The sequence below is a fragment of the Nicotiana tabacum genome, chromosome 5 (assembly GCF_000715075.1).
Source record: "Nicotiana tabacum cultivar K326 chromosome 5, ASM71507v2, whole genome shotgun sequence".
Taxonomy (NCBI): domain Eukaryota; kingdom Viridiplantae; phylum Streptophyta; class Magnoliopsida; order Solanales; family Solanaceae; genus Nicotiana; species Nicotiana tabacum.
In genome coordinates, this window is record NC_134084.1 from 8,063,628 (window position 1) to 8,135,716 (window position 72,089).

A 72,089-nucleotide genomic window follows, 5' to 3' on the forward strand; every position below is an offset into this window, starting at 1 on the left:
TATTGCAGCTGGCTGACAGGACTGTAAAAAGACCCTATGGTATCCTGGATGATGTGTTGATCCAGGTAGGGAAATTTGTGATCCCTGTAGATTTTGTGATCTTAGACTGCAAAGTGGATGAAGAGATTCCCATAATTTTGGGAAGGTCGTTCTTGGCCATTGGGAGAGCTCTCATAGATTGTGAGACTAGGGAGCTAAAAATGAGATTGAACGACGAAGAGATAACATTCAATGTGCAGAAATCTATTAGGCGACCAAGTGAATTCGCCAATTGCTCTCTTATTGATGTCGTGGATGTAATCGTAGAGACTGATGATGAGATGCTGACTATGGAGGACCCTCTTGCTGCATGTTTGATGAATGTAGATGAGGTAAATGGAGAAGAACTGGCGGAATGGGTGTTGGCATTAGAAGGCAGAGGGTTCTGGTATAAAACTCTTGAATTTGAGCCTTTGCACTTAGAAAATAGAGAAACTCCTCCAGCCAAGCCATCCATCGAAGAACCCCCAAAGCTGGAGTTGAAGCCACTGCCCGCCCATCTCAGGTATGAGTTCCTTGGACCTAAATCCACATTACCTGTTATTATCTCATCTAGTTTGTTAGATGTGCAGGCAAAATAACTCTTGCAGGTACTCAAGGAGTGTAAGACTGTCATTGGGTGGACCATGGCAGACATAAAGGGGATCAGTCCCGCCTACTATATGCATAAGATTCTGCTGAAAGAGGGGTACAAACCTTCCAGGGAACACCAAAGAAGGCTTAACACCAATATGAAGGAAGTGGTGAAGAAATAAGTGATAAAGTGGCTAGATGCGGGAATTATTTTCCTAATCTCTGACATCAGTTGGGTTAGCCCGGTTCAATGTGTGCCTAAGAAGGGGGCATGATGGCAGTAAAAACTGATAATAATGAACTTATCTCTACGAGAACCGTCACGGGCCAGAGAATTTGCATGGATTATAGAAAGTTAAATCTAGCCACCTGGGAAGACCACTTCCCACTTCCCTTCATTGATCAGATGTTAGACAGTTTGGCAGGGAGGTCACACTTCTATTTTTTGGATGGGTACTCAGGGTACAATCAGATCTCCATTGCACCAGAGGACATAGAGAAGACCTCATTTACTTGCCCGTATGGCATTTATGCCTTTTGGAGGATGCCCTTTGGCCTATGCAATGCACCCGCCACATTCCAAAAATGCATGATGACCATATTCACTGACATGGTGGAGGACATAATGGATGTATTCATGGATGATTTCTCAGTGGTGGGGAACTTATTTGATGAGTGCCTTATGGATCTGACTCGTGTGCTGAAACGGTGTATCGAGACTAACCTGGTTCTTAATTGGGAGAAGTGCCATTTCAAGGTACAAGAGGGCATAGTCTTGGGGTACCGGGTGCAAGCAAAGGAATTGAGGTGGATTGTGCTAAAGTGGATGTGATAGCAAAGCTCCCCACTCCAACTTCAGTCAAGGCAATCAGGAGCTTCCCCGGGCATGCCGTTTTCTATCGGAGATTCATAAGAGACTTCTCAAAAATTGCCAACCCTCTCTGTAAGTTATTAGAAAAAGATCACCCTTTCTTGTTTTTTGATGATTGCAGGGTAGCATTCGAGGAGCTGAAAAAGAGGCTAGTCACAGCACCCATCATTGTTGCCCCCGACTGGGAGAAACCATTCGAACTCATGTGTGACACCAGTGACTACGCAGTGGAGGCAGTACTGGGACAACGAAAAGACAAGCTAATGCACCCAATCTACTATGCTAGTAGAATGCTAAGTGGAGCCCAGCTGAACTACACGATGACTGAGAAGGAGATGTTGGTTGTGGTGTTTGATTTAGACAAGTTCAGATCATACCTGATTGGCTCTAAGATAATTGTATACACTGATCATGCAGCTCTCAAGTACTTGATTGAGAAGAAGGAGTCTAAACCACGCCTGATTCGTTGGGTACTGCTACTGTAAGAATTCGACCTCGAAATTCCTGACCGTAAGGGCACAGAAAACCAAGTCGCTGACCATCTATCGCGACTTGAGGGAGCTGAAAACTTAGTTGAGGTTGAAGATATTCTGGAAACCTTTCTAGATGAGCAGTTGCTTGCTACTAGCCTCGAGGGAGTGCCATGGTATGCACACTATGCAAATTACCTAGCTAGTGGTATAGTTCCCCATGACCTTTCATCTGTACAAAAGAAAAAGTTTTATCATGATTGCCGCATGTATTATTGGGATGAGCCTTATCTGTTTAGAATATGTGTTGACAATATGATCCAGAAATGTGTCCCCGAGATAGAATAATTTTCTGTTTTGCAGGCTTGTCACGCATCGGCTTATGAAGGACATTTTGGAGGGGTCAGGACAGCTGCGAAAGTGCTAGAGGCCGGATTCTTTTGGCCAACAGTGTTTAAAGATGCGCACCAATGGGTGAAGGGCTGCAATGAATGTCAGCGAACCGGGAACATTTCTCATCGCCATGAGATGCCCATGAACCCGATTCAAGAGGTGGAAGTGTTCGATGTCTGGGGGATTGACTTCATGGGACTCTTCGTCAGCTCCTTTAGCAATAAGTACATACTTGTTGTTGTGGATTACATGTCCAAATGGATAGAAGTTGCAGTGTTGCCTACTAATGATGCAAGAGTGGTGGTGGGGTTTTTGAAGAAGAACATATTCACCCGTTTTGGGACACCGCGAGCGATTATCAATTACAGAGGCACCCACTTCTGTAATAGAGCCTTCGAGAAGTTGCTAGCAAAGTATGATGTATGCCACAAGGTGGCTACCCCTTATCACCCACAGACCAGTGGACAGGTGGAAATGTCTAATAGAGAGATAAAGAGTGTATTGACCAAAACTGTAAACGCCACAAGAACTGATTGGGCAAAAAAGCTAGATGATGCACTCTTGGCTTATAGAACTGCTTTTAAAATACCAATTGGTATGTTCCCATATAAGTTGGTGTTTGGGAAGGCCTGTCACTTACCGGTGGAACTTGAACATAAGGCTTGGTGGGCACTGAAACAACTGAACCTAGACACTGAGGCTGCGGGCACAACAAGAATCACTGAATTGCATGAGCTTGACGAGTTCTGACATCTTGCTCTTGAGAGCACAAGGTTGTACAAGGAAAGAATGAAGTAGTTTCACGACCAAAACATTGTTGAGCGAGATTTCAAACCCGGGGACATGGTATTGCTCTATAACTCAAGATTACGGTTGTTCCCTGGTAAGCTTAAGTCACGATGGTCTGGTCCATTTCGAGTGGTTGAAGTATTCCCTTCAGGGGTTGTAGAGATTGCCTCAGATAAAGACTCTCACACGTTTAGAGTCAATGGGCAGAGGTTGAAGCTATACATAGGCATGAAAGAACCAAAGGAAGTGTCAGAGATCCACCTGACGGAACCTCAGAGGTCGACCGAGCCTTAAATACGTTTGTCTGCATCGTGCCATGACGTTTGTGAGCACGTGATTTTTGCCCTACGAGAACTACTTCCAAAAATTCAAAATAAAATGATTTTGTGTTGTTTGTGATTTATTTGTATTTTGTCTGTGCATGTTTATTTCTACTTTAATTAAGAAAAATACAAAAATATGTATTGCATGTGCATTTAGGATTTAATTTTACAATTTAGGAATTAATTAAACAATTTATTTTACAAAATGGAAAAATCACAAAAATATGTACTTTGCATTTTTAGCATTTAATATCCAAATTGTGTGATTTTATCTTTATTGGTGTTTAATTTCGTGTGATAATTATTATTAAGAGTTAATTAATATTTTAAGTTAATTGTCGATTTTATGATTTAATTTAGGAATTTGGTTGTAATTTAGGAATTAAAAAGGAAATAAGTAGAAAAGAACAAAAAATAGAAAAAGAAATCAGAATTGGGCCCAAATTAATTTAAATTCCAAAGGCCCAAATCCTTACAACCCAATTCAAACACCCCAATACCCATCCTAACCTAGTCTGCCATCAGCTCAATCGAAACGACAGCGTTTCAGGATCAACAAATCCCAACCGTTGAATCGTTTTGATCCAACGCCTCAGCACAATCCCCACAACCCGACCCATTTGTCCCCGGATCGACCCAGTCCCCCAACGAAACCAAACGACATCATTTCCTATAAGGGAATTGATCCAAGCCATTGATCTCACTTGATCGAACGGCTTGGATCCAATCCCCACGTATGTATATAAGGGATCCAAACGAACCCCACCCCCTTCTAGCCCTCACTCCTCTCTCGTCTCTTCAGAGACCAAAACACACACTACCACACACCACCGCCTTCCGCACGCCGGAAATCGCCCACGGCGGCGGACGGTGGCCAAACAATCCCAGAAATACACCCCTGAACCACCCTGCTCCCCCCTCTCTGATTCCACACTCCATTAGCCTCGAATCATACTACAACTCCTCGAATCTTCAATCGAAGATCGTGCAAAAACCTCACCTTCTTCGATTAACCCCAAAATTACACCACAGCCTCCCCATGACATCCTCTTTCCAAATCCCGAATCAGTTTTCTTCGAATCAGTACCAGACGCTTTGAATCTTCAATCGAAGGTTCGAGCAAAACCCTAGCTTACGCAATAGCCCCCAAACTCACTCCATGTGATCTCCTGGACCCCCTCACCATGAATCCTTGATCAATTCTTTTTAAATCATCGTGGGGCAGCTCAGATTCCAGATCGAAGTTAGGCAGGCCAGGTTCCATGAATTTTGAGTCAGAGACTGACTTTAGCCATGTTGTTTTCCTTCAAAAACACATGGTTAAAGTCTATCTCGGCTTTAAAGTGGGAAGATCCTCGAGGTTTTTAATCGAGTTGTGATTCGGGTAAGTCTTTTACGTTCAGTTTTGATTGTTCACTCTTGCAGTTTCGTTTGTTTACTCTGTCCCTTCCTCTTCTATAAATTTGCATGAATTTCCCATTTGAATTATGGTCAGTAGTCTAAGTTCCAATTTAGGCCAGTTTGCGAGTTGAATTTGTCAAGAACTGGTCTAATTTGTGTCCGGTTAGTTTGGTTTAAGGTCAGGCTACCAATTACTTTGTCATTATGATTCCTTAATCAGGGATGTTGGCCTGTACAATAGACCTAATGTTTAGGAAATGGTTCATGATTGTTTGAATCTAGACTTGTGCTATTAATCAGGTTTCTTTTCATGACACTTGTTTTGCCTCATCTCTAATTGCAGGCTCATGTTGAGAGTAGTTGGGTTTAGTCAAAACTGTTGTGAATTAAAACTTGTTCTATAGTGTGTGATTCCTTTTGTTTGCAATTCATACTGTTGATTACCTGCCTAGTTGGTCATCAGGAGGTCTACTGGTCTTTCAAATCTGAAGTTTTGTAATCTGTCCAGTTGAGTTAGGAGTCAGTTGTTAGGAATTTGATAGTTTGAATTGGTTATAGCTGAAGGGTTTGGTACATATTGAAAGGGGTTCATGTAGGATAATAGTTTAGGGCATCAAGGGGGTAATTTGGACTTTAAATTTAAGTGTTCTATCCAGTAAGTGCTAAGGTAACATTAAATTAATGCATTTGTTTAAGTACTAATAGGGAACAAAACATAATGGTAGGGGAAGGCTTAAAAGGGATTGATTAAAATATGTTGCCCATGCCTGTTTGAACATTAAATAAGGAAAAGACAAGGGGTAATGGGGAAAACATACTCTAGTGGGGTACTAAAAGAAGATCATGGGCAGAATTAGTTAAAGAATTCTGCCTAGTGTTCTTACAGGCTGGCAGGGTCAGTGTTTGGGTATAAGAGAAGAGAGGGGCAATCTAAGGAGGGGGGAAAGGATTGAAAAAGAGGAATCTGAAAAGAGAGAGAAAGGAGTTCAAAGTTTGAATACAAAAACAGGTTTTAAGACAGCTTGAGATTTGTTTGGGTGTAGTGTTGCAGTAGTGTTTTTTTTTCTGATTTCATTTCTGAGGTCGTTTGAGCTGTTTAAGTTTGAGTGTTCTGGTTTTAACTGGTTTCAAATTCACCTGGGTTTGCTGCATATGTTGCTGGGCTGTTTGTGGTTTGATGTTTGTATTGCTGCTCGTATTACTGCTGCTGACTTCCTCTTTATTCTTCTGTTTGCTCCAATCCAGGTACTCCCCTTGACCTCGTATGAACTGTAAAGGATCAATGTAGGTCTGATTTGGAGATTAAATGATAAAGTGCTGTTTGAGTTGATCTCTGAATTTTTTCTGTTCTGTTTTGGTTTAAAAGTGTAAAGCAGTCACGTTTACTTGAAACTTTGTAGCGTTTGTATAATTGGACTGTTCAAACTCGAATTGTCTGTATGTTGCTTCATTCGTTTAGTCCTAAGTGTATTTTGATTTCCTATAAACAATCAGTATTTTAGAACTTATATTGACTGGAATTACTCATCTCATACTCTACATCAGAGTATCTATGAGATATGAGTGCTGCCGAAGAACTGCGATTCAATTAATGAATTCACAGTTCGACGAAGATTTTAAGCCGTGGTTTTACGTATTCTAGTATCACTGGTGAATTCCAAATCGAGATTCAAAAGTTACCTAACGTGTAGGTCATTTAAAATGAAGAGAAAAGTCACCAGTTATGCAGATTCAAATAACTTTGAGTTCAGTTTCAACAAATTTGCTTTTGTTTCGTCAAACAATCAATGTGTGTTGCTTAGCCACAACAGATTTGAATTGAAGTGCCTGCCAAAAATGAATTTGTTTTACTCATTTTAACTGTGTGACAGATTCATCATGTTTGGTTAACCGTGTATGAATCAGTGAATGTGCATGTGATGATTCAAAGTTAGCATGTTGAAATTAGCATGATTATGTGTTCACCAATAATTGAGCCCGTTGTGAGTTAAAATCAGTAGGCTGAGATTCAAATAAAATCAGTACGGGATCTAGGCTCATTTAGGAGCCTAAACATGACAGCCTCTGTTTGAACAAGATCTGGGCCTGAATCTGCTTAAGGCCCAGCGTCAGACAGCCCTTCCCCTCTTGTAAGGTTAAACAATTCTCCTTCTTTTGGGCTGATTTTGAAGCCCAATCTGCTGAAGATACTAGATTGTTCATTAAATCTTTTTGATTTAATATTGTGATGTAATACTTTCAATGATGGTTTATTAAACAATGCTAATTAATTAGGGCCCTTTTAGAGATAATACTTAATAGAAAAATCATAGTTCGTTTAGGTTGGCTTTAAAATAAATGAGGTGCGCCGCGCCAAACCAATATCATACATTGCGTGGCCACCTTAATTATAGTAAAAATATTTTAGACCTCGGGATGTACCATTTAGCGAATCTCATGACCTCCCCCAAAGTTAATAATACGCTAGTTGCTTTAGGCCCGACATTTAATAATATTACCTTCTTAAATCGGGTGCGCATTTATGTGACCCAAATCCAAATCTCAACAGTATTAAAATATATCAAAGACCACGGGTGCATTTATGTGACGTGGTTCAAGATATGTTTTAATAACGTTGCAATCTTCCTAAAACTAAATAAAAGCGGTTAAGGCTAAAAAGGCACATAGGTTTGAACATGTACTAAAATTAGATAATTAAGCCGAATATAACAGTTGAGCGACCGTGCTAGAACCACGGAACTCGGGAATGCCTAACACCTTCTCCCGGGTTAACAGAATTCCTTACTCGGATTTCTGGTTCGCGGACTGTTAACGGAGTCATATTTTCCTCGGTCCGGGATTCAACCGGTGACTTGAGACACCATTAATCTCCCAAGTGGCGACTCTGAATAAATAATAACAAATTCTGTTTCGATTGTCCTTTAATTAGAAAAACTCCCCTACGCCCCTGCGGGCGCAGGTAAAAAGGAGGTGTGACAACGTTAAATTAGGCGCTGCATGGGAGGCAACCCATTGAATTGTTGTAATCGTCGTGCCATGACATTAACTAAGGCGCTGGTTAGGAAGCAACCTAACGATAGTAGTCGTTGTTAATTGTGAGTTTTTAGGACGTGCTAACCAATGCAGGTGATAATGGGCGAGTGATAAGGCCATCGAAAGTGGTAAGAACAGGTGAAAAACATGAAAAAATAAAAATAAAAAATCGCCCAGGAGCGCGCCCACGCTACAGCCCGCGCATATAGGCAAACATTCTGCCTGGGCTCAAAAAAATATTAGCGCGTCCGCGCTCGTGAACCCGCTACTAGCCACGCTACTAGTGCGATCAAGCTAGTGGCTGTGCATATTGCATTGTGTTCTGTTTGGGCTAGCGCAGCCGCATTCGTACCGCGCTAGTTCGGCCCAAAATCTGACGAGTTTTGTGATATATTTTCTGATTTGTTTTAACTTTTTTATGTTAATTTTTCCTTTTTTTCCCTTAGTCTAAATTACCCCCCCCCCCCCTCTAATAACCCTCCCCCCTCTTTATTTCCAAACCCAACGCCCCAAATTGCCACAAATCAAAGAAAAAACAAAACAAAAAAACCCTCCCCAACCCTTCTCCTTCAACTCCCAACTGCTTCAAAAATTCCCACCCCTACCTTCCCCAAGTCTCAAGCACACTCCCCTCTCTTCTTCTTCGCTTCTCCTAACACTCTCCCACTACAGGTATGCCTTCTAGGTACCATTTTGTTCTTTTTTTCTTTTTCTCTGATTTTCGTTTTTTTTTGTTGCTCTTGCCTTTGTTTAGTCAAATTCTATAGTAGATGTTGTTGTAACTGTGGATAGAATGGTTGGTAGAGTTAGAGCGTGAATTAGTTGTGCTTGTGGGTACGTTGTAGTGCTTTTGGGGTGGTCAAATGCTTTGAATGGGTTGTGAGTGCCTAATGCCCACAAGGTGTTTGTAGAAAGGCCTCAATGAACGTTATATGTAGTGGTGATCACTTATGCGTGTGAAGTCTGAGTAACCGCATTGCGTCACAATTTTGTGTTGGGCTGTGCTAATGTGCTCCCGTTTTTCAAGTACTATGGATCCATCTCGGAAATGTTGCGCCACAGGTGCCTCTTCTAGCAGCCAAGCTGGCTCGTCCAAGATGCGCAGGGCAGCCCCTACGAGCCCCTTTGATAGCAATAGATTTGTCTCTGCCAAGGCTCAGGACCGCTTTACGGATAAGGCTTCTAAAAAGTCAATTCCGGAGAGGGGTATTGACATAGGATCGGTCTAGCTACACTGCCCTTGCATGTACACTGAGCTGGTGAGGCGGGGGTTGCAAACTTTCATTAACAAGCCAGGCGAGGGCAATGTAATGGTTGTTAGAGAGTTTTATGCCAATGTGAAAGAGCATGACAATGGCGTAGTCACGGCGTGCCGAAAGGCGGTGAATGCATCTATTGAGGCGATACGGACGACGTACCAGCTGCCCCTCCTATGGATCATTATGATGACTATTATGAGGGGTATGGCCGAGGACACACATAGTGGGGGAGGTTCTTTGAAACGATCTGTGTACCAGGGAATGAGGTGGTTTAGATGAAATATGGTGAGAAGTTTCACTCCTCGGCACTAACCTTTGAAGGGAAGTACTGGCTGTATCTTATTAACAACCGTCTGATTTCGTCCTCCAATACTACAGAGGTAAATGGGCCCCGAGCAGCTTTGATTTGGTGCTTCATCAATGGTCACAACTTCGATATGTCCAGATTGATGCATGAGGAAATGTTCATCCACTGTCCAGTCAAAAAGTATGGGTTATTTTTCCCTTCTTTGGTTACTAAGCTTTGCAGGGAAGCTCGGGTGCCCAAAAATCTAGCTGTGGATGGGCTAGTACCAAAAGACCGCAAATTCCGGGCTGACAAGGAAACCACAGGTAAGGAGACAGCGGCAGCAGGTGGGGAGGATAGTAGTGGCTCTGATGACTCGGAGGAAGAGGAGGCCGATCAGGAGGACGTGGGGGCAGAACCACAGGCCCATGAGCACAGTGCAGCAGCTACAGTACCATCGGGGACTAAAACATCTTCTGGAGCTGCCCGGTTGTCCCGTTTCACCGCTTTGGAGCAGGAGGTGGCTGGGTTGCATACCTCAGTCACTGATTTGGGTGTCCGTGTAGATGCGGTGGCTGACCGGCAGGTGAAGTCGGAGATGAAATTCTTAGGCTAGCTGAGAGCTCTGGGTCGTGCGTGCAATGTGAACCCAGACATCGTCTCCAATCAGGAGTGATATTTCAGGGAAGTTTCTTTACCTCATTATTCTTTAAATTTTTATGCCATGAGGACATGTCTACATTTTAAGTGTGGGGTGGGGGATACTTCAATGTATGTATGTAATTATACAAATTGACTGTTTGATGTTTCTTTGGTTTGCTTTGATTGTTTGTGATATTTTGAGTAATAGTTTCATTAGGTAAGTGGCTTGTCCCGACGACGGATCTCTTTCGGCGAGGTTCTTGAGGGACTAAGTCGAAGAAAAAAAAGGGAAATATGGAGACTCTTCCTGATGACGGATCCTTTAGACAATTTTCTTGAGGGAAGTAAGCCTAGAGAAAAGACCAAAAAGATTTTTTTTTTAGGTAGTGTAGTAACTCCCTCTTGGTTTTTCTTTGGGCCACAGTTCTTTTCCAAGGGTTTAGCTTGAACTGGGTGTAAGTAGTTTTTGTTAGTTTTTTTTTAGTTTTTAGTTAGGATTAATGGGCTACGAGCTAAAATCGAAAGAGAAACCCTTAGCGTTGCTACACCTGAACACAATAGACACTAAAGTGTAACGCTTAGTCTCAATGGTTGATTCTTGCTAAAGTGCCTTAAACTGTATGTTTGTCACTGACTTGAATACTCAGAAGAGAGTGTCTTGATAAACCAATCTGGAATGAGTCATATGCCATGTGTGTGTGAGTTTTACTGTATTCCATGATTCATATTTGATGTCTAGAACTTGCCCCGTGTGTTTGCAAAGCGAAATAGTAGTTTTATTCAGTCTTAGAAGTGATATAGGCATTTCTTTATTGAGCCAGACATATAAAGTAAACCCACCTAACTGTAATACATCTTAGTTAACCCCGTTGAGCCTATAAGCCTGTTTCTTTGGCAACCACAATGCGAAACTTACCCAAGGGTTGAATAGCCTTCTGTTGGAACCCTTTTACCTCCCATAAGCACTTGAATGGTGTTGAAATTATGCAAAAGCAAAAGTGTGGGGTGGTGGTTTGGTTTTTGAGTAGAACCGTTGAAATAGAGAGAAAGTGCAGTGTTTGGAAAAGGAAAAGAATAAGCGCCACTTAGAGAAAAAAAAAGAGTAAATGTAGTAATCGATAAGTGGTGGTTTGTTACAATTGCACCTAATGGATAGGGTTGTTGTAAATAAAAAGTGGTGGAGTGTTTAGTTGACATAAGTATGGTTTTGAATGTTAATGTAATTGTATTAAAAGTGCTTAGGGAGGTTAGTCACTATATCCAAATATATCCTACCCGTCCCTTAGCCTACATTACAACCAAGTGAAGTCCTATTGATCTTAGACTGAGTGGGCTCGAGTAGTAGAGTAGTACACTACGGGCAAGCCTATGGTGCATCTTTGTGGCATGTGAATGTTCTTTTTGAGAGTGAGCGAATTTTGTTTATCTAAGTTCCTAATTGTTCTATATATCATTATATGTGGAACTACTCTTTGGTGTGATGTGAGAGCATGTGATTCATGAAGGAACGGCAAGTCTTGACTTCTGTGTAGAGTAATTTGAGTAAGTATGAATAATGCACGACATGTGAGAGTTGATTTTTGAGGCGAATGTTGTTCACTACTAGGCATAACTTATGTGATTTGTTCTTGGTGTGATGCGATAGGGAATAATGCTTAGTGAAGGAACCTTTATAGAGTATGGTGGATTGCTCGAGGACTAGCAATGATTTAAGTGTGGGGTGTTGATAATAGGCTAGATTTATGTAATTTGGCGATTGTTTATGCCCCAGCTTGATTATGTTTCACTGCTATAATATAGTTAAATGATGTTAAATTGGATCTAATTGTGAATTTCGCACGTTGCAGGAGTGCGTAGCATGCATGAGGACTTAAAACTATGATTGGAGCTAAATTGAAGCAAGAAAAGCCCCTTGGAGCTGAGTACGTGGGAAGACGAGAGAAAGAAGTGATGAAATGAAAACCTGGACTAGCACGTCCGCGCTAGCCTAGATGGTCGAGGCAGAATGATAGGGCATATACGCGGTCACTAGCGCGTCCATTAGCGTGACCGCGCTAGCCCAATTCCGGAAAAATAAATTTCAGGGGTAAAATTGGACGTTCGGGGGCAAATCCACTTAACCTATAGAAGGTCTAGCTCGCCCAAGAGATCATTATCAAGGTTTTCATAGCTTATTTCAAGAAAAGGAGAGGCAAGATAGAAGGAGGATAATTCAACATCGAGTTCTTCCTTTCCTCCTTTTGTTTTTATGATTTGTAATGAATTTAAATATTGTTATGATGAACCATAGTATGAGCAGCTAAATATTTAGTCTAAGGTTTTGATGGAACCTATTGAAGGATAAACTTTTTGTTATGTTAATATAGTTTGTCTGATTTAATCTCTATTTGTTCAACTATGTGCTTGTTGTAGTTAATTGACAGGATCCTCAATTAGCTGTGCCTATTTAGTGTGCATAACTTGGGAGAGAGTGCATATTTAGGTAATTATTGAACAACACCACTCTCAAAGTATATGAGGGATCAATAACTACGGGTTTAAAGGCAGGATTAGGGATAACGAAGACTTGGGTGCAATCTAAAGTGAGTTGTAATAAACAAAGCCAACTAGCGTATCTCGGGAGAGTGCGTCTAGTAAATTATCATGATTACTCGGGAGATATTTACGGTAATAGGAGTGCTCATGATTGATAGAGATGATTTGGTGATTCTATGTGAAGCATAATCGGAAGGGATTCCATCAATAGGGGAAATCATAACCTTATAACCTCTCTTAATTGTTTACAACTCAATCATAGTTAGTTTTTAGTTGCTTAGTTACATTCATTTGTAGTTAGTAGAAATACCCTCAATTGTTATTTACAACGTTTGGGAAGTTGATTTCGTGAAATTTAGTAAGTCTAACGAGAAATAATTGATAGGTTAATTCATTGTGGGTTCGACTCTGGGCTAAATACTCAGATTATATTTGCAACATCCGCGTGTCCTTTTTATAAGGCATAGTTGAGCGTGATTAGAAGACAAATAAATAAGGGTGTGCGTCTATACTCGACAATACCAAGAAGCATCATATCTGATTAGGGGTGCTTAGCCACGTGCATGCTTGTGCAAGTGTTCTAACATAGTTCATACCAGCTAGTGAGTATAAAGAATAGTACGGACAACATATATAATGTTTACACAGGGATAAGATCAATGAAAATAACAACTCAGAATACAGTGATTTTAATAGTGGATCTCCTAGGATATTGTCACGTAGTCCCAAATGTAAATGTACAGAGGATCACCCAAGATATCGTCCCGTAGTCCAAATCGTAAATATGTAGGGGAATCTCCCGGAATATCGATCTGTAGTCCCAAAGTAAATATACAGTACAGGGGGGTCTCTCGGGGTATCGTCCCGTAGCCCCAATTATAAATGTGCAGGGGGATCTCCCCGAATACCAATTTGTAGTCCCAAAGTAAATATCCAGTACAGGGGGGCAAGGAGGCCTCGTAGACTAGAGAGGTCTGTTCGTCCTTATTTTGGAGGCAATGTGCGATATGGTAGGGGTTTCATGGGTCAGCCAGTTCAGTTTGTGCTTCAGGTTTCACATAGTGATTCAGGTGTTCATGGGTCTCAGAGTACCCGTACCACACAGTTCCCACAGCCATGTCAGTAGAGGGGTTGCTTTGAGTGTGGATATACTAGCCATATGGTGAGAGATTGCCCTAGATTTCTAGTAGATGTGTCACAACGAGGTATTCAGGTGAGTGGGGGTGCCCAAGAGGGGAAGGCCCGGCCTGTTGATGTGTTTCATATAGTAGGCTTGGGGCCGCTGTGCCAGATGATGTCATTCAGGTATGCCTCTGGTTTATTATAGAGGAGCACCATCCGTAGTTCATTATAGTTCTACTTATCGGGGTGAGTTCCTCTATTTGTTGCTCCACTTATGGGTACATTTCATGATAAGTACTCTGTTTATGTAATTACCCTGTTGGGAGGTTCTATGAGTGATAGTCATGTCTATCGTCTGTTTCTAGTCATTGTCGAGAGTTATAAGACTAATAGTAAATTATTGTTGTCCATTTTGGTAGGTTTGATGTTATTTATGAGTATTTTTGGCTACGAGCTGTGATTTTTATGCTCTACCGGTGTAGGAGCCAGCACGTGTTGTAATTTTGTTGACAGAACTAATCTAGTGAAAGGTTTCAGCTGGTTTGATGTACACCCTACTTGTGATTCAGAGTGGAGGGTAGGACCCTCGTGATTTCATGTGATTTCATGTATTTGAACCGGGTTGTGTACTGCGGTAGAAGTTATATCAGTATGAGATCCTTGTGATTTGTTCATATGCTTTGATTATTTTCTTGATATATTGTTTTGTAGGTTAGTACTAATAGAAAATTGTGCCTGTCGGGCTTGTTTGATAGTTTTTTTTATGTGTTTCTCTTTACATGTTTAGTCATTTTCGTTATGTGTTTCTTAAATTTTAGCTTGTGGGGTGTGTGTCCAGTGGTGTTGGTTGTGGCTTGTTGATTTGGGTGTTTGGTTATGAGGTCTTTTTGTTCTTGCATCATCATCAATGTTGTGGAGGTTTGAAACGGGTTCCTATTGAATATGAGGCTTATGGCCGGTGCTGGATTTGATTCGGGCGGATATTACGATCAGAAATGTTACTGTGGTCCTATGTGTGATATGTTATTTTGTGTGGTTGTACTTTATTGGTGTTGGCACGAGTTGATGCAGCTGGTCGAGACTGGTACCGGATATGGATTTAGAATTAGGTCTCTTGGAAATGAATGGAAGGTGAGAATTTTGGCTCTAAGGCTTATTGGTATTGGTAGAAAGGCTAAATTTCAGTTGATATGGTGTCGTCAGGTTTATGTGGATAGGGGTGACGTGGGGTCACCCGCAGGTGTATGTTGTAAGTGTGCATTCATCAATTTGAGGGCTTCGAGGTGAATCCTGGCACGTTTGAGGACGAACGTTGGTTTAAGAGGGGGAGGATGTAACGACCCGGTCGGTCGTTTTGAGAAATTAAGCTTTGTTTAGCGGCATAAGGTCTGGAACAGCTTAATAATATGAGTATCGACTTGCGTGCATGGTTGAATTCAGTTAACTGATTTAGAGTCAAATTGGAAGAAGGAATCTAGTTTTGAAAGTTTAAGCGGTGAGAATTTGACTGGAATTTGACTTTTGAGTAAACGGCCCCGTAATGGGTTTTGGGTGATCTCAACTGCTTCGTATGGCGATTTTAGACTTAGGCGTGCGTCCGGATTCAGATTTCGAGGTCCATAGGGTAATTGAGGCATTTCAGCGAAAGGTGAAAAAGTTGAACTTTGGAAAATGGAGAAGTTTGACACATAGTTGACTTTTGTGATATCGGGGTCAGAATGCGATTTCGAGAGTTGGAGCAGCTCCATTATGTCATTTTGGACTTGTCTACAAAATTTGGCGTCATTCCGGGTTCATTTGATAGGTTTCGACGCAAGTTTTGGGAGTTGGAAGATTTAAGAGTTCCTAAGTTTGATTCATGGTGTGATTCGTTGTTTCGGCGTTGTTTGAAGTGATTTAAGACCTCGAGCGAGTCCGTGTTAGGTTATATGACTTGTTTGTGTGTTTAGACGGGGTCTCGGGGGACTCGGGTGTGTTTTGGAACATTTTTGGCTACTTTGGACGCTGATTTTCTAATATTTGGTGTTGTTCAACGCGTTCGCGAGGAGCCTTTCGCGTTCGCGAAGAAGAATTTAGCTTCTGGAAGTTTGTTCTTCGCGTTTGCGAAGAGACTCTCGCGTTCGCGAAGAAGGAAATCTTGGTTGCACAAGTGTGACTTCGGAGGCTCATATCTCACAATCTATAAGGAATTTGGAGATTATCCAAAAATAAAAGTTGTAACCCTTTGTGTCTAGTTTTCAGAAATATAAACTAATTGGCATTTAGATTTGTGTACAAAAAGTTATGGTAGTTACACTATAGGATGTCCGGGGAGAGTTCGAAAATCTTTATTGCACAGGGTTGACTTTGGAAGCTTATATCTCACAATATATAAGGATTCAGGAAATGAGAAACCTGTGAAACTATAGCCCTTGGTGTCTAGTTTTCAGAACATCAAACCATTTGTCAATAAGAGTTGTGTGCAAAGGGTTATGGCTATTATACTAAAGGCTGTCTGGAATGAGTTTGGAAATCGCTGACGAGGAATTTGTTCATCGCGAACGCGAGAGAAGGGTCGCGAATGCGAAGAACAAACCCCTGGGCAGCAGAATAAAGTACAAATTCGTCCCATTCTTCCATTTTTGGACCAAGAAAGCTCCGGTGGGGCGATTTTTCGAGGAATTTTCAGAGAAAACAACGGGGTAAGTGTTGTTAACTCAATTTTGGTTAGATTACCTGAATCTATTACTAATTTTAGCATTTAATATGTGATTTAAGTTGGAAAAGTTTGAAAACCCTCTTGGATAGATTTGAGGATTTGGAGGTCGAAATATTATCAAAATTTAGTAATTTTGGTATGGTTAGACTCGTAAATGGATGGGCTTTCATATTCCGTGACTTTCGTCGGATTCCGAGACGTGGGCCCCATGGGTGAATTTTGAGTTAATTTCGGATTTTTATTGAAAAATGTAGTATTTTCTTATGAAATTGATTCTACAACTTTTGTTGACTGTATCGAATTATTTTGGCTAGATTCGAGCCATTCAGAATTGGATAATCGAGGAAAAAGGCCTACTAGTGGATTAAATTGGAGCAAGTCGGGGATTAGCATCTTGCCTAACCTTTTGTGGGGGACTTTCCCTTAGGATTTGAGTCTTCTATGTTGATTGTAGTTCGTGTACGCGAGGTGACGAGTGCGTGCTCGGACTTATTTGTGGAAAATTAGCCTTTTAGGGTTCTTAGGTATTTATATTCACTGTGTATGAATGTGTTCTTGGCATGACTGAGTTTCCTATTCACTAGTTTCACCTCTACATGCTTAATTAGAATTAATTGCTTCATGATTCACCCTTATTGCCTAACTGACTCCTATTTGATTTAATTGAAGAATTTCGCCTTTCCTATTGCCATGCTATCTTTTCATAGCTGATTATCTTATTTGAGTAATTATTATTATCCTTCCTAAAATTGTTTAGTCTTAAGTGAAGCTAAGATCATCTTTCCTTAATTGAATTGTCGAATATCCTCGAAATTGTCCAACCTTAAAAGGAGTTTAGATAACTTATATCTTTGTTGATTTACCCTTATTTGGAACTACCTGACTCGTGTTGATTTCCTTGTTATTGACTTGTATATTGTGGGATCGTTGCTACATGTTAGTTTTTCCGTTGTTGAACTGTTCCCTTTATGCCAACATTCTTTTCTGTGGTTATTCCTTGTGAGCCGGTTCTACCGTTTCCTTGTGATTTACAGTCCTTGAGTTGATTTACTTGTCTTACCTTATATTATTATCATTGTTGTTGTTATAAGTATTATGGTTATGTAAGAGTTTTCTGTTGTGCTATAACTGTTGTTTTTGTTGGTTGTGCTGCATGTTTACTTTGGGACTACGAAATGGTATTTCGGGAGATCCCCCTACATGTTTACTTTGGGATTATGGATCGGTATTTTGGAAGATCCCCCTGCACATTTATAATTGGGACTATGGGATGATACCCCTGTACTGGATATTTACTTTGGGACTATGGATCGGTATTCCAGGAGATCCCCCTGCACATTTATAATTGGGGCTACGGGACGATACCACGGGAGATCTCCTTGTACTAGATATTTACTTTGGGACTATAGATCAATATTCCCAGAGATTCCCCTACATATTTACGATTTGGACTATGGGACGATATCCCGGGAGATCCTCTGCACATTTATATTTGGGACTACGGGATGATATCCTGGGAGATACCCTATTAAAATCACTGTATTTTGAGATATTTTTTCATTGATCCTATCCCTGTGTAAACATTATATGTGATGTCCGTACTATTCCTTATACTCACTAGCTGGTATGAACTATGTTAGGACACTTGCACAAGTATACATATGGCTAAGCACCCTAATCAGACAGGAGGCTTCTTGGTATTGTCGAGTATAGACGCACACCTTTGTTTATTTGCCTTCCATGTGAGAATGGCTCTATTTGGTACGTGAGTTGTCAGTATGATTATGTGGTGTGATAAGAGCACAGGATACCAAATGTTAGGGTTCAGGTATTGAGACCCGTATTGTATAATTATGAGATGAGGTGTCAGAGGGTGACTTATATTCGAAGGTTATTTATTTGAGAAGATCATACTCGAAAAGTATTTATTTTGAAAGAAGAACATTTATTCGAACGAAGTATATTTCGAAACATTTTTATCACTTGAACGATTTGACTAATCGATTGAAGTTTGCTAGCTAAAACCAAATGTGAAAAATTGTCGTAATTGCTGAGTTATGACTTGTCTTTGCTGTACTTGTGATTTCGGATTTGGGTTGTATTTTCGTTCACGTTTCTGTGTTCTTATCATAGTGTTTCGCTGTTACTTACTGTTTTTCCTTCCTTATTGCAATTATTGTGTTGTTAGCCATATCGCGTAGTGTTTATATAGATAATATGTTCTGTTGTTTCTATACTTATACTTGTTCTGCTTATTAGACCAGTGAGTGTCTTGACGTCACTACTCCACCGAGGTTAGTCTTGATACTTACTAGACACCGCTGTGGTGTGCTCATACTATACTTTTGCACATTTTTGTTTGCACATCTAGGTATTGATCATTAGTAGCTGAGCGGATTCTTGCCGAGAAGACTCAAGGTAAACCTGTTGCTGCATTCGCAAGTTTCGGAGTCACCTTCCTATTTTATATTCACACTGTTGTACTTATTTCCATACGGTTGTGTTTAGAAGTTGTAGCGAAACTCTGTATAGCTTATGACTTGTACTACCGGGTATTGAAAATTATAAATTTTGTAGAGATATTTGCTTCAAGACTGATAAATTTCATTTATTATTGTGGTATTTCAGTATGAGTTAGGCTTACCTAGTCCCTAAGACTAGGTGCTATCACGATACTCAAACAGAGGAAAAGTTGGGTCGTGGCAGCCAAATACATACACGACCAGTTAAACTTGTAGTTTTTTTCATGTAGACACTTGAAAGACAAAGAAAAGTATTAACAAAGAGAAATAAAAGATGGAAATATACCATACAATGTAGACATTTGCATATGCCAAACTTGTACTCTTTCAAGTTTTTACTAACAAAATCTTAATTGTATTTTTATGTCCAAACACAATTTCAAATTTTAAATACTCTTTTTCAACCTCAATTTAAATGTTATCTTTTGTACAAACAATTACCAAATACATGTCCAGATACCTACTAAAAAGTAGGGCTAGAAGGAAGAAAAATAAAAAATAAATTAGTTTCACAAGCCTACCTACCTCCATCCCTAAAAGAGACGCATGAGGTCGAAACTTCCTGCACACTGTTAAAGTCGAATCTTTCCGGCAATGAGTCCTAGGGACCAATATAATGATTGGTTTAGGTAGGGCATGGGCATCCGATCTACTATGGACACCATACGAATCACTGTGTAAGATCACGATCCACAATTGACACAACAACACTAACAAATAAATCCAGTGTAATCACATAAGTAGAGCCTGGGAAGGGTAGTGTGTACGCAGACCTTATATGTACCTTACAAAGTTAGAGAGGTTGCTTTCTGTAGATCCTCAACTCAAGTAAAACGAATGTTGAGAGTGGGATAATAATACTCGCTTTTAACTTAACAATAAATATATTTTTGTTTCTTCCAAACATGAACCAATTCATGTTCAAACACCAACAAGTTGCTGGTTAGAGGGGAGAAAAGTGAAAAGTATACAAATGAGAAAATATAAAAAGGAGGATGGGGTGAGAGAGGCTCGAACTCTCGACCTCAGGATTACTCAGAAGCTATGAGACCTACGCGCTAGCCAACTGCGCCACCACCCCAATTGTGTATGCATCTCATTATATATGTTAATTAAACTATTTTTATTCAGAAGTCCAAAGGACAGAATACTCTGCCCAAAAACGCCGTTGTTCTAGTTCGTCTTACATACACAGTCTAATTAGGGTTTCCAGATCTCTCTCTCTTTCATCACCAAAACCCAATTTCAGGTACATCTTTTTTACCTGTTTTTTTTTCTCAAAGTATTATCCTTTTGTTTTCAGTTTATGCTCATTTTATTTGTTTTCCTTCCTTTAATTCAATCTGCCCCTTTTTCACCTCATAAAAGAAAAAGAAAAAAAAAATTGAGAACAGAGAAGACAAAAAATGCAATCTTTTTCTTTTCTTTTTTTTTTTCTGTAAAAAAAATGCAAATTTTCACTCACCCAAATAATGAGCTGAGGAACTTCTTTAGTTATTTGGGTCTTATATGCTATGCATGTGAAAATAAGTCTCCTTTTTTTCAGCTTATGTCCATTTTATTTGTTGCCTTACTTTAATTTCAATAAAATAAGTGCGGGAAAAAGCTAAGAATGCAATCTTTTTTCTTTTTTCACTGTAAAGTTGCAGACTTTAATGAATACTGAGCTGAGTTTGTTTAGTTCTTTGGGTTGTATATGCTATGCATGTGGAAAAAAATTATCTTTTTTTCACAAACCATGAAATTCAGAAGTATTGGATCTTGATTAAAAATGCTCTAGGATTCTAATCAAGGGTCTTAATTGAAATTTGAGGGGAAAAAAAGAAACAAGAACACAATGGGATGTGGTTGTATGTTTGAGTAATTGTACTTTATGTTTAATAGCTTGTACCTTGTATTTCCCATTTTGTGGGATATGCTTTGCTCTTTCAGGTTATTGTTACATGCTTTTGACACACTTTACAAATTCCATTATTTGCTCACCAATTTAATTTAATTTTGTTTATATTCACTTACTTTATTTGCCAAATCTAGCAGTTGACTTAACATTTTGTGTAAGTTGAACTTACTAGTCTTATTTATTGTGATTATAAACTGAAAGAAATAATGACATGTGCATATAATGCTTCTGATATGGTAATCAGTATCAGCATGCGATATTTTATAAACATGAATAGTTGTTCTTTGAGCCGAGGGTCTATCGGAAACAACCTTTCTACCTTCACAAGGTATGGGTAAGGTTTGCGCAGACGTTACCCTCCCCAGACCCCACTTGTGAGATTACACTCGTTTTTTTTTTTTTGTTGTTGTTAGTGGACTACATGAGTAGAGAATTTCTAATTCTAAAAGTTGTCTGCTCCTTTCACTTTGCTGTCAAGTGTCAAATTGGAAAAGTTATGCTAATTTATACTAGAATAAGCTAGTTACATTTACTTGATAACAAATTGTCGTAATTACTAAGATTAGGATAAAGAATGAGTAACTACTAACTAGTTCTTGTGAGGAAAAATGCCATTTACAGCAAAGATATATAATTCCATTCCAATCAACCCCAGCATTTACATAATCGGAGTAAGAAGGTTTGGAGAAGTTAGCATCAAGCTGTCAAGCAGCAACTAATCGGAGCTCTGCGTTCTCATAATTTTTAAGTGTAAAAAGTTTTATGTCCTTAATGTGCTGCACGAGTTTGTTCACCCTTCCAGTTTGTCTTGTTAGGCAGTCCACTGCATGCTTTTCCTTCTTCAAAGATTTGCTGTTTTGATATCTCAAATACTCTGTTGTGCTTTCAACTAGAAAATTTTCTGCTGAAGATAAGTAGTTGGAGATGATGGAGTTCATTGGTGAGTATCATGTTTGATTTTGTGAGGTCACAGAATATCTTTGCTATCATACGGCGTGGTCTTTGTTAGGTGGTTTTAGCTGAGTTGTTTTTCCTCCGTCCTCCATATTAGATTTGGAATCTACTAAACCTGTTGAATTCTTGGTTCCCTACTGAGTGAAAAATAAGGAAAAAAGTATCTATAAAGCTGAAGTTGGGACATGGAAATGTCTTTCAAATGTCGTCCTTCTTATGAGTATTAACTTCTGCTAGTCCACTTGAACAAAGGGAGTGAGGGAGGGAGCATAACGATGGGAAAATAGTGGAAAAAGAAAGTATGATGTTCCTTTTTTCTAGGGTCTGTAAATATATGTATGATAGTTAGCCTGAAATGGTTGAAGGGATCTGCATATATGTCATTTTCACAAGTTGTAGCATTGTTATGATTTGTTTTTGTTTTGTTCTTGAATAAAATATCTAGGAAATAAAGAACAATGTTTATGGTGATGAAGGAAATTGTTAAAATAAGTTCTTTTTTTCAATTTCAATGTGAGATGAACCACACTTTTTTAGGAGTGTGCTGTTTATCCTATTACTGTGGGAAAGCGTTTGATTATGTTTTATGAGTAATATCATGGGAGTAAACTACAACAATGTACAACTCACGCAAGTCCTTATTAGCCTTAGAAATGAAGTGTTTTTCTGTCATCTATTATTTTATTAGGTCTTTCCTGAATATGAAGATTTAGAGAGATGCTTGTCAAATCATCTAAACAAATGTTTGAGCATCGTAAAAGAAACTGCAATCGATATAAAATTAGCAGTCAGGAAGCAGCAACTTCTTTGAAATGGGAAATTTTGAAGCTTATTTTTTAACTATGATGGGCAACTGTATCTCGTTCGGTGGTGAATTTGTTTTTTGAATCATTACATTTGGATGTTTTAATAATTGAGCTTCCATGTCTAATTCAATGTGTCAACATTTAGTAATTATCAGTAAATGATGGTTGAATTTTTTTGTACAGGACGTATCTGATGTATATTAGTTCTCTGTAGATGCTGCTTGACTGTTGAATTGCCCTAGACATTAACATTGGCCTCACTGCTGCATTACACAGGAGTTATTATTTTGTAGTATTTCACCAGTTGGGTTCTTTAACGGGGACTAGTTCTCTTTGGCCGTCATTTAAGTATGTTTTGCAAGATGAATGGCTTAATCTATATGGGTGTGTGCCTGGGGAATTGGTAATTTTCATTTGATTATAAGCAAAGCATATTCTTTTGAGGGGATATATCCAGGTTTTCTATCGTTTTATGCTAAATATCGACAATTAAGGTGCAGTAGGAAGCATTGGTGTGTGGCAGAAGTATAGCTGCTTTACCCCGCAGAAGCTATGAGCTAGTGACTGAAGGTGCTTTTGTTCAGCTTCTTTTGGCGCTCTCGAGATTCAGCCATTCAGGGAAGTTCTGATGAGGCTCTGTTTTCCTGACATATTATTTGACATACTGATCTATGGTGTTGCGTTTATGGCGTTAAGTTCTCAGAAATGATTGCCAAATACATTTTCTTGTACAGACGCTGAACCCCTAAAGTCTTGTACTCTTCTCAGAGTAGATTTTCAGGGTTCCCATCTTTGTCACTGTAAGCATTTGATGTTTGATTCACTTTCTGAGCTAATGGTTAAAACGTCATATTTTTGAACTGTTCTATGAGGTGGTTCCTTGGAATAAGCAACTATTTGGTAGTGTGGAGGTTACTGCAGATTTTGCTAGAAAGTCAAGAAAATTCTTGTTCTTGTCTCTTGTTAGTTTGAACCGTTAATTGAACTTCAAGTATGGATGTTCCCGTGAAGAAGCCTCAGGATAATGGGCAGAAAACCTCAATCAATGATGACGTTCTGGCTCGGAGGCTAAAAAACCGAGAGCGTCAACGCAGATATAGAGAAAGGAAACGTCTTAAAGCTGATACAATGAGGGTGTTGGGCTCAAACCAATTAGCTTCAGTGCCAGTGGAGGTGCCTGTGATTGCTGCTCCTCAGTATAGTGTACTGCCGGTGAATGTTACTCCTCTCGATTCTTCAATGCCAGTGAATGTTGCTCCTCTCGATTCTTCAATGCCAGTGAATGTTGCTCCTCTGGACTCTTCAGTGCCAGTAAATGTCGCTCCCCGGGAATATGTAATGCCAGTGGATGTTGCTCCTCTGGACTCTTCAGTGCCAGTAAATGTAGCTCCCCGGGAATATGTAATGCCAGTGAATGTTGCTACTGGAAAATGTGTGATGCCGGTGAGCAGTGCGTCCCGGGAGTCTGTCACCCGTGTTTACTCTGGGCGGAAATGGAAATGCGATGCCCGAAAGGCCCATGCGGTGAGGCAGAAAGAAGTTAGCTCTAATGGTTCGGTTAAACCAGATTTAGCATCAACTGGTGGAAGTCAAGAACCATGTTTACCCCATGTTCAACCGGCAAACGTGGCATTAAGTAATGTTATTTCTTCACCGTTGACTGCACTGGAAAATAGTGGAACACCTAAATCTATTCCCAGTAGGAGACATTGGAAAGCGGAAGCTAGAAATAAGAAGAGCTGAAATTGTTGACGATAAGTTTGGTTAAGTATACAGCAGAATATTATCAGTTGTTAACAGCCTTGTTGTAATCTCATCATGTACAACATTAGCAGGACCGAGGAACTTCGGATAATATTGTGAGTGTTTTGCACTCTTTCTTTCCCCCCTATAAACTTTTTGGTAATCATTTTAGAGAAAAGGGTCAAAAATACTCCTATAATGGAGAAAATCATAGTTTTACCCCCTATATTTCTGGGTCATTCATACTCTTGCTAGCAAATCGTCTCGTATTTGCCCTTGACCGTAGTGGAACTCCAGCCTAAAGTATAACGGAGGACATTCTTAAACCATATTCAAAACTAGAAGGGTAAATCTGGACCGTTGTGCCGAAGTCTTTTGATACGTGGAATCCACTCAATCTAAGCTGGAGCTCCGTTAATGTCAAGGACAAGTACAGAACGATTAGGTTACGATAAGGGTATGAATGGCCCCAAACTATAAAGGAGGGTAAATGTAAGCTATTTTCTAAAGTAGATGGGTAAATTTGGCTTTTTTTTTTTTTTTTTTTTTTTGTGTGTGTGTGTGTGGGGGGGGGGGGGGGGTGCATTTGTTTATGGTGGGGCTTTCATGTTTGGTTGTTTATTTTCATGTGCTCTCTAACTGATGCAATGCATGATATCAGATGGACGACTTGCAGGGGTCTAAACTTTTGTCTCTCTTCAACTAAGTGAGAAGATCCTGAGCAGTGCTTTCGGACAATTTTGTTGCTTATGTCCAGGTTTTGTCAGGTAAGAAGTTATGTTGAGAGTAACTTTAGGATACTCCTCTGCTGCTAGAATTTAGGTTGCTTTGACTTACTTCCTTCCGATGAAATGAATCTTGATATGTATCATGACACTCTGATGTGTACTTTTGTACATATTTGTTGTATGTGGATCGATCGATCATTCCTAGTCCAACTTGTCACTAAAGAAACTATCCTTCAAGATTTGTTACCTTTTTTGATAGTTCAAAGCGCCATCACGCGGATAATTGAAATGTCTCATCTGCTTTTGAATTCAAATTCTGGGAATGCCTCTTCAAAGATTTGGATAATTACACAATGGCATCGTTATCGAGTTTGAAGTTTTATATGGTTCAGTGTTTGCTTATAGGGGGAGTATTTATTGATTATGCTTACACAAAGGCATTGGCATTGTGTCCAATGGCACATGATATGCTAATGTCTGTCAGGAGATACTAATTTGGATTGTCAATGATCTCTCAATATCTATAGAGCTAAGTTGCTCGGACTCGAGTGCGGGTATAAAATTCGGGTACGGATCCAAGAGTCGGATTCAACAAAATCTTACTTTTAAGATTCGGGGGTGCGAATCCAAGTATGGATACGGACGTTGGGATTCGGCTAAGAAAATTCAGAATTATAAAATTAGAGCTGTGAAGATATTCTAAATTTTGAGAGATAATTTTGTTATAACTTACATGTATATTTTGTTATAACTAATATGTTGAAGGTATTCCATTTTCCGTGTCTTAAATGTGTTTTATCTTTTATTTTGAGAAATCAAAAATCATTTCCTCCACTAATTTGTCTATGGACTCCGGTCAAAATATCCCAAGTTGGTTTACTGAATCCCAAATGTATCCCGCATCCGTTCCTGTCGTGTCGAGACGCGTTCGACATAAAAAATGAAGAGTTCGCACAACTTAGCTATAGAGAAAAATTAACCTAAATAGTTGGTCACCTAGCCGCTTAAACTAAAAACAGTATGTGGATGTATATTATATGTAAAGTTCATGTATACTATGTATATAATCACGTATAATCTATGCAATTATTTCTGTAAAGATTCCATCTATAAGTTCCCATTATAGTAATCTTGCTACATTATAGCATGATTAGGCTAGGTGAGGCTTTATTAATCATAAAGTTTAGTGACTTTCACGCAAAGTGGTACTTTAAGCTTTGTTCTAACATTGAAAGTTGAAAGTATAATGCTCATTTTAATTCTTTAGGGAAAATGTAGCAATCAATCAGGGGAGAAATTCAAAAATAGCCAGATTTACAACTGGTCGTTCAAAAATAGCCCAGTTTCAAAAGTAATCGAAATTTAGCCACTTTTCATGTAAAGATAAATCTGAGCGAAAACATTGTTCAAAATCCGGAAAATGCGCCAGTATATTATACTGGAGTTCCAGCATAAGTATGCTTGAACTCCAGCATATTATACTAGAGTTCTAGGATAAGTATGCTGGAATTCTAGCATAATATGATGGAGTTCCAACATAAGTACACTAGAACTCCAGCATAATATACTAGAGTTCCAGCAAGTATAATTGTCCAGTATAATATACTGGAGTTTGGAGCACCGGTGTTCCAGTCTCCAGTATATTATACTGGAGCCAACAAAGTATACCGGTCCAGCATAATATGCTGGAGTTCATACACATGTGCACCGAACTCCAGTATATTATGCTGGACCGGTCTCTGTTGCAGCAAAATAGTGGCTATTTTTCATTGAATTTGTAAACGCTGGCTATTTTTGAATGACCAGTCCGAAAACTGGCTATACCGTGCTATTTTTACATCAATCAGCTGTGCCTCATTCCTAATTTAATTGGTAGGCCCATTATATGTACTTAATAACGAAAATATGTAAAAATAGCACGAGCTAGCCAGTTTTCGGACTGGTCATTCAAAAATAGCTAACGCTTGCAACGTCATTGAAAAATAGCCACTATTTTGCTGTAACATGGAAAGTTCCAGCATAATATACTGGAGATCGGTGCACCTGTATATGAACTTCTAGCATATTATGCTGGAGCTCTAAAACGCAAAAAGTTCCAGTATAATATACTGGACCGTTATATTATACTGGAATTCCAGTATATATTATTGAAGTATTTTTCCGGATTTTGTATAGTGTTTTCGTTCAGATTTATCTTTACATGAAAAGTGGCTAAATTTCAATTATTTTTGAAAATGTGGCTATTTTTGAATGACCACTTGTAAATCTTGTTATTTTTAAATTTTTCTAATATATGAATCAGCTTGCGCGTGCCTCAATAATTCTACCTATTACTTGTTATTTCCCATCATCAAAGAGGTGCTGAATAGCTTTGCCTCACCAAGGTTTTAACACGCAAAAAGGAATTATATTATCTTTTCCTGTCTGCTTAGTACAAGATGAATTAACTACACTTTTAAAAAATTGGAGATTTCTAGTTTGGAAGGTTTTAAATCATTTCTCAAGAAGAAGGAAAAAAAAATTCCAAAATTAGCATGAAGTTTCAGGTTCAAGTCCGAATGAAAGACAAAAATATTACTAGTGTTTTATTTTTATCCATTTGTCTAAGCTTTTTGGTAGACATAGTTACTAGATACCTGTGCGGGTTGAAAATAGCAGGTATTTGGTAAAATTAATTGAAGTGTGCACAAGCTGGCTGGTTCGGATACCACTGTTATGAAAAGAAAGAATCATTTCCTAAATTTAAGATAAAAGATATCCAAACAAATTGCTACTAAATGATATGAAGAGACTAAAATAATTCTCCCATTTTCACCACCTAGGATCTAACATATTTGCAAATAATATCTGCATCATCTGTGTATACTCATATACAAACAATGAAATTCAGAGAGAAAAGATGAAAGCATAACATATATAATTACAATATAAGATTATTACATAGTTTCATTATGGTACATTTACATGATCCTTTTTACATATTATCAACCCTTAATAACATATTAATCAACGTTTAATTATCTGCCTCAAATCCTCAAAACTCCAATCCCTTCTCATCCCAGAGCTCCTCACCAATTTCGGCGAATCGGTCAAGAACTCCATTGGACAACTGTTATGAATCCTATGACAACCTTTTTTCGCCGTATTTTCTTTCCCCAGAAGCGATTGACCCCTCTTTTTCTCAAACCTAGGCTTTGGTACCAAGTTTCCGGACCAGTTTCTCTCAATCTTCCCCGAAAAAAGGCGAAAATTCGACTTTCCTGGACTATTTTGATGAACATTATTGAATCTTTCCCTTAATTCATCTTCTGAATCTGTTCTTTTAAGAACTTGGCATGTCAAGCAATTGAGAGTCATTGTTGTATAAAAGAAGAAAAGAAGAAGAATAAAAGGTTTATAAGGTAATGAATAATGCATAGGATATGTGTTATTTCATATGTACTAAATATTTTTTAGGAGATTGAGTTGAGGGTAAGGGTTGTTTTTTTTGGATTTTTGTTTTCTCCCATTTTATTGGAGATGTTAAGGTCTTGTGTTAATAATGACCATTCTTTTTTACTTTTACCCTAAAATAAAGCTCAATCAATCTTTAGGTAGTGGATATTATTACATTATCTAACACAAGGAAAATTTTAATCTTACTATTAATCTTTTTTTGTAACCGAGAAATCTTCTAGAGTCAGTAGTGTCGATTGCAAAATTCCATGAATAATGGGCTCGTCTTTCTATCCTTATCTACTTCGATATCATACTTTTGTTTGAAGCAGGGCGGAAAATCTCAATGTGTGCCTAATTCACATATCACTTGCTACGCTCTTACCAAGAGAGCAATATCCAAAGCGCTGTCTTCTTACACATTAATTGTATTGTGTGTTTATTACTCCCTCCGTCTCATAGTACCTGTCATGATTCTCTTGTGCACGCCCCTTAAGAAAAATTAGTTAGGATGTAATTTTGACTACTTTACCCTTATTTATGTCTTAATATTTAATCTTTTTTCATTGAATATTTTCTCAATTTATGTGTCGTCTCCATTGTTATTGATTGTATTTGTGTAAACATGATAAAGTGTTTAAGAAAACTAGGTTGACTCATTGGTATTTGAACAAAGTTATTCATAATTGAGGTGTTTGTAGTCTTTAAGGATAATTATTACCAAGGGTAAAAAAGGAAAAAAATAATCAATTTTTTCTTGAATTTCTAAAATGACAAATAATTTAAGATAATTATTTTTAGTAACCACGACTAATAATATGAGACGGAGGAGTATAAATCAATTACTATGACACTTAGGAAAATTAAGAATGCTGCCCTTTTTATTTCAGACCAAAAAAAAGAAGGTAAATTTGTGTTGTTTGTTATATTATAATAGGTTAGTTATCATTTTTTATAGGTTAATTAAAATCATTAAAGTTTCCAAAAAGGCAAAATCATAAAGTTCAATTTTCAATTATGATTGTTAAAGAGACCTTTAGAAAACTAAAGAACATAGAAATAGTCTAGTTGTATGATGGACCTAACTCAGGATATTTCATCTTAAAAAAAGTATTTTACAAAAGCCAATCCACCTACCCTACCCTACACTGACCCCCCCAAACCCCACCCCCTCAAACCCTAAACAAAGATAATACAAAAACTAATAAATATTCTACTTGAGTTGAAAAATATATCTGCATTAAATCTCCTTTGATATAATTGTCTTAATCTAATAAAATCTTATTTTATTGAGTCGAGTAGTTTTGTTCTACAATAGCCAAAAAAAATACAATTTTCTTTGTATATAGTCTTGATTCATATTTTTAAGAAATCTTCAATTATCTCAAACATATGTATTAAAGATTATTAATACTACGGGCAACGGAAGAATATTAATATTACGGGCAACAGAGTATTCTGAGACTAGTATATATTTAAACACGGTTGGCTCATTCACGAAATTAATAAAATGTAAGTTTATTTATTAAATATGTTATTCATATATTTGCTTAAAGAGACAAAATACATAAAGTTAGCATACAAAAAGAAAATGTGAACACAAAAGGGGACCCAACACTATGGCGTCTGAGCACATTTAATAAGAAATATAAAATCAACTTCACATGTAAAACACATGATCATTATTGTTATTATAATAATAATAATTATTATTATTATTCTATTAACAATTTATTTTTGGTCGTCAAAACTATTCCCTGAACAAACTATATCAGGGTCAACTAATTCGCTTTAGACTCCAACGTGGTTCTTATCCACACAAAAATGAATTTTCCCATTCGGTATTCAATACCGGTATTGAGACCCGATTAAATTTAGATTCATGCTAGAAAAGTCCCCCGTTGAGAGGTAAAATGGTCTCTCATAAAGACGAATTTATACTTAGGGCTCGAATCCGAGACTTCTAGTTAAGAGCTCGAACCCGAAATCTGTGATTAAGAATAAATGAGTACTTATCATCTCACCCCGAACTTTCTTGGTCTTTCCCTTTCTATCACAGCATTAGAGAGAATTGTGTAGAAAATTTTATTGATGTTCAGTTTTTGTCACCATCCTTTCTCTGCAAAATTCAGCAGAAAAACTGATACCACTCCCATTGATTTCACTTAATATATGGACCATCCACATATGTAGACTTTGTAGGTTGCAATTTTGTTTTTTTGTTTTTTTACTTTTAGCCCGCACTAGAAACTATTTACCGTCACAGTCAGTAGCTGATAAAGTATATAAAATTTGTATATTTTTTTGTATGTAACATATATATATATATATAAAAAATATAATTGTTTGCTATTATTTTGAGAGCGGCTATACGGTGTCCTTTTCCTTTAAAATTTCGGAATATAAATCTTGGTTGTACGCTCGACGGGTTGGAGTGAAAACTTAAAGAATCAAAGGTTAAATTGCAGCGAATTCTTCTTATCTGCTTAAATTTTGATAATCAAAATTATGTGATACTTATAATTGAAATGTCATGAATATGTATAAATTAGTTAAGATACACACAAATTGGATCGAGTACCGTCCTTATCCAAGAAAGAAATATCTTGGTTGTGTGAGTTGAAAGTCCCTTGACAAAGGATTGAGGGTAGAAGAAAAATATATATTCTTTCAAAACAAGTTTAATCAATTCGCTAATAAAAGATTCTTATAGTGATCAACGAAGTATATTGAGAATCATGAAGTCGCGGGTTTAAACTCCAGGCAGAGGCAAAATAGACATGATTTCTTTCTTATTTGTCCAAGCTCTAGCGGAAAGAGTTAGTTACTCGAAATATGTGCTGGTGGGAGGTAGTAGATAAATTGGTTCGAATGCCACAATTATATAAAAAAATACATTTAGAGTATACTTAAATAGATTCATATTTTAACCTCAACGTATTTTTTTTCTTATTGTAACATAGGTCTTCGTCAAGTTTTCGTCCCTTTCGCCGGTAGACGGCGGCTTTAAACTTAACTACAAATACCTTTATGTAATAATTAAGCATAATTTTTATCATATCCATCAATTCGTTTCCATTTGGTTTACACTTTTTACACAAACGAAAACAATAAAATAAAAACGTGTACCTAATTAACTGCACTTGAAAGATTGTGTCACTTCAACTCAAATGATATTAGAATACTATATATATTCATTTAAATATTTCTTGGTCCAATGAATACAACAAAGAGTGGACCAAATTCAATGAATTCTCTAAATGAAAATGCAGCCTACCCCTTGTTGGTCCTTTCTTCTAGACTAAAACAAGCAATCTATTTATCCATCATAAATAGTTGGAAACAAAATTTTTAAAAAAAATGTGACAAAAAATTAAATAATAAAAAAGTGAGTCTATTTTATCTAAAATATTTATTTTTACTCGGTGTTTGTACCAAAATCAAATTATTTAGTCGTAATGTAGGTTAAGTAATAAAAGTTTAGATACAAATTACATATCATGCATTCAATGTGTAAACACTAAGTGCGAATAAATTTCTTTTCCGGAATTTTTCAATAACACAAGGTTCAAAACTTGATGTATAATGAGTCTATCGCTGGATTCGAACTTGTAACATGCCTAACCTAAGGATCTTTTAAGTAAGAAATTTTCTAGAGCCAGTGACGCAAGGTTCGAAAGTCGATATATAATGAGTTTATCTGGATTCGAACTTGTAACATGTCTAACATAAGAATATTTAACTAAGAAATCTTCGAGAGCTAGTGGCACAAGGTTCGAAACTCCACGTATAAGGGGTCTGCCGCTAGATTCGAACTTGCAACATGCCTAAACCTACACATCAATGTGTAACGCTCTTACCAAAAAACCAATGCCGTGGACTACCCCTGCCCTATTATTGCTTTCTTCATTTATATTCTGGATAAAGAATACAAAGGGATGGAGCAGACCATAACAGAAAAAGATGAAGCTGCATATTTATTTCTAATTACATGAACTAAAAACAAGAACTTGAGATCTAGTATTGGTTTCACATGTTTATGTACAGAAAATGTGGAAAACAAACTAGATATAAAAGTTGAAAAATACCCAAAAACTAAGAGGAAAGCTCAATCAACTTTCCACTTTAAGTAGCCTTAATCTCAAGATCTAACTATAGGAGAAATTCTCTTAAAATAGCTCAATGAAAGATAACATTATTCAGAGCTCACTATGATAATTTCCATTTACTGTATTTCTCTTCATCGCGATTCAGCAATTCTGGATGTCAATGATATCCGAAGTTGTTCTTGCGTGTAAAGCCGGCTTCCCATTTTCACAGTCGCTTGTTGGATCATCAACTCGTTGACAACTGAAACACTAGCATGGTGCACATCTAAGTCCAATTCCATGAGAGCGGTCATTAACCTCGCGGCTGGATGGTTCTTTTTATTAGATTGTATACGAATCATAGCATCCCATCCGATCACCTTAACGTCGATGTCCATATCTACAATCTTGAGTTCTTGATTTGACGGGGGAGGACCGGTATAGTTTGATCCCTTGTTGGCTAATTCATTCCTTAAAGATTCGATTTGGTTCCTCAAGTCCTCTTTATCTGAGTCAGAATTCTGAACCTTTGATTTCAACTCATTGATAAATGCAATTGCATCACCAAGAAGTGATGCTTTATCCATTTTTGACACATTTGGTACAACAGCTCTAAGTGCATAGAATCTTTGATTCAATTTCTCCCTCCTTTGCCTCTCTGCCTCCACATGATTCAATGGCTCCTCTCTCCCGTTAGCCGGTTTCCTCCCTCGTTTCCTCGGCTTCTTCTCGGGGTCTACAACTCTACTACTATCCGCCTCCTTCACCACCGAAGCCTCGAGATCTGATTGATCCGAATCGCCACCTCCACCGGACTTCCCCGTGTTTGAACTTGGCAAAATCACACCCGAAACAAATGAAAGGATTCCTTCATCGTTGCTTCCTCTTGATGCAGGTGACCTTTTCTTGTTCTTGTTCTTGTTCTCCTCCGCAGGCCCGGGCCCGAACTGTGATTGGCCCGAAAACAAGCTCCCATTTGCACTGCAAGCACTCCTCTTAGTACTATCACCAAAATTCAAGATTTCACCAGACTCAGGCTTGCAAGAACGCGAAGAATTCGCATTCCCATTTCCATACCGAGTATTACTTCCATCAAATCCATATTCGGAAAAATTCAACTCCCTAGTGAAAAATCCTTGTGTTTGCTGAGAATTTTGATTACCATTTTCAGAATTCTCATTTCCAAACACAAGTTGCTTACTGGTATTCCTTGAAGGAACTGTATTCGACGAATCCTTGACTTCCACAACTGAAGAAGCCGGATCAGTCAGCCAAAGGGCTGAAGGATCGGGCTCGGCCTGAATAGCACATGAGCCCGATCCTGAGCCCGTAGTCGCACCCATATCAATATTAAAATTAAACAAAACTTTAACCTTGTTCATTAAATCAGCAGTCTGGAATATCAACTCAGTTGACCCGAGCTCAACAACACCATTAGCTGAAGGAATACAAACAATAGTCTGAAGCCCGAAACCTTGGGCCTGTCGGGCCCGTTCACAGTGAGAAACAGCTAATCTCTCTGTTCCAGTAACCCAAATCGGGCTTGAACTATACATCGCCAGGCCCGGAAGCCCGCTTCCGTTAACAAACGATTGTGTCATGGAAATCAGAAAAAACCATTCAGTATCAGTTACTTCTTCATCTACAGCATCATTTTCACCACCGGTTTGTGTGCCGGAAATTAAAGAATTCAGCTCCCGGAGAACCTTTTTCCGGTGTGCTTGTTCCGTGATAAAGTCAGGCGAAAACGACGCCGTTTTACGCTTATTTTTATCTTCTTCACCTTTATAATACCCATCTCCCCACCCCAAAACCGAGGGGCTCGCGAAATCCACAACAGACGATTGCCAAAATATGGCATACGTCCACCCTTCGCGAGCCCCATCGATTAAAGTCTGGAGTCGCTGTTGCAGTGACTCTTGGTTGAAATATGGCATAGACTTTAATGGGTCTCCGGCAATCCCCGTCACCGGCGCCGGCGCTGGAGAAACTGAACTCCGGGGAGTTGGTGTAGTAGTTGTTCCGGGCCAAAACGACGACGGATCAGAAGATAAAAAAGCTTCCATCATATTATCATCGGATGTAGTATTGCTCCATATATTAGTCATCGTTGGTATTCTATAATCCGTCATTCCATATAACAAAATCAAGAAAAAAAAACAGACAAATCAATTCAGATCTGTTTGATTCTTGATACAGAGAGGAAATTATTTCGGGTATATATTCAAACACCCAAGAATTGTTTGGTGATAAGGAGTGAGTGAAAATGGAGAGAGTGTGTGTATATATTATGGAGGTGAAATTGAGCTGAATTTAAATGAGGAAAGTGAGTGGAAAAAAGGAAAGAGGGTTCGACGAAAGAGTTTGAGAGCCGATTTAATCGTGAGAAATTGCGTAGGAGAAGGAAAGTCGGCGCGATTTTTATGGATTTACTAGTATCAATTAGTTACTATAAAATCTAGTAGTGAGTTATAGACTCCTAGCTGAAGTTTGGGTTGTGCACGGATCAGATCGATCGGATTTAGCATATTTCGGATTTCGGATTATAGAAAATGCAATTCGAATTCGATCCTAAATATATCGGATCGGATCGGATTTTAAAGTTTGGATCGGATCGGATATCGGATCGTATTATTATGTCTCGAAGTTAAACTAATATGTATATTTTCTTTGTAAAAGAGACAATACATTAAGAAAAATTCATGTTTATGCAATTATGAGAGTACTATGGTGCCAATATAGCTAAATCTAGCAATTGTAAAGGTAATAACTTGGAGGTTGATGTAAATTAAAGTGTAGTATTTATACATGTCCTAATAATTTCGGATTTCGGATTGGATTGGATTAAAATATACCAATCCGAAATCCGAAAATTCAAAATTTTAATAAACATAATCCAAAATCCAATCCAATTCGAAATTCGAAATTCAAAATTGAATGGATCGGTTCGGATTTCGGATATCCGATCCGAATGAACAGCCCTAACTGAAGTAGGTAAAGTAACCTTTTTACTACTCCTTCAGAGGAATAGAAAGGTTATTTTCAGAAGATCCTCGATTTAAAAAAACTAAAAGAAATAATAAATCCATAACAGTAATAGAAATCAGAAAAAAAAAATATCAGTAACGTAAGAGACAATAAATAAATGGGATGGAACCCTTCGGGGTTGTCTAGTTAGTTTGGAGGGTGGTCGTCTATACAGATGACCTGGGATCAACGTCCCCTCAATGCCTTCTGGGTTGAGCCTGTCGCACATGGCTTGTCTAGTACGGTTTACATCCCCTTTGTGGTTTGCAGGTTATTACACAGGGAAAGTTTACCCAGTACACACAAAGTGCTCACCACAGAGTGCTCATCCGAAGGGTAGAGGCTGTAGCAAAGGTTGTAATAAAAATAAATAGGAGGGCAATAACACAATATAAGTCGCTAGCAATCCTATACAAAACACTATCAGACTACACCTTCCGTCGACTTTAACAAATTTTTTTTTAGCTATTTTCGCACATATTAAGGAATCAATCATTTGGGATTTATTAACACCAAACTTAATCATATTAAACTTTTGTGTTGACACGTGTTCTATCTGGTACTGTAGAACTTGATTTGGTCATTTGTTCACTCTGCTCCATTAGTCAAACTTTTTGACAGTTTTTACCGCTAAGAAAATATAGTATGACGCTATCATCGGTGCAAGCAGTTTTAAACGATTTAATTTTTTGTTTTATTAATCCGGATTTACATTAAACTTTTAACTTTGAGGTAAATCTCTCTAGCAAAACGATTATATTTTTAGAGTTCAAATTCGTCAGGAATAGTCTCTCTGCCTTCGAAAGATATGAATAAGGTCTATACTCTATATACACACTATCCATCTCATATCTTAAGAATACACTGGATATATTATTATTGTTTGTTGTAGTTCAAATTCGAGAACTCTAATAAGAAAATAGAGAAATACTTACCGTCACATTAATCTTTGGTGATTAATGATTTATGTTATTATTATTATTATTATTATTATTATTATTATTATTATTATTATTATTATTATTATTATTATTATTATTATTACTTTTTTTTTAGTGGTACGTGTTATTGTTTTTATTAGACTATATAAAAAGGAATGACATATTTATATTGTGAAATGGTAATTTAAAATTTTTCATTTTGCCAATAGTTTTCTTTTGTAGCCACGTAAATATCATAGATTACAAAAAATCACAAATTTCAAAGTTTTTCCTTTCTTTCCTTTTAATATTGTGCCGAATAAAATGCCCCAGCTTAAATTGAAACAGATGGAATGATAGTTTTAAAATATTGTGCTAATTTAAGAATTTTTACTCTTTACATCTATAATTATAGTAAGCAAGTAACTTCTCTTCTTTACTTATGAAGTTATCATACTTATTTTCTTTGTTTAATATTGAACTATTAAATAGGTTCGAATTTTATGGAAGAAAAAGATTCAGAGCACAAAACCAATGAATATTCAAGGAGTTAATTTTGGAATTTGTTAAATAAGAAGATTTTCTTTGATAACCATATTTATTTAAGTGCTAATATTAATATGTAACAGTTCAATGTTTTCAACTTAGAAATAGAAACAAGTTAAGACTTTCAGGAAATAAAAGTTGGTATCCTCAGACCGCCTAAGAGACTTTCCGACTGTCGAAGGAAGGAAGTTCAGTTTTTAGTGACCAGAAATTGACTAGTTTATTTAATTGACTTAAAGATCTTTCTTTATATTTTACTAGTTAAGGCCTTCGATCATCTGCCGATTAAAACTTTCCGAATGTGGCTTCATCAGCGGCGTCACAAGCAGCAGGTAACCATGTAAATCAAATGACGAGGAGCAACAAGAAAAGGAAATAAAGACCCAGAGGGCCTAGAGCAAGGTCAAGAAGTTAGCTCATTAGACGAATGGTTACCCAGGGAGCTGGTAGCAGATCTGTACTTGACTCTTACTAAGCAACCTTTAACCTAAATGAGAAATGGAAAGAGAATAAATGGAAATGTAGATCAATTATTCATCCCCTATTAGCAATTAAATTCGAAGTAATAATTATCTTAAGAGTTCAATAGTCCTCCAAAATTTTGGAATTTTTAAAAAGAGATAATACATAAATTTTCTTGAACTTGTCTTTAATTTTTACTTTTAATCTTTTTGATAAATTAAAATTTCGAGGATCAATGACACAGTTAGAAGTAAGGTCTACATATACATTATTATTTTTAGACTTCATTTATGGGATTACATTGAAATATCATATTTTTGCCCGCGCTAGAATTCAAAACTTGCCCCTGTTCACTTAAATACCAAGCTTTTATCTGTAGCGATACGTGCGCCTAATTCATACATCATGTGATGTACTGAGTTCGAAATTTGTTGGATGATGAGTGATCGTATATCCTTCTCCATTTAAAAACCCGTTTGGCCATGATTTTTTTTTAATTTTTTATCGAAATTAGAGTTTGGCCATAATTTTTTTTTCAATTTTCACTTGAAGATGAATTTTGAAATTTTTCGAAAATTTGAAAATCTTCAAAAAGTTTGTTTTCAAAATTTTCACTCAAATCACTCACAAAATTCAAAAATAACCCAAAATTATATTCATGTCCAAACACAACTCTAATTTTCAAATATTATTTTCACTTAAAAAAAGATTTCACTTTTTTTGGAATTTTACAATTCTTATGTCCAAGCGCCAACTATTTTTGTTCATTTAAATATTAAATTTTTATCTCTGATAGAAATTAAACACATGACGTGTCTAATCCATATATATTGCACTATTATTACTGGTCCACAAATATGGGGCAAATATAAAACTCCATTTCGATTAATCGTTGGCAGCGTTCTGAAATAATCGCCCAAAAGAAGATTTGTTTAACCAAATTACTTTATCTTAAACTTTACTTACGTTAATGCTCACATGTCACCTTTATACTCTCTAATATTTTAACTCTTTTTTCTTTTTTCTAACTACTCCTCTATGTATTTGCATTATTCTTTTAAGTAATATCCGAATAAACAATCCACCCCGCCAAAAAATAATTTAAAATCTATAATATGTATTATTTTGAATGCACTACCAAATAAATTAAGATATCTATAATGATATATAAATCATATTAAGTATGATGTGATCATTTAGAAAAATATAAATAACTCATAAAATACACAAATAACACGAAAATAAATTCTATTTTTGCTGTCAATTTTTTTTTTTGTAGTATTTTTATCTTAGCTTTTTTACTCTTGTATTTTTTTCCCCTATTTTGAAAAAGTTTTTCTTGAGCCAAATGTATATTGAAAACAATATTTCTATCTCGTACAAGATATAAGTAAGGTCTGCGTACAATTCACTCATCCCAAATTTTATTTGTGGGATTACATTAAATATGTTATTATAGTTGTAACGTGAAAAAAAAAATTACATATCAACGCATAAGTTAAATAAAAAAAAAATAGAAAGAAAAATCTTATTGGTACGCGTTGGCGTCACGTTGTGGAATCATTGACGGGTCCTACTTAATTGTTTTGTTCAGATATTATACAGTTTTATAATTTGTAGATATGTTTTGGACATATTAAATTATTAAGGCACGTTTTGGTGGATGCCTAGCGTGAAAATAACGTTGATATTTTATGTAATATAATTGCAACTTGGCATGTGAACCACTATTACAATGCCAGACAATAAATATTATATTATATATAATATAGATAAAATAAACTCCTCCAACCATTTTTTTACGTATCTTTTGTCATGCTCTTTGTTTGCTTGTATATTTAGGTTTTTCGTTTTTTTTTGGGTCAAAAAGTTATTTAAGCTTTTTCGTTGAAGATAATTGACAAAAGCGAATTGTAATATTTTAATTTAATGGTGGACTATATTTATTGGCTATCGAAATTTCAAAAATTGAAAGCTAGTAGTAGTAGTTAATTGAAAGAGAAGTTGTTATCATTTGTGCTAATATAACAAAATGTAGGGGGCAATATTGTAATTTATTTATGGATTCATTTGAATTTTGACTAAAATCTATCAAAATTAGTGAAAATATTGAACTTTGAATTTAGAACTCAAATAAGATGATGGATTCGTTGGTTAGAACCAAGACCTAACCCATAAAATTTTAAAAAGGATCTGCCTCTATAACAAAATGAAAAACATTAATGTCATAAAAATATTTTGAATAATTTTTCCCTAATAAAAACAACTATGTTTACTATATATTGATGTTGAGTGAGGTCTTAATCGTACATCTACCAAGTGGCACTCATAAACATGTTTCACACCTTACACTACTAGAAGTTCGATAAAAATCGACCGGAGCTAACCGGTCGATATTGTAATTTACATATGGATTCATTTGAATTTTGAACTAAAATCTATCAAAATTAGTGAAAATATTGAGCTTTGAACTCAGAACTCAAATAATACGATGGATTCAGTGGTTAGAATCAATACCTAAATCTATAAAATTTAAATTTTGCATTTGCTTCTAACAAAATGAAAAAATTTAATGTCATAACAATATTTTAATTAACGTTTTCCTAATACAAAGAATTACTATGCTTTAATATAGATTAATGTTGAACGAGGCTTGAAATAATGATTACTATAGACTAATGTTGAGTAAGGTCTTAATCGTACATCTACCAAGTGGCACTCGTAAACATGTTTTCACACCCTTACACTACCAGAAGTTCGACAAAAATGGATCGCGGCCTATCAATTTTTGCCATGTTTTTAATAGTACACATACATCATACATGTTTTAACTTACGATTTAGTTGATATATACTGACAACGTAAAAAAATTATAGTAATAATTTATTATAACAGATTATTCCATACTATTGTTTACTGCATTTTTTTATTATGAAGTTAAGATCAATTATGATTGTTTGTTACCTATTATCGTAGATTATCTTAACTTGATGATGCGACAAAATGTAAAAGTTAATAAAATTTTCTAATAATTTTTTTGCAAATTAATTTAATTGAATGTCACAATCACAAATTCAATATACGTAAGAAAACCACATACCCCGAAAGTGTAGAACAATAACATTCCATTATTGGAACCAAATCTACTACGTGCTCTATATATATAAGGCAATAAGCTAGACATTTATCGCCTTATTCTTTTTTCTTTTTTATTTTCTTGCTTTATATAAAATGTCATGTTTAGTCCCTGATAAAAAGGATTAGGTAATTGATAATCCAATGGCCCAATTGGGAAATATTATTTTACATGCGTGAATGAGTGCACAAAGTCTTTTAATTAAATATAAAAAGAGATGGTGATGATTAAAAAAAGGTATTTCGTTATTTGATTATATTATCTCGAATATTATATTTAAATTGTTGAGCTTCTTGATTGAGCACCATGTTAGGTGACTCAAATGTGAGTAAGAGAAATATGTTTTATAATTGAATTAAATTTATGTTTAATGACAACGTAAAGATGTTTTACACAATAAATGTAGTTTACTTATTATTAAAGGCTAACTAATATTTTTATCAATTAACCATTATTTATAATGGAATTTTCTTGTTATTACCTAGGTTATAAGTAACATGGTCGTGTAAATATATTCTATAAATTGTTGATTCCAAGGCAAATTAGTCATGGGCCATGTGCTTTGTGCAGTGATTAGTGGTTATTATGTTCTTAATCTATATGATTAAGTTAGGGCAGCTTATAAGGTCAAGTTTTGTAGTACTTTAAACCAATGTGTTGACAACGCAAGTGGGATTATTACCAACTCTACAAACTACTACTAAAATTAATGTGTTTAATCAAGGAGATAGATTGTGATCATTAGTTTCAACATTCAACATTAAGCTACTTTAGATGAAGTCTAACAGCAAATATAGGAAGTGTGCGTGTATATATATATATTTAGAAAAAATAATGGAGAAAATTTCCAGTACATCTAGTAATAATATAACACATAAAAGAGTAAATATTTTTATAAAAAAATAATTACTAAACCTATTTAAAATTATAAATAATGAATAAAAATAAATTAAAAAAATAGGTAAAAACATGCCGGCAAGTACTCGTGTGTGCTCGTAGTACGTCCGGCGGTGGCATTGCTCGTGGCAACTAATGGCTTTTGGAAACGGAATGGCAGAGCGTGGTGCAAGTAGCGTCGCAAGGTGCCATGCGTATGGGGCTAAGCTTAGTACATGTCGAAATATATATATATATATATATATATATATATATATATATATATATATATATATATATATATATATATATATATATATATATATATATATATATATATATAAAATTCATTAGGGCTGCTTATCGGACAGTTATTTACTCTTAACGGTTCGACTTATCGGTTATCAATTTTTAAATATATTAATCCGCTAGCCATCCGATAAGATACCGGGCAGATTGGTATCAGTTTAGCTATTGTCGGGCGGTTTATCGGTCTAGTTGAATCTGTATTACAGAGGTCTATTTTGGTCCTTCGTGTTATACTGTTACTAGTAAATACCAACAAAGAGCCAGTTTACTTTGCATGTATTCCCACCATTTTTCATCGTTACCTTCCATGATCGTAAAACACAAAGCCATTGCTTATTACTATCTTCTTTTGGCCAATAATCTGGTCCATCTGATTGCATTAGGATCCCATTTACCTATACATTTATAACACGCAAAGAAGGAGATTGTCGGCATGTTATAGGTTTGAGCAATAGAAAAAATAAAAATTCTTCAATAGTGGATTAGTGAAAATGTGGAAGGGATATATATATATATATATAAATTCTTAACGGACTAACGGTTTATCCAATAAGAAAATTGAATAATTCTCCCCCAAATCGATAAGCCGTTAATAATAAAATTTTACTCTGTTCCCCAACCGTTAAACCGATACCAATAAGCCATTAAGCCACTTTTGCGATTCGATTTTCGATTTCCATTCGATTTTGAACACCCCTATAACTCATGGTTTATGCAATAGTTATAATATAGGTTAATTGTAATATATATCAATTCTTATATGGTAAACTAACATGAATTATTGTAAAGATATTGCCTGTTTTAAAGTAATATGAGGAGCTAAACCTATCCAAGTATAAGAGGAATTGTTTGGGCTCACCAATGGTGTACCAGTTGTTATGCCAACAACTGTCAGGCAGCTAACAGCTTGTTTGGATGGTTGTTACTCATTGTATCGTATTGTATTGTATTGTATTGTTATCTCAAAATAATGCTTGTTTTGATTTATTTATTTAAAATTGATAGTATTGTATCGTTAAATTTATTATTACGGAATAAAAAAAAATCCCATTTTATGAAACAATCGATTTAGTGTGATGGGTTTGTTTCTTTTTCCCCCCTTCAATTATGACCTTATTTATTATAATTATATTTTATTCTTTACTCTTTTTTTTTTTAAATTTTAACTCCAAGTATTCAACTTATTATTGACCTACTTTGTCTTTATCCATCCTTTTCAGAATTAGTTTGTGCCGTTCTTTTCATCCAAATCTCCAAATCTTCTTTCTTTTCAGAATTCGTTACTCTTCTTTCCATCTTTCTACATTTTTTTGTTAATGATTGTTGATTTTTTTCTTCGGTGTTTTGCTCTTGTTTCCAAGCTATATAATTGGTGATAAATTAGTAAAAATTGATTTTCTTAAATTATTTTAATGTGTAATTCTTGATAAATTTAATATTTAATTGAAGTATTTTAGTCTAATCAGTTACACTACAGTACTGTACCAAATACTAAATTTTTTATTCAACAACAACAGACAATACAACCTACGCAAATATTGCATCCACAAAACGATACAATACAATATAATACAGTACAATATAATGCATTATAAAACGATAGGTAACAAACTAACAATGATCCAAATAAAGGGTAAGTTGATAAGTAAGAACTGTTGAGTCACAAGAAATTCTTCTCTGTATAAGTTTTTGGACTAGGTTTCTGAATAAAACTTCGATAGAAAAGAGATATAAACACTGCAAGTTATGAAACCTCAGTTTTCTTTAGCCTCCCGGCTTTTTAAACCTTAGACTTCACTTGTGAAATCACGCTAAGTAATATATGTTATTGAGCGAAATAATACTTTTTTAAAGTCGGTACCTTAATCGACGTAAGAACAAATCTCAAGTACGATGATGAGGAAAATAAAGAATAATTCTACTAGGCTTTGATTCACTAATTTTAAAGAAACAATTAATCATGTACATAAGATTTACAAAGATCTTTTTTACATAAAGTAACTAAATATCACTCCGTAAGTCCGTATAAAAACTTTAATACTAAAATTATTGTCATTAATGTGACGGACCAAAGGACAGTTTTAATATTGAGTAGTATATAAAATAATATACCGTCCATAAAATTACTTTTATATGTACATTAAACTTTGAACACTTTTAATGATTTTTAACTTTGCCACTACCAAGATACTTTCAAGAATTATACTCCATCATCACCAAGATAGAGTTATGAATTATACTTCATCATCTTTAATTTATTTATGTGAACCTATTTGAATGAACACGAAATTCATGAGAAAAAAGAAGATTTTGAATTTTTGGTATAAATAATATACATATATTTTATATGATTATAAATTATTGTATAAATATAAATTAAATTTAAATATATAAAAAATTTGATACGAACTAAAAAGGAAATTGGTTCACTTAAATAAAATGAAGAGTTATTTTTATTTGACCAGAATTGACGCGGCCCTGCAACTGAACACGCGTATCAAGCCTTTCAAATTCGGGCCCCCAAATAGTAAATGGACTTTACACAAAACGTGAAAGTGAAAACTCGTGGGCCACAGCAATCTGTGTCTTACGATAAAGTCAAAATTCACGTCAATATCGCAAATATTTTTGGGATTTTAACACAAATAGCCTGCAAGGGTTTACTTTTTTAATCAGTAAACATAAATTACACATTGGTTATATAAATTTATACATATATTATATATAAATTTTATATATATTATATATTCGACGGCTATTTTTAGTTTAAGAAATTACATGTTCAGCTATTTGGGTTAATTCATCAATATTTTTGTACTTCACTTTCGCTGTCCTCAAAAAAAAAAGAAGGAAAAATTAACTCTTTATTATAATTATTAAAAGTTAAAAATAAATATATAAAATAATTCTAATTAAGTATTAAATATATTCATAAAAAATATATTATGTTATAATTATTAATTTTATGTTTATTCATGCAAATTTTATTAAAGAAAAAAATAGTTATTTAATTTTTATTAATTTTATAATAATTTCCAATATTTAATTGTAAAAACTTTTCAACAATATTTTTACTCTGAAAAATTCGAATAAATTCATAGCAAGAGATGCACGTGAAATACGTTATCATGTGGCTAAAAACCTTACACGGTCTCTTGGACTACGAACTCGAACTTTGGACGAAAATAATCAGTTGCTAAATTGGGGAATGAAATTAGATGATCGTACACATTCCTTTTGCTTTAATTAGAATATTAACGTAATTTAAATATGAAATTCCATTCATAGTTTTTTAATTAGAATAATATATAGCTAATCTAGCTAATCAATTAAACCTAACTCATTAAATTTTTACGGCTCATTTAATAGGAATAACAAGTAGTAATATTCTCACAAATGTTAGTTAAATCTAAACCTAACAAATGATATAGAGAATACTCTATCACACATCATAGGAGCAGTACTGACAAAAGAAAAATCATACAACATAATACATACTACAAATTAATTCCATTTGTTGCTAGCTAATGTTATGTGTAGATATGGGATCCCAAGCTAGTATTAGACTATAACAATATTCCTATTAGAAATCTTGTGTGATTCTAGTTGATTTTGGGTTGGTCCCTTCATTATTGCTAAAATAATACTTTATAGTTGTCACACCTCCTTTTTTCATTACACCCCCGAGAAGGAGTGTAAGAGAGTTTTTCCAATTAAAGTGACATTATTCGAAATGAGATTATTTAATTATTTCAGAGTCGCCACTTGGGATAATTTATGGCGTCCCAAGTCACCGGTTAGAATCTCGAATCGAGAAAAATATTGACTCTGTATTACAGTCCACAAGCCAGAAATCCAGGTAAGGAATTCTGTTAACCCGGAAGAAGGTATTAGGCAATCCCGAGTTCCGTGGTTCTAGCACGGTCGCTCTACTATTATGTTTGGCTTAATTATCTGATTTAGACCAATTTGAACCTACGTGCAATTTTAACTTTAACCGCTTTTTAATTAAGAAAATTATCTTGAAACGGGTTATGCGCACATATACCCATTTATTTGGGGCGTCAAAAATCATGTCACGCGTACATGTCCACGATTAATAACGCTTTGTTAATGTTGAGAAAATTGGGCCAAAATTGCGCATTCTACGATTTTGCTTTTAGAATCGTAATTAATTATGTCATGCGAACACGTTGTCGCACCTCCTTTTCGCCGCGCCCGCAGGGCGCGTGGGGAGTTTTCTCCAATTGAAGGACAGTCGAAACGGGATTTGTTTATTTGTTTTAGAGTCGCCACCTGGGAATTTTAAGGCGTCCCAAGTCACCAATTATAATCCCTGAATCGAGGAGAATATGACTCTGTTTATTATTCTGCGAACCAGAAATCCTGAGTAAGGAATTCTGTTAATCCGGAAGAAGGTGTTAGGCATTTCCGGATTCCGTGGTTCTAGCACGGTCGCTTAACTGTTTTTATTATTGGCTTAATTACCTTGATTTTATTAAATACATTGATGTTACATGTTTTTACTACCGCTTATTGATGACCCTTCTTTGAATCGAATTACGCGTACGTATATTCATGTTAAAAAAAATTGCGGACTTGTGTCACGCGTACGTGTACACAATAACTTTTTATAATATATTTATTAAGCAATCATTTTTCGAAATTGTGTTGGATCAAGAATATTTGTTTTTCTTGAATAATGAACCGTACATCTCGGGTTTTTATGAAATTGATTTAACGCCTTTTGGAAAAATCCTTTTATTAAATATTCGTTCGAAATTGCGCGTACGCATAATCCGAATTTTTGCTTTTAAAAATATAATCAGGGTACGCGAACGTATCCCTAATTGTGCAAAATATTCGTAATGATATTAGGGATTTTCCACAAATTGTTTATTATATCTATACATTTTTATGTGAAAATCATGATAAATTCCCATTTAAGGTGCCCTTAAATTCTTTGAAAAGAATTTACAATTTATTAAATGTTGACCGTTGATTATATTTTCCGAATATAAGTTATATTCATTTCAACTATTCAATTTCAAAGGACAGAATACAAATATGATTAATATTATTTAAAAAAAAACAAATATGACATATATATATATATATATCAAAGAATAAATTGCATATAAAATATATATATATATATATCAAAGAATAAATTGCATATAAAACTGAAAATGAATGATTCATAAAGGAAGGAAATATTTTCCAAAAATTTTTTTTCATGATTTACTTAATGCAAATTCTATTTCTAATTACCATTGATATCAAGTGTTGCAATTGGTACTTATACATCTCGTTTCATTCTCATATAATCGCTTTTAATCTAATAAGCCTAATTATTTGATCAATTTGTCTTATGAAGGTATATAGGTATCGAGTTTATAAGAAAGGAATTATTATACAAGTTAATTCAATAAAATTACCTTACATGCAACTTAACTGTATATCGTAAACATTCATAACATTTTAACATTGTAACAAGCTACATCATATCACCTTTCGCCAACGTTTATACACACATCTATTATCTTATAAAAATATACCAACAACACCATCTTAACCTTATTTAACAATAAATATCACTACTGTAATTTTCTTGGCACTTCTACATCACTTCTTGCTTAACTAACAACAAAATTAAATAATGACCAACATTCATGCCATATTCCCTACTTTGACAATTTAATATGATTAAACTAATGAGATAATGAGCTAATATTATTACAAATCTTTATACGAACTTTTAAAGTAAGACAATTAGCTCATAGCTATCAAATTGAATTCACTACTAATTAACTAACATAAAACAAAAATGAAATTTAAATTGATGAACTTGGACAAATAGAAAACAGAATTTCAATTCAAACTTCATTGATGAGTCATGTTGAATCTCTTTCCAACTTAAAATTTAAAAGACATGTACCTGGTATTGGAAAACAAGAGAAGATGAAGCTGAGAAGCATCAACAGTAGTAACAATGTAGCACAACAACGACAGTCCAGCAACACAGGAATAGACCAGTAACAGTAGGAATAGTAGTAAACCCAGGAGACTATAAACGACTCCAAGTATAGAGAAGAAGTAAAAAGGCAGGAAGGTTCTGACTATTTCAGATCTTAAGCGAGGCAATGAAACAGTAACTATTCTTTTCAACTTCAAAACTCTCCAAAATGAATTCTGTCCCTGTATATTCAGTGTATCCAGAATGTATATCGGGTGTATACTTCTCACTCCGCCCCCTCTTTTTTTCTTCTCTCTATCTAGTTTTTCCTCTCTTTTTTTCCACCCTTCTTCCTAAATTTTCTCTTCTATTTATAGCAAAATTTTCGAAATTTTCAGATTTATTTTTTTATTATTTTTTTATTTTTTTAATTAAAAGAAATCCCACTTACAAATTGCTTTTATTTTTTTAGAAAAAGAAATCCCACCTTTATTTACTTTTATTTTTAAAATTCCAACTTTAATTACTTTATCTTATTTAAAATCCCACTTTTTATTTTTTTAAAAGAGAATCTCACTTTATTTAACTTTTCTTTAAAAAATAAACCACTATCTTTTCTTTTTCTTTTAAAAATGCTACTTTCAATTACTTTAAATTTTTTAAATTTTCAGATATCTTTATATTTATTTTTTAATTCCAACCTTCTTTTACTTTTAAATTTTTTAAAACTTTTTACTTTTTTTTTAAATTTTCTACATTCTTTTACTTTTTTTTTTATTTTTTTTTTATTTTTTTAAAATCATTTCCGAAATTACTATATATATATATTTTTTTTAAATAAAAATAATAAATAAAATAAAATATTTTCGGATTTTTTATATATATATATAAAAAACAAAAAATAAAACTATTAATAGTGATAATTCACTTTTTTTTTTTTTTTTGGGTTTTGTTTTGTGTTGGACAAAAATGAAGAAGGGGTGTTGAGTTAATGGACTGGGTCGTAGGGAAGATTGGGCCATTTTTTGGGCCTATAGCTTGAAATTGAAGAAGAGGCCCAATTCCGACTTTCTTTATATTTTCGCTCTCTTTTCTTCTTTTATTTTTCTAAAACTAAATTATAAAATACTTAAACTATTATTAAGAACTAAATTAAGTTATAAAGGCGCAAATTAACTCCCAATAACAATTAACGCACAATTAAGTATTAATTAAGCATAAAATTGTATATTTGGACATTAAATGCTAAAAATGCAAACGATGCCTATTTTTGTAATTTTTAATTTTTGTAAAACAATTTTAATTACTAACAATTGTAGAATTAAATCCTACATGCAAAATGCGACATATTTTTGTATTTTTTATTAATTTAGCGAATAAACACGCACAGACAAATACAAATAATTCTTCAAAATATCACAAAATTGTACACCAAAGAAAAATCATTTTATTTTTGAATTTTTTGGGAGTAATTCTCATATAGGGCAAAAATCACGTGCTTACAGCTGCCCCTCTTTGCCCGGAGACACGAAGGGTTTTCGTGCAAAGATAAAGCGAGCGATTTTTGCCCATCCGAGTACTCAGTGTGAAGCATTTTTTATTTTTTTTATTTTTTTTTTGAAAAAGATTTGACCGAACCTTTGCTTCAAAGGTTTCCTACATATCCTGGGCTAAACAGGAATCAGGTCAATGTAGTTCGGGAAGTTTTGGTAGCTGGGACTACCGTGGGACTGTGATGTTACTGCTGCTTCGTGCTGTTTTTACTGTTTGCTGACCTCCTTATTACACCTTACTGTAAAGGAAATACAAAATTAAACTAGACTATGGTACATGAATTATAAAATCTTATCTAGATCATGCTCTCGCGTTTCTTGTTGTCTTGATATCTTGGTGACTCTTGGGCATTGGTCTTATTCCGTATTCCTTTTGGAACTCTTGTTGTTTCTTGTTGGGGATCTTGTTGGACTCCTCTGTTTTATTGATTCTAAGTGTGCTCCTTTTTCATATGAGCGGGCTTTTGATTTCAACACTTCAATTGCATTTCCTCGTTCTTCAGGTGGGTGCCTCGACTGCTTCTTTTCTTTCTTCATCCTCATTTTCCAGGTGGACGCCTGATTTCTTCTTTTTCTCATCCTCATTCTCCAGGTGGACGCCTGACTTCTTTAATTCTCATCCTCATTCTCCAGGTGGACGCCTGACTTCTTCAATTCTTATCCTCATTCTCCAGGTGGACGCCTGACTTCTTCTTCTCTCATCCTCATTCTCCAGGTGGACGCCTGACTTCTTCTTTTCTCATCCTCATTCTCCAGGTGGACGCCTGACTTCTTTTTTTTCTCATCCTCATTCTCCAGGTGGACGCCTGATTTCTTTAATTCTCATCCTCATTCTCCAGGTGGACGCCTGATTTCTTTAATTCTTCATCCTCATTCTCCAGGTGGACGCCTGACTTCTTTTAATTCTCATCCTCATTCTCCAGGTGGACGCCTGACTTCTTCTTTTTCTCATCCTCATTCTCCAGGTGGACGTCTGACTTCTTTAATTCTCATCCTCATTCTCCAGGTGGACGCCTGATTTCTTCTTTTCTCATCCTCATTCTCCAGGTGGACGCCTGACTTCTTTAATTCTCATCCTCATTCTCCAGGTGGACGCCTGACTTCTTCTTTTTCTCATCCTCATTCTCCAGGTGGACGTCTGACTTCTTTAATTCTCATCCTCATTCTCCAGGTGGACGCCTGATTTCTTTAATTCTCATCCTCATTCTCCAGGTGGACGCCTGACTTCTTCTTTTCTCATCCTCATTCTCCAGGTGGACGCCTGACTTCTTCTTTTCTCATCCTCATTCTCCAGGTGGACGCCTGATTTCTTTAATTCTCATCCTCATTCTCCAGGTGGACGCCTGATTTCTTTAATTCTTCATCCTCATTCTCCAGGTGGACGCCTGACTTCTTTTAATTCTCATCCTCATTCTCCAAGTGGACGCCTGACTTCTTTAATTCTCATCCTCATTCTCCAGGTGGACGCCTGACTTCTTTTAATTCTCATCCTCATTCTCCAGGTGGACGCCTGATTTCTTTAATTCTCATCCTCATTCTCCAGGTGGACGCCTGATTTCTTTAATTCTTCATCCTCATTCTCCAGGTGGACGCCTGACTTCTTTTAATTCTCATCCTCATTCTCCAGGTGGACGCCTGACTTCTTTAATTCTCATCCTCATTCTCCAGGTGGACGCCTGACTTCTTTTAATTCTCATCCTCATTCTCCAGGTGGACGCCTGACTTCTTCTTTTTCTCATCCTCATTTTCCAGGTGGACGCCTGACTTCTTCTTTTTCTTTACCAGGTATTTCCTGACACAAATATTGTTTTTGCCCCTGTTTTAAATCAAAGAAAACTTCGTTAGTTTAAAGCAGGGTGGTTGGCTGTGGTATTCTTGCAGATGGTGATGTTTCTCTTCGTCTCTCTTTATTGCCTTGGAATGATTGAAAAGACTGTTTTGTCTTTGTAATTGATCCTTGACTATAGGATTCCCCTCTGTGTGTTTTCCTTCAAAACCTTTCAACTGTAATCATGTGCTTCTTCTGACTTTGCTGATCCACTTTTGATTTCATCTTTCTTACACCCGTATTTTATCTCCCACCTTTCGTGGCTGTATTTTGTAACCTTGAATCTTGGTAGTATACCTTGACATTCCTTCTTATTTGTTTGGAATAAAACTTATCTCAAAGCTTGGAGAAAGTAAGATTATTAGTAACGAAATACGCTGATTTCGACAATTATAGAGTGAAAAGAAAAATCCAATTTTTTGGATGACTGTTGGAAAAGGAATAAAGGACTTATCTGATTGGAATTACTGACACCAATGATCAGGGTATGCATTTCGGATTAATCAACCCAGTCTTTTAATCCATCTCCTCTCAATTGTCTCAAGGAGTTTTCACCGATAAATTTTCCTCGTTTTTCACTTCTTCACTTCCTTTTCGCCTTATGGTGCCTGTGTGGGTTTTCACCTATAAGACTCTCTCATTTTACTTTTCTCTCAACCTCCGTCGCCTTATGGTGCCCGTGTGGGTTTTCACCTATAAGACTCTCTCATTTTACTTTCTTTCCTTGTTTGTACCAGAGTGTTATGAACCACTTCATTTGCTTGCCTCAGCATTTTTCTAAGATTGATCAAAAGGTCTTTTTGGTATTAAGGTTAGGAATGGAAAAGGTATTAAAAGCTAAATAGCTTTGGTATGGGTTTAAAATTACAACTCTTGGAATCTTTTCTTATTTCCAATACAATTCCTGCCCCAGTTTCTTGATTGGGGTCTCTTAATATTTCTTTTCCGTGCACATTGTGCATGTTGTGCACCCTATGACCGAGCCGTGAGGCGCCTACGTATCCTTCTTTGAGGAATCAGGTCAAACGTAGTTCACTACATAATAGTGAAGATTTTGATCTTTTTTTTTTTTTTATTGATTCCAAGAGAGGGTAGGAAAGAAACAAGTATGGCTCAAAGGGAAGCAAATGGTATAGTGTTTGGATAGCAGAATAAATTGCCTTTGTCATTTCAATCTTCGAAATAGTGCTAAATACAAACATTCAAAAAGTTATGCATAATATCTCTTTACCGCGTCAGAATTGATCGCCATATCTATGCATTTGCCTTCAATATCTGTTAAACATAGTGCACCATTCGATAATACTCTGGTCACAATGAATGGTCCTTTCCAATTCGGAGCAAATTTGCCTCTTGCTTCAACCTGATGTGGAAGAATACGTTTCAGCACATGCTGACCTACTTCAAATTTCCGGGGACGCACCTTTTTGTTGTATGCTCTTTCTATTCTTCTTTGATATAATTGACCATGGCATACTGCGGTCAATCGTTTTTCGTCAATCAAATTTAACTGTTCTAGACGGGTTTTGACCCATTCATCATCATCAATCTTTGCTTCGGCGATGATCCGAAGGGAAGGAATCTCAATTTCTGCAGGAATTACTGCTTCAGTGCCGTATACCAACAAATAAGGAGTTGCTCCTACTGAAGTGCGAACAGTAGTGCGGTATCCCAATAATGCAAATGGTAATTTTTCATGCCATTGTTTTGAACCTTCTACCATTTTCCGAAGTATCTTCTTTATGTTTTTGTTGGCTGCTTCTACTGCTCCATTAGTCTTGGGCCGATATGGGGTAGAGTTACGATGTGTAATCTTAAACTGTTGACATACTTCTTTCATTAAGTTGCTGTTGAGATTAGCACCGTTATCTGTGATGATCACCTTCGGGATTCCGAATCGACATATGATATTTGAGTGGACAAAATCGACCACAGCTTTCTTGGTTACTGATTTGAATGTCTTGGCCTCAACCCATTTGGTAAAATAATCAATAGCTACCAGAATGAATCTGTGTCCATTGGATGCTGCCGGCTCAATTGGACCAAGCACATCCATGCCCCAAGCAACGAAAGGCCATGGTGCCGACATTGTGTGCAACTCGGATGGTGGAGAATGAATCAAATCTCCGTGTATTTGGCATTGATGACACTTGCATACAAAACTGATACAATCTCTCTCCATGGTAAGCCAATAGTAACCAGCTCGGAGGATTTTCTTTGCCAACACATATCCACTCATGTGGGGTCCGCAAACTCCTGAATGTACTTCAGACATGACAGTTGTAGCTTGTTTGGCATCTATGCATCTTAACAATCCAAGATCTGGTGTTCTTTTATACAAAACTCCTCCGCTCAAGAAGAATCCATTTGCTAATCGCCTAATGGTCCTCTTTTGATCTCTTGTGGCTTGTGCGGGATATATTCCCATTCTGATATACTCCTTGATGTCGTGGAACCATGGTTCACCATCAAATTCTTCTTCAACCATATTGCAATAAGCGTGTTGATCGTGGACTTGAATATGTATCGGATCTACATAAGCTTTGTCCGGATGGTGCAACATTGATGCCAGGGTAGCCAATGCATCGGCTACCTCATTATGGATTCTTGGAATATGTCGGAATTCCACTGATTGAAACCGCTGACAAAGATCATGTAGACATTGTCGGTATGGTATGAGCTTCAAGTCTCGGGTTTCCCATTCTCCTTGAATTTGATGTACCAAAAGATCTGAATCTCCCATGACTAAGATTTCTCGGATACCCATGTCTGCAGCTAGCCTTAACCCCAAAATGCAAGCTTCATATTCAGCCATATTATTGGTGCAATAAAATCGCAATTGAGCCGTAACAGGATAGTGACGCCCTGTTTCAGAAATGATTACAGCTCCTATTCCGACTCCTTTCATGTTGGCGGCTCCATCAAAGAAAAGTTTCCAGCCAGTTTTTTCGATTTGTTCCACCTCGTCGATATGCATTGTTTCTTCATCAGGAAAATAAGTCTTCAATGGCTCATATTCCTCATCGACCGGGTTTTCGGCTAAATGATCGGCCAGTGCTTGAGCCTTCATTGCAGTTCTAGTCACATAGATGATGTCGAATTCCGTGAGCAATATCTGCCACTTTGCAAGTCTTCCCGTTGGCATAGGCTTTTGAAAAATGTATTTCAAGGGATCCAAACGAGAAATGAGGTAAGTAGTGTAGGATGACAAATAGTGTTTCAATTTTTGAGCTACCCATGTTAGGGCGCAACATGTCTTTTCCAGATGAGTATACTTAACCTCATAAGCTGTGAACTTCTTGCTAAGGTAGTAGATGGCCTGTTCTTTTCTGCCAGTGAGGTCATGCTTCCCCAATACACAACCAAATGAATTTTCCAAAACCGTCAAGTAAAGAATCAAAGGTCTTCCTGGCTCTGGCGGGACCAACACGGGTGGGTTTGATAAGTACCCTTTTATTTTATCGAACGCTTCCTGACACTCATCGGTCCATTTGACTGCAGCATCCTTTTTTAACAATTTGAAAATTGGCTCGCAGGTTGTTGTGAGCTGAGCAATAAACCTACTGATATAATTTAACCTTCCCAACAAACTCATTACTTCAGTTTTGTTTCTTGGGGGTGGCAGTTCTTGGATGGCTTTGATCTTTGATGGGTCTAGCTCGATGCCTCGTCGACTGACTATGAATCCCAGCAATTTTCCAGATGGAACTCCGAATGCGCACTTGGCAGGGTTAAGCTTGAGGTTGTACTTGCGAAGTCTTAAGAAGAACTTCCTCAAATCCCCAACGTGGTTGGTCTGATGCTTTGACTTTATGATTACATCATCCACGTATACCTCAATTTCCTTGTGTATCATATCATGAAACACTGTGGTCATTGCTCTCATATAGGTTGCTCCGGCGTTCTTCAAACCGAATGGCATTACCCTGTAGCAATAAGTTCCCCATGGTGTGATGAATGCCGTCTTTTCTGTATCATCTTCATCCATTAGAATTTGATGATATCCGGCATAACAGTCCACGAAAGATCCTATATCATGCTTGGCACAATTGTCGATCAAGATATGGATATTGGGTAATGGGAAATTATCCTTTGGACTTGCTTTGTTGAGATTGCGATAGTCGACGCATACTCTAATTTTGCCGTCTTTCTTTGGCACAGGAACGATATTAGCTAACCAAACAGGATATCGAGTGACTCGAATGACCTTTGCTTCCAATTGTTTGGTGATTTCTTCTTTAATTCTCACACTCATATCAGGCTTGAATTTTCTCAGCCTCTGCTTGACAGGAGGCACCATTGGATCGGTGGGCAATTTGTGGACCACTAAATCAGTGCTCAAGCCCGGCATATCGTCATATGACCATGCAAAAACATCTTTGAATTCTATGAGTGCTTTAATTAAATCCTCTCGGATTTTTTGCTCGAGGTGGACACTTATTTTAGTTTCTCGGACATTACTCGTGTCCCCTATATTGACATCCTCGGTATCATTCAAGTTAGGTTTGATTTTTTCCTCAAAGTGAATTAACTCTTTACTAATCTCTTCAAAAACCTCATCTTTATCATATTCTGATTCATAATCACAATATGTTTCTTGAATTAATATTTCGGAATCAGATTGATTTTTAAGACTGGGCTGAAGATTCCTCATGCATGCCATATCACTAGAGCCAGCATAAAAAGAACTGTACAAAAAAGAAGAAAAAGAAAGCTATTAGGAATGATAATAAAAAGAAAAATGCTTTTTATTGGATAATGAAAGATAACAAGGTTTTGCACACTTCAAACCGACTGTAAGATAAACTTTGGGATTACAACCTTGAAATAACCCAAACAAACTGAAAGAAAATCAAAATAAACTACCAAGACTCCTTTCGAATTGGGATAGGAGTGGCTTCCCAATTATTGAGCTTTGTTTTCGGTCCAACGAATTGAACTTCTGCATTGCTACACTCTCCTCTGCTTTCCAACATATTCACATCACCAAACAATTTCTCGAACCTTTCAATTAATTCCTCCTCAGGATTGATCCGGGATTTAGGAATTGTTGTTACCGGGCGATTTTTAGCGCCGGTATTGACAAAAGACTTCGACAGCTGTGGTACTGGTTTTGGAAGAACCCATGCTTGGTGTTTCAACTTCCTGGCCTTTATCACGTCATTGGTGGTAGGTGTGAACCCTAAACCGAATGTTCCCCAGTTCTCGGGGAGAGATACTGGTTGTACAATTCCTTGCAAAGATAAGCCCAGACCTTTGCCGGGTATAAAGCCATTCTTCAGCATTTCATAAGCTACCATGACTGATGTAGAGGACACCTTTGGATTCGCAAGGTATTTTCCTTCTGGAATTTTCTCTACCAACACTGTGTCTGATACTTGGTATACCCATGGTCCTTGGTCAATTTCTGCTCCCTCGACTGGTACAATGGTGCTGTTGTGAGCATTTAAATTTTCTTCTCCATGCACGACTATTTCTTGATGGTCCCATTCAAACTTGACAACCTGATGTAATGTTGACGGGACTGCTTTAGCAGCATGGATCCATGGTCGACCCAACAACAAGTTGTAAGAAACAGTCATGTCCAAAACTTGGAATTCCATTGTGAATTCAACTGGCCCTATAGTTAGTTCCAACACTATGTCACCAAATGAATCTCTACTTCCACCGTCAAATCCTCGTACGCAGATACTGTTCTTTTGAATCCTCTCCTCTTTAATTTTTAATTTGTTTAAAGTGGAGAGAGGGCATATGTTTGCACTGGACCCATTGTCAACCAATACCCGGGTTACTACGGAGTTTTCACATTTTACGGTGAGGTAAAGAGCTCTATTATGCTCGGTACCTTCCGCAGGCAATTCATCATCGGCAAATGTAATTCTGTTTGTCTCAAAGATTCTGTTGGCTATTTTTCCCAAATGATTTACAGAGATCTTTTCAGGAACATGAGCTTCATTCAGGATTTTCATCAACGCCAGACGGTGTTCCTCTGAATGGATCAGTAAGGACAATAATGAAATTTGAGCGGGGGTCTTCTTTAATTGATCCACCACAGAATAATCATGGAGTTTCATTTTTCTTAAAAACTCCTCCGCCTCTTCTTCCGTCACAACTCTCTTTGTTGGCATTGGATTGTTTTTAGTTTTTCTCAGCTCTTCGGGAGTAAAACATCTTCCCGAACGAGTCAAGCCTTGCACCTCACACACTTCTTCCTTGATTTCTTTGCCCTTGTACATTACGGTCATCCGTTCATAGTTCCATGGGATGGTTTTGTTGTTGATGATCGGCAGCTGGATTACAGGTGCAATAATAACCCGATCTGTACGTGCTCCTTCCACGAATACAACGGGTTTGTTAGCAACCCCTGGTACTATCACTTTTGGCCTTTCTTGTTTTGCGGAAACTTTGCTCGATGATCCCTCATCGACTATCATAGACGGTTCATCACCATTTTTGTTCTGCTTAGACACCGGCTTCTCCTCCATTAACTGCTTATCTGGCTTGGTTTCATGAGACTTGATCATCATGACAGTTTGTGACGGCTTCTTTGTCTCCCCATTAGCTTGTATGATTTCTATCATGTTAGCCTCTTGATGGGCTGGCATTGGATTTCTATTGATATTTGGAGCTTCGGGGTTTTGAACCTCGATTTTATTAGTATCAATCAGCTCTTGTATTGCATTTTTCAAATGCCAACATTTCTCCGTATCATGGCCTGGTGCACCGGAGCAATATTCACAGCTAATGGTGTAATCCAGATTCTTTGGAGGAGGATTGGGTAGTTTGGATTGTATTGGTCTCAGCATGTCTAGCTGTCTCAGCCTGTGGAACAGACTAGTGTAAGACTCTCCCAATGGAGTGTAAGTTTTCTTTTTCTGTTCCCTTTCTCCCCTGAATGCTGGCCTAGGCCTGAAACCTGGTCCGGGATAGGCTCGTGGGTAAGTATTTGGTGTGACAGGAGCACGCCAATTGGTGTGAACAGGTGGCTGATTGTATGCTTGAGCATAGTTAATGGCAAAATGAGGCTCTGAAGAGTGATAGTAGTGTTGGGATGAATCATGGTGGTAAGCTGATTGGCGAGGTCGTTGTTGATTATAGTAAAGCGGTGAACCTCTAGGTCCCGGCCAAATTCCTGAATCAACTACGGTTGCCTCCTCCCTCTTCTTTCTTCCGATTCCTCCTACCCCGCCTTGAATAGCTTGAGTAGTTGCCTTAATTGCTGAATAGCTCATGATTTTATTTGTCTTGAGGCCTTCTTCTACCATACCTCCCATTTTCACTACCTCGTTGAATGATTTTCCAACCGCTGAAACCAAGTGGGCGTAGTAAGTTGGTTCTAAGGCTTGGAGGAAATAGTCTACCATTTCGCTCTCCTTCATAGGAGGATCCACTCTTGCTGCCTGTTCTCTCCACCGAAAACCATACTCTCTGAAACTTTCATTGTGTTTCTTCTCAAATTTGGTCAAAGATAATCGATCTGGGATGATTTCCAGATTGTATTGGAAATGGTATGCAAATGCTTGTGCCAGGTCATCCCAGGTATACCATCTTCCATGGTCTTGGCGTGTATACCACTCCAAAGCTGATCCGCTTAGACTTTGACTGAAGTAAGCCATCAATAATTCATCCTTTCCCCCAGCTCCTCGCATCTTGCTACAGAAACCCCTTAGGTGGGCTACTGGGTCGCCGTGCCCGCTGTATAGGTCAAATTTGGGCATCTTGAAGCCAAATGGCAATTGTACATTAGGGAATAAGCATAAATCTTTGTAGGCTACACTGACTTGCCCACCTAATCCTCGCATGTCTCGGAACGACTGTTCTAGACTTTTGACCTTCCTGAACATCTCTTCTTGTTCAGCATTTTTGGCTGGCTTGTTAATTTCGGTTGGGAGATCAAACTGAGGAGCAGGTGAATTGATTTCGGAGGCTTTGAAGGTGGGCTCCGGGGGTAATATTGGTTGTCTTGGGCCTGAAATGTAGGCTCACTAGGAGATTTGTGAAATGTAGCAGGGGGAGGTGCTACAAAAACAGGAGTCATAGGTGGAGGAAGGTACGGAACTGGTTTTGGAGGTGGAGACTGTGGTGTCTGAGAGGTGGTGCCTCGGTAGTGCTGATAAATGGGGAAACTTGGGGATAATTCAGTGGTGATATTATCTTGAGTTTGGATTATTGATGGAGCAGGGTTATTTGGGTAAGATGGGGGCAACTGTCCTGTAGACCAAGCTTGATACATTTCTGTCATTTGCTGCTTGAGCTTAAGCATTTCTTCTTTCATTTTCCCGACATCCATCTCTTCTATCTCCATACTTGTGTCAACATCTGGGATAGACATACTTTCGGGTATTGGTCCTTTTGATCTTGTGTGATAGTGATAATATGCCAGTATACTCTTTAGAGAAACTAACTGGTTGAATTCTGAAAATGGACAAACTTGTTAGTTTTGAGAGTTTAACACATATATAATCACACGTTGAGATGCAATGCTCCTAGACAAATAATCCCTTTCTATTATGCATTCGCTCGGTTGCTTGTATCGTCCCAGCTTTTAAATTTTTTTTATTGTTATTCACTTTTATTTACTACATATATCTTTATCGTGGTGGTCGAATCTTAGAGATTGCCTATGTATTATGTCAAACATGAATCAGACCTTGCGTAGTTCGGACCAAAGTCAATCATGTTTATTTATTACACAAAGATGGAATTACATTCGAAAACTTTAAGAAAATAGCTTGAAACACACACACTTAATCAGAATAAAAGATACAATTCATAACATCTCACAAAATGCCCCACTTTCCACTTTTGTTCTCTAATATTGGATTATCTGCTCAATGTGGGGCTTGACCTGGATGGCCTCCCAGCATACGATACATCCTTTCCAACTCTATTGCTAGATGACGAGCAAAAGTGGGTGCATGCTCTGTAAACCTTTCATAATCCATTCCTTGGCAGTTTACATAACTTTGAGATGTGAAGACTGCCAAGTCGTGGACTTGTGCCCTGAAACCTTGGAGACGTTGGTCTTGGTCTTGCAATTGCTGCTGACGAGTGGTGGCTATGTCTCTGACATGGTTTTCACGATCTAAAGCTGATTCTAATAGAGCTCGGAGTCTGGCCTGCTCTAATATTGCTTGTGATCTTTCCCTGTCGAGGTCTGCTTGTTGGTATTCTCTGTTGCATCTTCTTGCCTCTTCTAGTTGTGCACGAAGCTGGTCTTCTGATTGCATCCAATAATCTTTTTCCTTCTTGAATTGAGCCTTGTCTTTTTCGGATTGCCTATCCTGGCGTTCCTTGTTAGATCTGGCTTCTTCATTTAATTGTTGGATCCTTTCTTTTGCTTTGCTCAATGCCCTTTCGTTTTCTGCAAGAATGGAATCATAATCTTGCATTTTTTCGAAGAGATTGGCGATGGTTTTTTGATCTTTCCAGCTTCTCTTTGGCGTTTCAGAGACTCTTTTCATTTTTTGGAATCGAGCATGAAGATTTTCATTCTCACAAGCTAGACTCTTTTTCTCGCCTTTGGCTTCTTGTTCTTGCAAATCTTTCTCCAAACTGAGGCTTCTTAGATTTTCTTTTAGGGCATGGATAGTGGCTTTGTACCCTTTTTCTTTTTCTCCCCAGATTAACCGCTCTTGGATTTTATCATTGAAATTTTGAACATGGGGTCTTTTTGTTGGCCTTTTTAGCTCAGGTTCCGGTACATCATCCATGCGAGATCGTTTTTCGAACCACCTTGCATATCCAGGATTTATCTCACCCTTGGTAGCGTCTAGGACTTGAGTATCACTTTTCAAGTATCGGCACCCATTCCACATCTGCTGAAGTAGAGCTTCGGGAATAGTGGCTTCTGGGTGTAATTCGATTACTTGCATACTCAAATCTTCCTCATCAGGAACTATTTGATATCTCCCTAGTTGCCTTAGGACTCTTAGTGGTGCATATGGTTGAATGCTTCTCAATCCCAATAGTAGTAGATAATTATTTGAGGTTGACATATGTATTACTTCTCTCATCGGGAGCCATCCCAGAGTCCATTCAATTTGATTTGCCGTTAAAGCCTTTAGATGAGATACCCATGCTTCTATCCCTTCTGGAGCTTGGTAATTTTTTGTTTTTTCCTCATAGCTCTCGATGCAATTAGCTTTGTTCGACCCATACTGTATGATCTTGGGTTGTTGTTGGAGATGTTCAATCACCCACATTTGCAACAAAATTTTGCATCCTTCGAAAACCTTCGCTTCTGATTTGCATAAAGTCAAAGCCCGATAAATATCTGACAGAATGATGGGGACAAGGGTGTGATTTTCTTTAGTGGTGAGGATTTGCACAATTTTTGCGGTGCGAATATCAATTGTTCGCTCTTTATTTGGGAAGACCATGACTCCTAGAAAAGCCACCATGAAAGCAAATCGTCGGTGCATCTGCCAAGTGTCTTTGTTTTGCTTATTAGTAAGGCCTTTCTCATGAATTTCGAACCCATCTGACTTTCCAAATCTGGAATACAAAAAGTTGAAGGAACAACATCCATTGATGACATTGCTTTTCCTGATTTGACTGCTGATGTTCAGAAGACCGAAGAATCGATGTATTGAAGGAGCCTTTGTGAATATCAAGCTTTGATTTCTTAAACTTCCGTCAAAACCAACATAGCCAGCTACCTCCTCTAATGTAGGAGTAAGCTCGAAGTCAGAGAAACGAAAAACATTGTGAACAGGGTCCCAGAAAGTTACTAATGCCGTAATCAGATCATCCCGAGGCTCAACTTTCATAATGTCCGTGAGATTTCCCAAATGCTTGACGACCCATTTGTGACCGTCTTCGCCCAAATCATACCACCACATTTGAAGCTGACATAGAAATTCATCCGTACTTGTGGATGAGGGGCTTTGTGTGGTGCTCATTTTGTATCTGAAATTTAATTTTAATAAAGTCAAAATTTATTTTGGAAAATTTATACTAAAATTTATTTTCGAATTTTTTTTTTTATTAAATATTTTTATTTCAAAATTTAAAACTATTTTTTTTCCGAAAATTTTAAAACAACCCATTTTATTCCTTGCTTCTTACCATGATTTTATTTTAAGCTGGTCAACAAGCATGTTCGAGGCAAATGAATGCACAAGTAGCAAGTAGGATGCATCATGATGGTCTTTTAATTTTGGGTTCACCTGTCCTAGACAGACCCAACCCCTGTGTTGAGTCTCCAAGGGCAAATGCATATGATGCAAATATTCGTTCCTACTAGGGATCCGGTACATGGCTGAGTTATTCTAAGTGTAAAACCTTAGGTTGATTGTTCTAAACCTGGCTTACCCAAACGGACAGTTTGAGCCGAAGTGGGGGTAACGTACCGGGAGCACGAAAGTCTGCCCGGCCTAGTTACTTGTCCCAACTCCGTCTTATTTGGTATGACTTTAACAGAAAGGTGGGTCACGCGCACGTGTACACCATAAATTCAGAAGACTCAGAAAGAAGGGGTTTCGTAGCAGTTGTATATATTCACAATTCAAATAATATTAAAGCGGTAAAAAAAAAACATTTAGCATATTAGCATATAAACAGTTGAAAATTATATAGTAAGTAAAGCCAATAAAAACAGATATTTTAAGCTCGAATTCTTTAAACCCTGAACCAATGGTTCTGGGTTCGTTCCCCAGCAGAGTCGCCAGAGCTGTCGCACCTCCTTTTCGCCGCGCCCGCAGGGCGCGTGGGGAGTTTTCTCCAATTGAAGGACAGTCGAAACGGGATTTGTTTATTTGTTTTAGAGTCGCCACCTGGGAATTTTAAGGCGTCCCAAGTCACCAATTATAATCCCTGAATCGAGGAGAATATGACTCTGTTTATTATTCTGCGAACCAGAAATCCTGAGTAAGGAATTCTGTTAATCCGGAAGAAGGTGTTAGGCATTTCCGGATTCCGTGGTTCTAGCACGGTCGCTTAACTGTTTTTATTATTGGCTTAATTACCTTGATTTTATTAAATACATTGATGTTACATGTTTTTACTACCGCTTATTGATGACCCTTCTTTGAATCGAATTACGCGTACGTATATTCATGTTAAAAAAATTGCGGACTTGTGTCACGCGTACGTGTACACAATAACTTTTTATAATATATTTATTAAGCAATCATTTTTCGAAATTGTGTTGGATCAAGAATATTTGTTTTTCTTGAATAATGAACCGTACATCTCGGGTTTTTATGAAATTGATTTAACGCCTTTTGGAAAAATCCTTTTATTAAATATTCGTTCGAAATTGCGCGTACGCATAATCCGAATTTTTGCTTTTAAAAATATAATCAGGGTACGCGAACGTATCCCTAATTGTGCAAAATATTCGTAATGATATTAGGGATTTTCCACAAATTGTTTATTATATCTATACATTTTTATGTGAAAATCATGATAAATTCCCATTTAAGGTGCCCTTAAATTCTTTGAAAAGAATTTACAATTTATTAAATGTTGACCGTTGATTATATTTTCCGAATATAAGTTATATTCATTTCAACTATTCAATTTCAAAGGACAGAATACAAATATGATTAATATTATTTAAAAAAAACAAATATGACATATATATATATATATATATATCAATATGACATATATATATATATATATATATATATATCAAAGAATAAATTGCATATAAAACTGAAAATGAATGATTCATAAAGGAAGGAAATATTTTCCAAATTTTTTTTTCATGATTTACTTAATGCAAATTCTATTTCTAATTACCATTGATATCAAGTGTTGCAATTGGTACTTATACATCTCGTTTCATTCTCATATAATCGCTTTTAATCTAATAAGCCTAATTATTTGATCAATTTGTCTTATGAAGGTATATAGGTATCGAGTTTATAAGAAAGGAATTATTATACAAGTTAATTCAATAAAATTACCTTACATGCAACTTAACTGTATATCGTAAACATTCATAACATTTTAACATTGTAACAAGCTACATCATATCACCTTTCGCCAACGTTTATACACACATCTATTATCTTATAAAAATATACCAACAACACCATCTTAACCTTATTTAACAATAAATATCACTACTGTAATTTTCTTGGCACTTCTACATCACTTCTTGCTTAACTAACAACAAAATTAAATAATGACCAAGATTCATGCCATATTCCCTACTTTGACAATTTAATATGATTAAACTAATGAGATAATGAGCTAATATTATTACAAATCTTTATACGAACTTTTAAAGTAAGACAATTAGCTCATAGCTATCAAATTGAATTCACTACTAATTAACTAACATAAAACAAAAATGAAATTTAAATTGATGAACTTGGACAAATAGAAAACAGAATTTCAATTCAAACTTCATTGATGAGTCATGTTGAATCTCTTTCCAACTTAAAATTTAAAAGACATGTACCTGGTATTGGAAAACAAGAGAAGATGAAGCTGAGAAGCATCAACAGTAGTAACAATGTAGCACAACAACGACAGTCCAGCAACACAGGAATAGACCAGTAACAGTAGGAATAGTAGTAAACCCAGGAGACTATAAACGACTCCAAGTATAGAGAAGAAGTAAAAAGGCAGGAAGGTTCTGACTATTTCAGATCTTAAGCGAGGCAATGAAACAGTAACTATTCTTTTCAACTTCAAAACTCTCCAAAATGAATTCTGTCCCTGTATATTCAGTGTATCCAGAATGTATATCGGGTGTATACTTCTCACTCCGCCCCCTCTTTTTTTCTTCTCTCTATCTAGTTTTTCCTCTCTTTTTTTCCACCCTTCTTCCTAAATTTTCTCTTCTATTTATAGCAAAATTTTCGAAATTTTCAGATTTATTTTTTTATTATTTTATTATTTTTTTAATTAAAAGAAATCCCACTTACAAATTGCTTTTATTTTTTTAGAAAAAGAAATCCCACCTTTATTTACTTTTATTTTTAAAATTCCAACTTTAATTACTTTATCTTATTTAAAATCCCACTTTTTATTTTTTTAAAAGAGAATCTCACTTTATTTAACTTTTCTTTAAAAAATAAACCGCTATCTTTTCTTTTTCTTTTAAAAATGCTACTTTCAATTACTTTAAATTTTTTAAATTTTCAGATATCTTTATATTTATTTTTTAATTCCAACCTTCTTTTACTTTTAAATTTTTTAAAACTTTTTACTTTTTTTTTAAATTTTCTACATTCTTTTACTTTTTTTTATTTTTTTTATTTTTTATTTTTTTTAAAATCATTTCCGAAATTACTATATATATATATATATATATTTTTTTTAAATAAAAATAATAAATAAAATAAAATATTTTCGGATTTTTTATATATATATAAAAAAACAAAAAATAAAACTATTAATAGTGATAATTCACTTTTTTTTTTTTTTTTTTTTTTGTTTTGTGTTGGACAAAAATGAAGAAGGGGTGTTGAGTTAATGGACTGGGTCGTAGGGAAGATTGGGCCATTTTTTGGGCCTATAGCTTGAAATTGAAGAAGAGGCCCAATTCCGACTTTCTTTATATTTTCTCTCTCTTTTCTTCTTTTATTTTTCTAAAACTAAATTATAAAATACTTAAACTATTATTAAGAACTAAATTAAGTTATAAAGGCGCAAATTAACTCCCAATAATAATTAACGCACAATTAAGTATTAATTAAGCATAAAATTGTATATTTGGACATTAAATGCTAAAAATGCAAACGATGCCTATTTTTGTAATTTTTAATTTTTGTAAAACAATTTTAATTACTAACAATTGTAGAATTAAATCCTACATGCAAAATGCGACATATTTTTGTATTTTTTATTAATTTAGCGAATAAACACGCACAGACAAATACAAATAATTCTTCAAAATATCACAAAATTGTACACCAAAGAAAAATCATTTTATTTTTGAATTTTTTGGGAGTAATTCTCATATAGGGCAAAAATCACGTGCTTACACACGTACACAACCACGATAGTATTTTATTAAAATTAAGATTGTTTCGCCCGATGTTGCACGAACGCATACGTTGATCTTAATTTTGGAACCCGTAATCATGCCACATGAAATGCACCCGCGATCCGAGACCTACTTTATTTAACGTTGTTAAGATTTGGATTTGGGTCACATAAATGTGCACCCGAGTTTAGGATTAAAATACGTGCCTAAAGCAACTACGCGTTTTATCTCCGCGAGTGTCATGGAGTTTTGATGAACGGCGAATTCTAAAATTTAGTTAAAATTTAATTAAAGCGAGGGCCACACGATTGTCATTTTTGTTCGGCATGACTTAATTAAATTCTTACATTAATTAATTAATTCGCTCCCACCTATAAAACTGCGCTTACTACTTAATTTGCAGCCTTAATTACTCATTAATTAAACAGCCCTTTACAAGACTAACTAGCTTTACACTAAGGTAGAGACATTTACGAGAATAACCACCATTTGCATTCTTGAGCCTTAGGCTTGAAATGTGGAATTCCAACAATTAAATGACGTTTATCATGGCATTACAACACCCAACTTTTATTATATGGACTAGCCCAAACCACTTAAAGTAAACTCGCATAATTAATAAACCAAATACTATTCAACATTTGAATACGAATAATCATCCTTACTAGTGTAAATGAAGAAAGAAAATGAAGTTGATATTAAGCCCAATGCATAACATGACCGAAACTCAACCCATTCATTCTCCCGATTACCCGGATTCCTATCTCATTCAGCAGTAATCCCGACACCCAACTAATGACTATTCTTTTATACTTCTTCAATTAACGGACGGATGATTTAATTAACACAAGGCTGCCCAGTTTAGGCTCAAACCTGAGCCCATCAGCTTACCTTATTTTAATTACTAATGAGTCCAGATACTATCTAAATTCTGGGCCCAAATGGAGCCCAGAATCATGTTACCAATGCCAGCCCAATCCAATGACACAATGTAATGGCCACGCAGGGATTTCAAGGTCGAATCCCTACAACAACATGATTGACTCATAGGTAGTCCAAATTATACCAACAACCCCTTTGAACATATTCAAGTAAAAATTTTGCAACATTGGATAAACATAGATACCACTAAACTAGAAAACACCTCTGAAATTAATAAACCAAATTCCATTTTTTAAGTAATTACACATCCATTATGCATAGTAGATCCTAAATATATTACGGCAAACTAAGAAGCTCTTACTTAATTCATGTTTAATGGAAGGTACATTTAGATCAAACTCACTAAATTACTGCAAAGATGGATTGGAATGAATATCATGCAATCCACAGCCATGAAACACATTCACAAGATGTTATTCACATATTAAAAATGAAAACGCTACTGAAACAAACTAACTATATAATCGCATCTCTACTTTCTAACATGGATCACATTTACAACCTCACTTTGAACACTCCTTTCAACAATATAAATATAGAAGCAGGCCTACATGCTAATCACCAAATATACTAATTATCCAATCTCCTAGATACTTACGACTTTCAAACATTGCCAAACATTTAACATGACCTTTTATGCCCCTTTTGATGCCCCACAATGAACTTCCATCCAATAATACTACAACAGTCCATACTTAAAATAAACAGGAGAAAATATAATAAGGTGCTAAGTTAAACAGTTTCAGAAAAATGCAGAAAATATTTGAATAACAAAAGGCATTGGTACAAATTTCCATTTAAAGGCACCAATCTTCAAAATTATTCATTCTCATACTTTGGAAGGTGAGATGAATACCTGGAAAAGCAAAACACAACAGAAAAATGAAAGATCAGCTACGACAACAACAACTAGCCCGATTTAATCAGTTAAACAGTAGATTCAGCTTATGAAACTTGACGGAACAGTGCACTTTTAGCAAAACTTTGAACCAACAGACTCTCAATTACCAAAGAATCAATCCATTTCCACTCAAATGAGTTAAAGTAGTTTCAGGAAGTAGAAAGAAATTGAGTATGACTCAAAATTCAATTGAAACAATAGCAGTTCAACCGTTGGTATATTTCTTTTTTTTTTTCCACTTAAATCTCTCTATATATGTATATTTCAGTATTTTCAAAGTACTAGACTCTCTCCTCTGTCTTCTGTCTGAATTTTAGCTCCCTTAAATGGGCATTCAATTAGTGCATTTTCCACTACCAATTTAACTTTTCATTTCTTTAATCCTCCACTCCATTGTCCACTTAATTATTTAATCCATTAGTGCAATCCTAACCCTACTATCCACTAGAAACTTCTTAAGTAGGTAAACACTTGAATTACTTATATTAATCTGTTCTTATCGACACAATTAAACAAGAATTTTAAACCAAATTATTGCACTGATCCTAATTACTCTGACCAAGTGATTAAACGAAATACGATTTCAAAGTATACTGATATCCCAATTATACGAAACAAAATCTACGAAAACAATCTTAAGGAAACAAACAGTGAACAGAATAATCTATAGCAGAGTACTGATCGAATTTCATTTGAAATTGACCAGGAAAAGAAAAAGAGATGAGGAAGACGAATATCAGAATAACACTAATGTAATCAAACAAAGATTAAGACAGAACTCACCGGACAGGCTCGAACTTGGGTTTGGCTTTGACACTGTGACTCACCCCAAACTGATGCTAATCATTTGCTCTTTATCAAGAACAAATGAACAACATCGGTTTTTGTAGTGAGTCGACATTATAATCACAAAACTAGGCTTGGATCGTTGCATGTCCTCAGGCTCAACGGAAACTGATTTTGAACTTTTAGGTTTGAACCTAGATTTAAAATTCGACGAGTTCTGGTCAGATTTGAAGGAAACCATTGATGGATTTGGTATGTGGGAGTCATGGGGGTTGTGTGGTGTTAAACTGGGGTCGATTGGGTAGGCTAGGGTTCAGAGCTTTTGGGACCGGACAACTTCGATTGAAGATTCGAGAAGTACTAGGGTGATTCGAGGGAAACAGATCGGGGATTTGGAAAGAGGGCAACGGGTGGTTCTGGGTGTGATTTTGGAGGGCAACGGAGCCGGCGCCGCCACTGGAAGGCGGTAGGGAATGGTGGCGGCTGGTCTCTAGGGTTTGGGGTGAGGGAGACGATAAACGAGATGGGGGGGGGGGGTTCTGAGGAGGCGGGGTTTGTTTGGATGTATATATACTGGGGTGGAATTGGATCCAGGCCGTTCGATCAAACGAGATCAACGGCTTGGATCATCTGACTAAATGAAGCGACGTCGTTTGAGTAAGCTGAAGACCGGATCAGTCTCAGATGAAATGGGTCAGATACGGGTAATGGGCAAGGCTTTGGGCCGTTCGATCAAATAAAATTGACGGCCCTGATCAAAGCGTGTCCAAACGACGTCGTTTGGTTCTGGTAAGGGCGGACCGGGTTGGGACGGGCCTGGGCTGGTTTTTTGGCTGGGTTTGGCTGGGTTTTGGTTTTGGTCTTCTTAAATTAACTTGAATTTGGCCCAATTCTGATTTAATTCTCTTCCTTTTCTTTTCTTCCCTTTTTTTCCTCAAAAATTAAAACCAAAATCCTAAATTAAATTATAAAAACACCAAATTAACTTAAAAATACTAATTACTCCAACTAATAATTATCACAAATAATTAAATGCCAAATTAAAAGAAAAATCACACAATTTGACTAAAATTACAAAAATATGTTATTATTTTTTTGAATTTTCATTTTTGTAAAACACCTAATTATTAATTAATTCCAAAAATGTAAAAATAAAATCTTAAATGCAAACGTTATATTTTTGTATTTTTAATGCATTAATAAAATTAAACATGCACACAAATATATGCAAACAATCAGGGAAATCACACAATAATTCCTAAAAAATAACACATAATTAAAGAAAAGACCTAATTTTGGGAATTCTCTTGGAGTAATCCGTATGAGGCAAAAATCATGTGCTCACAGCTGCCCCTCTTTATCCAGAAACACGAAGAGTTTTCGTGCAAAGATAAAGTGAGCGGATACGAGCGATTTTTGCCTGTTTGAATACTCCGTGGGAAGCATTTTTTGAAAGATTTGACCGAACCTCTGCTTCAAAGGTTTCCTATATATCCTTGGCTATAAAAGAATCAAGTCAATGTAGTTCGGGAAGTTTTGGTAGCTGGGACTACCATGAAGCTGCGGCTTTGCTGTTAGTGTTGTTGTTGCTGCTGATACTGCCTACTGACTTCCTTATTACACCATGACAAAAATGGAGAAGCTAGACTAAGCTATAATCTATGCTTTACAAAGATTTATTTCCAAACTTGATCTTGTGACTGATGTTGCCTCGTTGACTTGTATCTTCCTCATAAGTTCCTTTGTGGCTGACTTGAATGGTATTCTTTGAAATGCCTTCCCTTCTTCTCTAGGCGGGCACCTGATTGCTGACCCTTTAAATGTCTTCCTTTAACTATTGTTTCCTTTCCTCTGTTCTCCAGGCGGGCTCCTGATTATTTGAAATTTGAATTGCATTCCCTTGTTCTCCAGGTGGGCTCCTGATTGTTGCGACTCGAAATGTATTCCCTTGTTCTCTAGGTGGGCTCCTGATTTCAACAAAATAGACAAAAGCAAAGAAAAATTTCTGCGCCAGTTTGGTAGATGGGCATATATAATCATGTTACCAAATATCAGTAAGAACTTGAAAGTGGAAAATTGAATTGTACTCCCTTGTTCTCCAGGTGGGCGCCTGATTGCTGAAACTTGAATTGTTGTTCCTTGTTCTCCAGGTGGACGCCTGATTGCTGATACTTCAACTGTTGTTCCTTGTTCTCCAGGTGGACGCCTGATTGCAACAAAAATAGACAAAACAAAAGAAAGTTTTTGCCCCAGTTTGGTATCTGGGCGCATCTGTGAGTGTTAAACTGAAGCATATTACCAAATATTAATAAGAATTTGAAAGTTAGGTCCCATTATCCAGTGAGGTCCTGACAACTCTTCACTAAACGACAATTTTTAAATCTAAGCTATATCTTTTAAAGGCATGACTTCCGCTAAATCTTGTTTTCTAAACCAGTTTTTAAACTATGTTCCATTATCTAGGAGAGTCCTGACAACTCTTACGCGAACTTTGAAGCCAATTTATATTCCTTTTGGTGCACATTTGTCTTATATTTACTACTTATGATTGTTTTAGGGTTTAACCTGGGTCCCATTATCCAGGAGGGTCCTGAAGTCTCGAATTGAGTCTTGTCTTAAACAAAATGAAAAATTCAAACCAACTTATATTTTCACGAAGTAGAGCTTATGATAGATCTTGTACTCATGAATGTTTTGAATTAAAGCTAAGTCCTATTTTCCAGGAGGGTCCTGAAAATTTATACGATCAAACCTGTATGGTACTTGCTTCCCTCACAGGGTGCTTCCTGAAACAAATGCCATCTTTGCCCCTATTTCAAATCAAAGAAAATCTTGTCATTTCAAAACGTGGTGGTTAGTTGTGGCATCCTTTCTGGGGAAGGTTTTCTCTTTGTCCTGCTTTGCCTCAATAGACTGCCTTGAACTGGTCGAAAAGACTGTTTTGACCTCATAACCGATCCTCAACTGCAGGATCACCAACTGTCGTTTTCACTTTTGACCCTTCTGTCTGAACTCGTATATATCCCATGACATTACTGAACCATTCCACCGATTCCACTTCTGCTTACACCCTATGTCTCATTTTTCATCATATTATCTCTAGCATGTCCTAGCCGTATTTTGCTTTTGTGCAAATTTTGAATCTTGGTAGTATACTTTGACATTCCTTCTTATTTGTTGGAACAAGGCTAACCTTGGAAGAGCTTTAGGGGATAAAAATTAACAGCAATGAAATGCGACGATTTTGAGAATTAAGAATAAAGAATAAAATCCAAATTTGGATGACT

General features: G+C 36.3%; 2 protein-coding genes and 1 non-coding gene across 4 annotated transcripts; 1 reads left to right on the forward strand and 2 right to left on the reverse strand.

Annotated features, from left to right (window-relative positions):
- Nucleotides 1–19,952: 19,952 nt before the first annotated feature.
- TRNAM-CAU (transfer RNA methionine (anticodon CAU)) lies at nucleotides 19,953–20,037 on the reverse strand. The gene is given in 2 exon segments: nucleotides 19,953–19,988; nucleotides 20,000–20,037. It is a non-coding gene; the product is annotated as a tRNA-Met (tRNA).
- Nucleotides 20,038–20,075: 38 nt separating this feature from the next.
- Nucleotides 20,076–25,297, forward strand: LOC142181096 (uncharacterized). Of its 2 annotated transcripts, none has more exons than XM_075253300.1 (3): nucleotides 20,076–20,205; nucleotides 22,800–24,475; nucleotides 25,021–25,297. In XM_075253300.1, the coding sequence occupies exon 2, from the start codon at nucleotides 23,610–23,612 to the stop codon at nucleotides 24,357–24,359; it is 750 nt and encodes a 249-aa protein (XP_075109401.1). In that variant the 5' UTR covers nucleotides 20,076–20,205; nucleotides 22,800–23,609; the 3' UTR covers nucleotides 24,360–24,475; nucleotides 25,021–25,297. The 2 variants fall into 2 exon arrangements, with proteins under 2 accessions (XP_075109401.1, XP_075109402.1); XM_075253301.1 differs by lacking the exon at nucleotides 20,076–20,205 and adding an exon at nucleotides 21,648–21,796.
- Nucleotides 25,298–32,762: 7,465 nt separating this feature from the next.
- Nucleotides 32,763–34,742, reverse strand: LOC107817883 (transcription factor MYC2-like). Its single transcript, NM_001326009.1, is given in 1 exon segment — nucleotides 32,763–34,742. A coding segment is annotated over 1 exon segment (1,980 nt).
- Between the last annotated feature and the right edge of the window lie 37,347 nt (nucleotides 34,743–72,089).

Bases quoted from the DNA above. Each gene is read 5' to 3' on its own strand.
- LOC142181096 (XM_075253300.1), top strand. From the start codon at position 23,610: ATGGATGTTCCCGTGAAGAAGCCTCAGGATAATGGGCAGAAAACCTCA.